The sequence below is a fragment of the Emys orbicularis genome, chromosome 4 (assembly GCF_028017835.1).
Source record: "Emys orbicularis isolate rEmyOrb1 chromosome 4, rEmyOrb1.hap1, whole genome shotgun sequence".
NCBI classification, from domain to species: domain Eukaryota; kingdom Metazoa; phylum Chordata; order Testudines; family Emydidae; genus Emys; species Emys orbicularis.
In genome coordinates this window covers 62569027-62641115 of record NC_088686.1, presented here as the reverse complement: position 1 = coordinate 62641115, position 72089 = coordinate 62569027, and positions in this window count along the sequence as shown.

Here is a 72089-nt window from a genome sequence, read left to right as displayed (position 1 = left end):
TTACAGAAATAATGACAACAATAGAGGGGCAACCATGTATTTTAAATGTATACCGCTAGGCCAACATTTTCAAAATTGCATGACTAAAGTTAGATACCTAAATAATGACCTGACCCAGCTCCCACTGAAAACAATGGGAAGGTCCCTATTCACTTTGAAGGGAGCTGGATCAGAGCCTAAATGGCATGATCTTCAGAGGTGCTGAGCACTCACAGCTGCCACTAACTTTAGTAGGAATTTTGCATGAGTAACCATTTCATGATTTGGCCCTATCATAAAGACATTATTGTCTGTCTTATACATCTCATGATAGCTTCCCCTACATAAGAACATAAGAATGGCCATACTGTGTCAGACCAATGGGCCATCTAGCCCAGTATCTTGTCATCCAACAGTGTTTGGTGCCCAATACTTCAGGGGGAATGAACAGAAAAGGGCAATTGTTGTCTAGTCCAAGCTTCTGGCAATCAGAGGTTTAGAGACTCCCAGAGCATGGGGTTGTGTCCCTGATCACCTTGGTTAATAGCTATTGATGGACCTATCCTCCATGAAGATATCTAATTATTTTTTTAACCCAGTTACTTTGGCCTTAACAACATCCCCTGGCAATGAGTTCCACAGCTGACTGTGTGTTGTGTGAAGAAGTACTTCCTTTTGTTTATTTTAAACCTGCTGCCTATTAATTTTATTGGGTGACCACAGGTTTGTGTGGTATTTGAAGGGGTAAATACAATTTCCTTATTGACTTTCGCCACACCATTCATGATTTTATAAACCTCTATCATATCTCCCCTCAGTTGTCTCTTTTCCAAACTGAACAGTCCCAGTCTTTTTAATCTTGTCTCAGATGGAATCTGTTCCATACCCCTCATCATTTTTGCTGCCCTTCTCTGTACTTTTTCCAATTCTAATACATCATTTTTGAGATGAGGCAACCCGAACTACATGCAGTTTTCAAGGTGTGGGTGTGCAGTGGATTTATATAGTTGCATTATGATATTTTCTATTTTATTAACTAACCTTTCCAAATGGTTCCTAATATTCTGGTAGCGTTTTTGACTGCTGCTGCACATTGAGCAGATGTTTTTAGAGAACTATCCACGATGACTCCAAGATTGCTTTCTTGATTGGTAACAGCTAATTTAGACCCCATCATTTTGTATGTATAGTTGGGATTGTTTTCCAATGTGCATTATTTTGCATTTGTCAACATTGAATTTCATCTGCCATTGTGTTGCTCAGTCACCCAGTTCTGTGAGATCCCTTTGTAACTCTTCGCCATCTGCTTTGGATCAACTATCTCAAATAATTTAGGATTGTCTGAAAACTTTGCCACCTCCCTGTTTACCCCTTTGTGAATACGTTGAACAGCACTGGGCCCAGTACAGACCTTTGTTGTGTCTCTCAGAATGCCAAAGACCTCCTTAATTTTCTGGGTTCACTTCCCTTTCCCATTAACACACACCCAGTGTGAAGGGCCCCAGTTATGGCAGCCTCCTTTTAGGTCAAGAAGTACCGAACTCTCTTGGGAGCTCATCATTGCCACTCCCATTCTAGATGGCAAGATCACGCTTGAATGGCGTGGAGCACTCTGTCTCCCGCAGGAGAGAGATGTGCTGCCTCTGCAACGGTCTCAAGCTTTACTGGGAAATAATGCCCAGACCTGGGAACCTGACCTAAAGAGCCTATATTACAGGAGACCTTTCCAAGAAGAAGAATGTACAGTACTCACAGATCTTGGGAGGCAGGCCAATCCTCGCTTACAGACAACCCCCCAACCTGAAGCAAATACTCACCAGCAACTACACACCACACCACAGAAACACCAACCCAGGAACCAATCCCTGTAGCAAACTTCGTTGCCTACTCTGTCCCCATATCTACTCTGGCGACACCATCAGAGGACCCAACCACATCAACCACACCATCAAGGGCTCATTCACCTGCACATCTACTAATGTTATATATGCTATCATGTGCCAGCAATGCCCCTCTGCCATGTACATTGGCCAAACCGGACAGTCCCTCCGCAAAAGAATAAATGGACACAAATTGGACATCAGGAATGGTAACATACAAAAGCCAGTAAGTGAACACTTCAATCTCCCTGGTCATTCTATTACAGATTTAAAAGTCACTATCATTGAACAAAAAAACTTCAGAAACAGCCTTCAAAGAGAAACAGCAGAACTAAAATTCATTTGCAAATTTAACACCATTAATCTGGGCTTGAATAGGGACTGGGAGTGGCTGGCTCATTACAGAAGCAGCTTTTCCTCTCCTGGAATTGACACCTCCTCATCTATTATTGGGAGTGGACTACATCCACCCTGATTGAATTGGCCCTGTCAACACTGGTTCTCCATTTGCAAAGTAACTCCCTGCTCTCCATGTGTCAGTATATAATGCCTGCATCTGTAACTTTCACTCTATGCATCTGAAGAAGTGAGGTTTTTACCCACGAAAGCTTATGCCCAAATAAATCTGTTAGTCTTTAAGGTGCCACCAGACTCCTTGTTGTTCATGTACAGTACAGAAAGCTCCCCAAGAAGAGCATACCTTATGGTAAATATGGTTCCCCAAGAAAGAGAAGATAGATTTTATAATGTTCCCCAAGAAGAGCACACAGTACAGTAAATAGGATTCCATGGGAACAGTAAATACTACAGGCGCCATAAGATATCGCACGGTATGTTAATCTCCAGTGATATTCTCTGGAGACCAACAATATTAGGCCTGAAATAGTAGCTCAAACTAGAGACAATTTTCTCAGGCTACCTGAGTTGTGTCTGCTTCTCTCTTCCCCTCTCCCATGGTCAGTTAAGCAACCACTGCGTCATGTGTGTTCTTGACCACTAAAACCAGTAACAGAAAAATGCATGGTTTTGTGATTTTGGATACACAAAGCATGGTTGCCTAAGACAGGGTCTTGTTGCTAATGTGATATTTTGATTTGGGAAAAAGTTATCTAAAAGAGAGGGGGAGAAATGGGGCTGATTTTGCATTTCTGCCACTCTCCACATTTTCCCTGCCTTCACTGGGAATGTTGGGTCTGCAAGAAATGCAGGATCAGCCTATAGCACTACTGTAATGAAGAGCCTCCTGGATAAGGCCCATCTAACTCTGATCTCAATTTCTTCTGTATTATCCACTCTGCCAGTTTTGGCTTCTCCCAGGTAAGCTCTAGAACTGGCTTTTAAGAAACACTGGGGTTATTTTAACAGTCTATTAAATTACCAACCGCATTATAAATACAGACTATACAACTGTGAAACTTATTCAGCCCAATGATTCCCAGTGAGAAATCCCATTCATGTCATGGCTGGGTTGTGGGCAGCCAGATCCAGCCTTCAGAGCTGGAGTCTGCAGTCCCAAGACAGGAATCAGCAAGGTTAGGATACCAGGAGGACAGAATCAGGAGACAAACTGGAGGGCAGAAACACAAATCAGATGCCTGGAGTCACGCCAGGTCAGGATGCCAAGAAAGCAGGAACAGGCAGCTCAAGGCACACAGTCCAGAACAGGGTAGAGCCCAGTTGTTCAGACAGCTTCCTGTCCCTGCTGCTGGTTTAAGTAGCGCCAGCAGGCCAATCAGTTGCTCTGGGACTCCACCAACAGAACTGCAGGGGAGGAGCCTCAAACTGGGGCTGGACTTCATAGGTTCCAGGTAAGCAAGTGTCAGCAGGCTGCCAAATGGAGGGTTGGAGCATGGCTACTCTTGCAGACCCAGGTTCAAGACTTGTAGGTCATGACAATTTATTCACTCCCATGTTACATCATCAAACTGGGACTTCTATGGGAAATACCAGGCTGTGTCATCAAAATGGCAGCTCCCACTAGGAGAGATACCAGTCTCAGTCACTGAATGGAGATACTGAAACAAGGACTGGTATGTCTAAGAATTGAAAGGTGAGATTAGTTAGATGTGTATGTGTGTACATTTTGAGCCTGATTCTGCCACCCTCACATAGAATAGTACCTTACTCTGCAAGTAGTCCTATCCGTTTCAGTGAGACGAGTTATGGAGTACAATGCTACTCAGTGTGAGTAAGGATGGCAGAATTTGTTCCTTAGCAATGTAAAGCATTATATCGAGAGCTCTGCAAACCCATCAAAACTTGATAATAAACAAAACAAAAAACAAAAAACCCTAAACCACCTCATAAATGTTTATTTGAACCACTTGCATAGGTATGCAGAAATTAAGAAAGAATTGGGTTCAAACAAAGCCTCTTTTTCTCCAGGTCACGTGTCATGCAAAGATTGGGTACTCACATATTCACATGGGTCTGCCAGAATTGGGCTACCAGACACACTGGCTGGTGTGACATTGGACAGGGCTGGCTGAGTTAGGATTTGGCATCAGAGAACTTTGCACTTTTAAAACTATAGCAAAAAATGTATTTAACACAGTTTATTTGCACCAACAGATGCAATTGAAAACAACAATAAGCAAGCCCAAGACAGACACACATTGAGGCTAAGATACAAATTTTGTCTGCTAATTTTTTCAGCTGCATCAAAGAACTTAGCTGAAATGCAGAGGCTCTTTGAGAACCTGAGGCTACATCTACACTACAGGGGGGGGTCGATTTAAGATACGCAAATTCAGCTCCGTGAATAGCGTAGCTGAATTCGACGTATCAGATCCGACTTACCCTGTTGTGAGGACGGCGGCAAAATCGACTGCCGCGGCTCCCAGTCGACGGCGCTTACTCCCACCTCCGCTGGTGGAGTAAGCGCGTCGATTCGGGGATCGATTGTCGCGTCCTGACGAGACGCGATAAGTCGATCCCCAAGAGATCGATTTCTACCCGCCGATTCAGGCGGGTAGTGTAGACCTAGCCTAAGACCCCATTTTCACTGCAAAGCTAACCGTATTTGAACATGGTTTTGAAACATGGTTTTAGCCAAATCATGCTATGATATAGTTTATTATTTTTTCTATAGGCCTTGTCTACACTGAGATTTCTGTGAAAAATCTCTACTGGGGGCACTTCTGAAGATTGGCCACCAACATTTTTACCATCATGTCATCTAGGCCTTTTTTGAGCCAGGTTGGATGACAGCGTGGTAAAAACACTAGTGTCTGATCTACATTTAGGCTATGTCTACACTAGCACTTTTGTCGGTATAACTTATGTTGCTCAGGGGTGTGGAAAAATGGAGCGACATAAGTTACACTGACAGAAGCGCCAGTGTGGACAGTGCTATGTTGTACTTGTGGCACCTTAGAGACTAACAAATTTATTTGAGCATAAGCTTTTGTGGGCTATATCCCACTTCTTCGGATGCATAGAATGGAACATATATTGAGGAGATATATATACACACACATACAGAGAGCATGAACAGGTGGGAGTTGTTGGTAAGACAACAGCGGCCGGAGCCCCGGGGGGAGGGCGGCGAGCCCCGGCGGGGGCTCCGCTCTCCCCCCGGCGGCCAGAGCGCCGGGGGCAGGGCGGCGAGCCCCGGCTGGGGCTCGGCTCTCCCCCCGGCGGCCAGAGCGCAGGGGGCAGGGCGGCGAGAGGGCGGCGAGCCCCGGCTGGGGCTCGGCTCTCCCCCCGGCGGCCAGAGCGCAGGGCGGCGAGAGGGCGGCGAGCCCCGGCTGGGGCTCGGCTCTCCCCGCGGCGGCCGGGGGGAGGGCGCGGGGGGGAGGGCGGCCAGAGCGCCGGGGGGAGGGCGGCGAGCCCGGCTGTGGCCCCGCTCTCCCCGGCGGCAGGAGCGCCGCGCCGCCCCCCTCCAGGTGCCGCCCCAAGCACAAGCTTGGTGGGCTGGTGCCTGGAGCTGGCCCTGCTCCTGTTCTTTTTGCGGATACAGACTAACACGGCTGCTACTCTGAAACCAGTGCTATGTTGGTAGGAAATGCTCTCCCTCTGCCATAGCTACCGCTGCTCTTTGGAGGTGGTTTAATTATGTCGACAGGAGAGCTCTCTCCCATCGGCATAGAGCGGCTACATGAGCGATCTTCCAGCAGCACAGCTGCATTGATACAGCTGTGCTGCTGTAAGCTCGCTAGTGTAGACATCGGCTAATGCTCCCACCATTGCTACTTGTAATGGAAGCATGACACTATGGGAGATATGCCAGGAAAGTCAGTGCCATGGTAAAATGGCTTCTGTGGACCCTACTGATTCCATGTGGTAGGCTAGCCAATGATGTGCACAAGAAAAAGACCAAGTGATGTGCCCCATGTGACCTTTCCTAGTGAATGTGGTTTGAACTGGAAAACCATCAGTGAATGGCAGTCTGAATGTATTCATGGCTATCCCGAAAGAGCAAAAGAGTTTATATCCATTTTGCTAAAACATTTATGGACATGGTGACAAAATTTTGTGTGAACAGCAGATGGTCCCCGAATGCAGGTCAGACTAACTAGAATGAATTTCTAGTGCATTTGTGAGGCAAATCAAGTGTATTGCATAGCTCTCATGTTACCATAGCCAGTCACTGGAGTGTTCCCATTAAACAACCCCCTGAAATTCCCAGAGCCATTGTCTGGAACCAGCACTTCATTCTGTGTGACATGCAGAGATGTTTATGAATTGTGGTACTTTTAGGCACTGGGCCACGTTGACGTAAGTTCTGCGAAATCGCAAACAATTTCGAACTTTCATACTTATATAATTCCTGGTTGACAACTGTACATAAAAAAAACAAACCCCAGAAAACCCCACTCTGGATTTTCCCCTGCTGTCCTGTGCATCTTAAATCCATCACGCCATGAGCATGGCTGTCCATTGTCAGGCAGGTGCTGTACACTATCCAAAAGGCACATTCCCTATGTGTTTGCTGCTGTGACCAGAGTCCAACTCTGAGCAGCTCAAGGCAGCATCCACCATATTTAGCTCTTTGAAGGATCCTTGCCATTTTATTTACTCATCATTTGGAGATGGCAACACCTGGTCAGGTTACATTTTTGTCTCACTACATTTCATTTTCTTCAGTTATAAATTACTGTATAATGACTGTGATATCCACCCCCCACCCCGCCCTCAGTGCAAATTTGGGGCTACTTTGCAACCCAACACAAAGCAGTCCTAAAACTGGTGGATCCAGCCAGAAGAGGCTACCTTTTGGCTCGGGAATCCCTAAGCAGCACAGAACCACTATAGGTTTCAGAGTAGCAGCCGTGTTAGTCTGTATCCGCAAAAATAACAGGAGTACTTGTGGAACCACTATAGTAGCTCCTACACCTACTTCCCTCCTTCCCCCACTCCCAGCCACGAGCATATGGGGCATGGCCAGGCCCTCTTTGTGCTCTGGTGATCCCTGTCTTCCAGAATGGCCCTTTGAAGTTATAGGCAGCTGGCACAAATATTCTAAGTTGTGCAAGAGACCAAGCCCGCCACCTGAACAGCCCCAGGATTGAGGAAGTATAATCCTTTCTGCCCTCAGCGCAATTTCAACACAAGATGTGAGCCAATATGCTTAAATTTCTTGTTGATGCCTTTAAAGCTCTAGACAGTTCCACATGTCTGACCTTATCAGACAACAACACTCCCCATCTAAACCAGCCTCAGTGTCCCATTTACCTCCTCCTTCCTCTCCATCTCTGTGGCCTTTCGCACACCTCCCCCAATGCATCTTCTGTGATGCCCACAAGAAATGAAACAACCTAAGCTGTAAAAAACTATATAATTTAATCCATATTATTCTATCCTCTGGTCTTCCTGGTGCATCCCATCTTCTCCATTTCTGTCATACAGGGCTAGATTGTACCTGGCCCTCACACAAACATCCAGCTGAGAAGGGTGCAAGGACCCTTCTCTGGCAAGTACAGTCCATGTAAGGGCCAACCACAATTGCAGGGCAGGTGCTGTTTCCCCCCTACTGCCCAAGGGTTAGACAGCATTCAAAAGGTGGATGAGGGGTGGAGAGGAGACAGAGTCATGCGTTTACTCCCCACTATGCAGCAGCTCTGCTGGCCAGCTACATGGTGGGGGAAAAGTAAATTACACCCCATGATGCCATGGGCACCCTGCCTCTGCACACCTGGGAGCTCCAGGAAGCATTGTTCCAGGGCTTCTCATGGGGTACTGCAGCCCTGCACTGCCTCCAAATGCAGGGCTGTACCTTGCAGACCCAATAGCTTGTAAGCCCTTGTGGGCAAGGACTATCTTCATTATGTACTGTATACAGTGTCAAATACATTGTGGACACTTAGGCCCAGATCCTCAAAGGCATTTAGGTGCCTAACTCCCACAGATTTCAACAGGAGTTAGGCAGCTAAATACCTCTGAGGCTCTGGGCCTTAACAAATAATATATTGTAATAATAGTTTCTAAGTGTGTGTCCCATCTTTGATGAAAGGACATCCTAAAACACAATGAGAGTTAATATAGCCAGATGTTGTTGACAATGGAATGTAGGGTCATGAAAATTCCATGACTATGACGTGGCCATGTGCTGGGGGACAAAAGAGAATAATGTATTGGGAGAAATACATGTTCAGAACAAAGGGCTGATCTGGAATCCTAATGCCTTGGGCTATGTTCATGTTTGATATGCCATGTTAAGCTGGGTCAGCCTGGTCAGTGCTTATAATAACTCAGCACAGTTATTTATGTATTTAATTATTTTAGATGTGTTGAAGATGAAAAAGAAAGAAAACTGAAGAAAGTAAAGAAAATTTGCCCTTGTCCAACATGGCTTGGAATGCTTGTTTGGCATCCTCTGGCAACTTCTCTGAGAACTTCAGTATATTGTCCCAGAGGGAGAAGTCATATTGGGCCAATAAAGCTTGTTGGTCAGGGATAAGAAATTGTAGACCAGATGTGGAATAAATTTTTCTACCAAAAAGGTCTAATTTCTTTGCTTTGGGGGTAGAAAAAAGTCATCACTGATGCGTTCTTTCATTCACTGCTGAGACAACTAAGGAACCTGCCAAAGGATTGGTGTAAAAATGTTCATAGTCTTGAGAAGGGACATGGTACCTTCTCTCGGTTCTCTTAGCTATAAGAGAGAGAGAGAGGATGGTGTTTGCCACAAAGATTTTGTAGTCTCTAGGATGGCTTCATTGATAGAGCTGCTCTAGAGTGCCCTGTGGAACCCAAAATGTCCCCCAGCCCATGGGAACTCTCCTGAGCCTCCTCAACAGGCATATCAAGAGAGGTAGCTACTCTCTTTAAAAGATCATGATAAGTCATCCTGGACAGGTGAGAATCCCAGGAGACGACAGTCTTGTCAGATTGGGAGAAGGAAGAATGCAGAGGAGGCTGAGGTTGGACATCTTGTAGTGCAGTGTGTTGAGGTTCCAAAATCTGAGTCTGGTCTTGAGGATCTTGCTCGGTACTGAGCTTGGAACCAACTATAGCCTCCTGGACCTCCTCATGTGACCTTTCCTGTCATCTGCTGGGGGATCTGTAAGATGGAGGAACAGGAAGGATCTAGAAGTGAGGGGCATGCCCCATAGGTTCCAGTAAGGCCATGAGTATGGCATAGGACCCAGATGTGACTATTTCAAGGATCCATGTCTATGGACTGTCTTTGGAAATCCAGCATGCACCAGGAACAGATGAAGGCGAAGTGAAGTGTCGTCTTCTATCTCAGGAACAAGGGGCATAAAAGGAGACGTTTGCACTGAAGATAGCATGCTGGGTTTATCCCTGGATTGCACTGGGGGAGAAAGTGCTGGATGCTCCGAAGATAGTATCGAGGGCAGATTTTGTCTCTGAGGTAAGTCTGTGGCTGGGGCCTAAGGAACCACCATTCTAGCTTGTTTCCTGGGCCGTCAGAGAGTCTGGCAGCGAGAGGCAGAGTAGTTTCAATACTGTTGCATAGGCCTCTGATATCATCAGTACCAAGAAATTTTCCTGATACTGTTGTTGCACTGAAGGAGTTGGCATTGCAATGGGGGTTGGTCTCAACAACATTGGAGCTAGGTCTTGGCTCCTTCAATGAATGGTGGTCTGATCTTTTGTGCTTTTTTCTTAGCACTAGAGGGGGTGGGGGCTGACTTGTAGAAGCAATGTCCAGAGGGGCACTCCTCCCTGATGCTGAAGTACTTGGGACTCACCCCCAGTGGGAAGGTTCAGAAGGTGGATGCAAGGTTGCCTCCATGAGGATGTGATGCAGTCTCACCTCTTTGTCTGTTTTTGTCTGGGGTTTGAAATCCCTGAAGATCTGGCAGCAGTCTCGAATGTGACACTCACTAAGGCACTTCAGGCAGGTGGAAAGAGGGTCACTCGCCAGCACAGATTGCTTGCAACCAGCAAAGGGTTTACCCAGTACTGGGCGTCAGTACCCTGAGAATAAGAGGGAACCGACACTCAAAGAAAAAATAACAATGAAAACCTACACTAATTTAACAATAACGAATAGCACTAACCTAACTATTTACAGAAAGGAAGATCATTTCCCTGTAATGGGAGAAACTTGAAGTAGCAAGCTGATTCTCTCTGACTACTGATCATGGGTTGTAAGAAGGCACTGAGGGGGTGGGAGGTGTAGGGTGGCTCTTCCCTTTATACCATTGTGCAGCAGCACGAGGCAACTGAGGGTGCATGCGCCGCCGTGATAGGTACCTCTAAGCAGGGCCGGCTCTAGGTTTTTGGCCGCCCCAAGCAAAAAAACTTTTGGCTGCCCCCCACCCCAGCCCTGGGCTCTCTCTTCCCCCCCCACGCACACCCCCTGCCGCCCCAGCCCTTGGCTCCCCCCCACCAGTGATGACTCTGCCTGCTCCCCCCTCACCTCCAGCCGGTCCGACGCTGGCAGGGTCGGGGAAAGCAGCGGGGCTCCCGGGCCGCGCCTCAGCCCAGGGTCCCTCCATCCAGGGCTCCCGCCTCCAGGACCGGCCGGGACCTGGGAGGGCAGAGCCGGGGGACCGCCCCGGCAGAGGGCTGAGGAGCCGGGGCAGGGTAGCCCCAGAGGCAGCGGAGCCCCGGAGAGCGGGACGCAGGCCCCGCATGACAGCGCCCCGCCCTCTATGGCCCCGCTGCTGCTGCTGCTTCTGGCTGCCCTGCCACAGTCCCTGGGTGCCTTGGGCCGCTTCACCCAGCCCCGGCTGCAGCACTGGGGGCAGCCACCCTGCGGCACCTGCAGGCGGCTCCGTGTGCCCCTTGGGGTGTCCCCCAGCCTGAGTGTCCCCCGCTCGAAGCCTGCTTGGCCCAGCCACAAGGTGTGGGCGCTGCTCCCCCGTGGCGCGAACCGCAGCGCCTACAGGGCGCCCCCCGCGCACGACGCGCTGCTGCTGCCAGGGCCGGCTCTAGGCGTTTGCTGCCGGAAGCACAAAAAAAAAAATGGCCAGAATGCTGCCCTTGAAAATGTGCTGCCCCAAGCACGTGCTTGGTTTGCTGGTGCCTAGAGCCGGCCCTGCCTCTAAGGGAAAGATCTCTGACTCTGGTGCATTGGACGTGCACACACCTGAAGTGGAATGGACATGTGCAATCACTTGACAAAGAACTAATATTTGTTATTCAAGTTGTGTTGGTTAGTTGTGATTGGTCAGATTAATCAATTCCACTGTTTCGGTTCCCTAATTGGATGAGTGTGCAAACTTTTCCAGCATGATCACTCAGAAGAGTGAATCTGAAAATGGGTTTCCATGAACACCCACACAAACAAATTCACTTTCTGTAGAAGTTCAGGCCAGTAAAACTCAGTCACATGACTGTTCCCAAACACAACAGGGTCACATGGACAGCCAAAGGAAATAAAATGAATATTGGCAGATTTGTGTGTGTGTGTGTCAGTATTAGCCCAGCTCTAGTTGGAGAAGTGGAAGCTGAGTTTCAGTCTGTACTATAGATTTTGCAGTGGGATTCCTTTTCCCAGGGGTGGGGTGGGGGATCGCTTTGTATCCCAGATGGAGTCTTGACAAACTCTAATTCTTTCCTGCTATAATCCTCCCAGTCGAGATCCCAGATTAACAGGGAAACCAGCCTCCCAACAGGGCAGTCTGGCCAGGAATCCTTTCTTCTCCTGAAACTGTTGCAATTAGTATCATGAGGGTGACATGACTCTTCCTTTTTCTCTCTCTCACTCCATGCCACACTCCGCTCCGGGTCAGAGGAATCAAACCCAGATGTCTTCCCCGTAGTTGTATAGGGTATGATGTCAGGGTGCTGGGACAGACAGCATGCCTTTTGCTCTAATTACTCTTTATTACACAGGTACAGTACATTGGCAATTCTTCCGCTGATTAACAAAATGTATCTAGCTCGTTCTTCTCACCTAGCACTTCTGAGCTTTCAGTCTGGCCTCTCTCTTACCTGAGTGGCAGAAGCTCGTTCATTGTTCAAGTTGTTTCAAGGAAGCAGCAGGAGAATAAAAAAAAGGAGGTAAAATTGTTTTCTGAAGCTCAAAGCTTAAACCTGTTTTACCCACAGATCCTTCCTCCATGTGGATCATTTTTGATACCAGTTCCCCCCTCCCCCAGACTTGCCATGCTTTTGTAAAGCTAATCAGAACAACTCTTTCCAGGGCTTCCTGGGGCTCCAAGGCTGCTGGGTTATGAAGACCCATGAGTTCATTGTTTAAATTAAGTTCTTCTATATGGAAACACCACTGGTATCCCATATGGTCTCGGCAAACCCGCCATCCGCTTCTCACCTAAATTAAATTTCACTAATTGAATTAGTTACCATTTTATCAGCTGCCGCTTTGCAGTAGTTTGCTAACCCCTAGGGGCTCAGACCACGCTTGGTAAAGAGCTTCTTCCACCCCACTCTCTCATTTATCATAGTGACAATGCACAGCATTGGGAGAAGGAGGGGGGTGGAGAATATTCCACCCTTCACAAGCATCCCAGCCATCTCTGAGCATCCTAATGATTGACCTCTGCTAGCAAAGCAGCCCTGCGCTGACCTCAGGCTGCTGAAAGGAAGCATTCTCCCCTTTGTAAAAATCCCACTGAGCCCGAAGAATAGGATGTGCTGAAAGCAGGAGCGTCAGAAGGGAAGCCCAGCAGTCAGCCAGGGATGTCCTATGTGATTTCAGATTCCATATGCCACGGGGCTAATAGCAACAGGCCTAGTCTCTGGGGATAATGTCCCCTCTCTGGCCTGCAGTCTCAAAGTGAGAGGAGAGCACGTGGACAGAGGCTGCTTAAAATAGGTCTGCCAGCATCTGGCAGCAGAGCATGAAGCATGTCACCTGCTTCAGTCCTGTTCCTTTTTCAGAAAGACATTGAAGGCTTCACAATTGTTGCATCCCTGCTTTTGTTACAGTAAAACGCTGGGGCCTCATCACATCAGATGTTGTGACTGATGCATCAGGCGACGCAACGTAGTAACAGGTGTTTCTCCACTGCAGGAAGAAGCAAGTATGCTATGAGGCCACAGCAGTCTGGTTCCTAGCTCCAATGAAGTAGTTATCAATAATAATTCATAATGCTTTGCCCTTCTGTAGTGCTTTCATATGGGGATCTCAAAACACTGTACAAATATTAACAAACTAAGCCTAACAATAGCCCTGCAAGGTAGTTATGTGTTATTATCCCCTTTCTTACAGTTGGGGAAACTGAGGCACAGAAAAGGTAAGTGAGATGGTCAAGGTCACACAGCAAGGCAGTGAAATAGAATCCAGGAATCTACTGCACCAACCATTAGAAAATGCTTTCTAAGACTCCTAATGCTTAACAAAACCCAAAACAGCTTTGCAGAAAAGGATCCTTATATTACAACATGATCATGGACCTCTGATGCATAAAGGTGACTACTATACACATTTCTACGGTATATTCTGAAACTGGGCAGTGAGGTCTGCACAGTGAATGGCAGAAGGCCAAATACAGGAAAAGTGCTGCTACTACAGAATTCAACATATATAGCATCTTTCATCTCAGAAGGCTTCAAAGCATTTTACAAAGCATATAATTGAAAACAAACAAACACAAATTGTTAAAAAATAGTCAAGGTTGAATACATGTTTTGGTGGAGCCTAGCTGGCACCCAAAACATTATACCTCCTTGACAAAAATTCTACACTTTTAAAAAATAACTCAAAGGTCTGAATATCTGAAAATGAACAATTTCAAGGACTCAGCCAGTCCCTACTGCCATATCACCCCAACCAATCTTACATAACCCAACCAATCTTACTTAAGATCATGCCCTAAAATGTGCAGAAATATATGCAAAGGTCAAAATAATAAATGACTAGGGGATTATTAGAAATGACTCCCTTGGAGAGGAAATGGGATTTTATAATCTCCTAGTCATTTATTATTTTGACCTTCATGTATATTTCTGCAAATTTTGCCTGGTTTTCTGCTATAGATTTAAACAAACAATATACATATCCTCACATCTTCTCCCCTTTTTTAGTATAAATTATCTTTAATAGGAATCAGGCCTAGACCCTCTGATGGTGAGATTACAGTAATGGAAGTGTGAGGTGATGAGAGGCTGAACAAGAGCCCTGGCAGTCTGAAAAGGCTGACTTTTTGAAATACTATTGGCTATTATGTAGGTAAAATTGGTAAGACTTCAGTATGGTATAGATGGATGGGTCCAGAGAAAGGACCAAGTCAAAACTGAGAGGCTGTGAGATGGAGGTGTTACCTTCTACAATGGATAGTGGGGAAGGGTTGGAGGGGAAGATCAAAAGCTCAGTTTTGGCCAAGTTAAGCTTAAATTGCCAGCTAGACATCCATGGAGAGATATCAGAAAGGCAGGCCAAGATGCGGCATTGGACAAAGGGAGAAAGGTCTTGCAGTTGTCTAGCAGCTACTTTAATCAGTTCTAATTTCTGTAGTGAGGCTGACAGGCCCATTAAATACCACTTCTGTGTGCATCTACAGCTTCCCAGGCCTCTGGAGAATGATGTAAGTGATCGGTAGGGTTCCTCAGTAAGGTGCTCACCACTCAATATTGTCTGGTACATAGTGTGCAATTAGTTTAAATTTCGTCAAACATATGAGCAATTTCTGAGCATCTAAGGCACACCTTGTCCAGGCCTTTACTATTTATTAGTGGTACAAGTGGCTTGTTTACAAGTTTGAAATTAACAAGTCTGCAAATATCTTGTGAATCTCTTCCATGCCCATGTACTTGCCAAACATCTCTTTATATTTTGGCATAGTTGGTCTTGGCATCTGAAAGCAACCTGGAACAACATGATATGGATGTCCAGTAACCTCTTTGTAATTGGAGTAGCACCCTACTGAGACGGCAACTGCTGACATGGGTACAGATTGAGCAGTTTAAAATGCCACTACTGGATATGTGATCAATAGAGATTTGGACTATCCAAAGCATCTTCCTCTGCTTTACCCAACAACTATGTTGAATCTTTTCTGTAGCTCCTAAAGAGTTTGTTTGGCCTCTTGAGGATAATCTGGGTAAGAATTTACTCCAAAATTTGATCACACAGGGGAACCACATCAGTTCTGATACATTTTTTTAGGTGGCAGTATTTCCAATAGAGGTTTGACTCGTTCTCAGTCTGCACTCATCCCATCCTTACCAATAACATGCCTTAAGAACTCTAGTTAGTTTGTTGTATCATATATTTTTCTCTATTACTTAATAGTCGCTTACCTCCAGAACTTGTTTTAACCCTACATGATATTCTGCCTCTGAATTCTCGTGGACTAAAATGACATCCATATAAACTTCTGCTCCCTCCACCAGGCCTTGCAGCTCCCTTTGATACTGAGTTTGAGGCAATGAAAGCAGTATCTTCTGCATGGCATCAAAAGCACCGTTAATTTGGCAATCTCAGGGTGGAGTAGAATTTGCCAGAATCCACTAGCTCCATCTAGTGCAGAGAATATTGTTACACCAGCTAACATGGAGATTATGGGTTGGATTTACCAGCCTGTTAAATCTGCTTTGTGCTGCTCTGGTTGGAGGAGATTTAAAGTGAGCATAACAGACTACCTGGGGATTCCATTAGGTGGTGTGGGGAGGGTCAGTGTAGTGGTTCCAACACCACTCCCCACTCCTGGTTCTGGTGTAGGGTGCATGGCTGGGCAAAACAGGTTGTGGCCAGAGAACCATCATGTCTTTCCGATCTGTGGTTCCAATAGTTTTGGGGCCTTTGAGGTCTCATGGTCAGGGAGCTGGACTAGGGCTGTCAAGTGATTAAAAAAATTAGTCGCGCTGTTAAACAACAATAGAATACCATTTAAAAAATATTTTTGGATGTTTACTACATTTTCAAATATATTAATTTCAATTACAACACAGAATAGAAAGTGTACAGTGTTCACTTTATGTTTATTTTTTATTACAAATATTTGCACTGTAAAAAACAAAATAAATAGTATTTTTCAATTCACCTAATACAAGTACTGTAGTGCAATCTCTTTATCATGAAAATTGAACTTACAAATGTAGAATTATGTCCAAAAAAACCTGCATTTAAAAATAAAACAATGTAAAACTTTAGAGCCTACAAGTCCACTCAGTCCTACTTCTTGGTCAGCCAATCATTCAGACAAACAAGGTTGGTTACAATTTGCAGGAGATAATGCTGTCTGCTTCTTGTTTACAATGTCACCTGAAAGTGAGAACAGACATTCACATGGCACTGTTGTAGCTGGCGTTGCAAGATATTTACGTGCCAGATGCGCTAATGATTCATATGTCCCTTCATGCTTCAACCACCATTCCAGAGGACATGCTTCTATGCTGAAGATGGGTTCTGCTTGATAACTATCCAAAGCAGTGCGGACTGACGCATGTTCATTTTCATCATCTGAGTCATATGCCACCAGCAAAAGGTTGATTTTCTTTTTTGGTGGTTTGGGTTCTGTAGTTTCCACATCAGAGTGTTAGGAAAAAAAGAAATAGAAATTAATGGAGATATCCCATCTCCTAGAACCGGAAGGGACCTTGAAAGGTCATCAAGTCCAGCCCCCTGCCTTCACTAGCAGGACCAAGTACTGATTTTGCCCCAGATCCCCAAGTGGCCCCCTCAAGGATTGAACTCACAACCCTGGGTTTAGCAGGCCAATGCTCAAACCACTGAGCTATCCCTCCTGTTGCTCTTTTAAGACTTCTAAAAGCATGCTCCACAACTCGTCCCTCTCAGATTTTGGATGGCTCTTAAGATTCTTAAACCTTGGGTCAAGTGCAGTAGCTATTTTTAGAAATCTCACATTGGTACCTTCTTTGCATTTTGTCATATCTGCTGTGAAAGTGTTCTTAAAACGAACATGTGCTGGGTCATCATCCGAGACTGCTATAACATGAAATATATGGAGAATACGGGTAAAACAGAGCAGGAGACATACAATTCTCTCCGCAAGGAGTACAGTCACAAATTTAATTGACGCATTATTTTTTTAACGAGCATCATCAGCATGGAAGCTGGATGTCCTCTGGAATGGTGGCTGAAGCATGAAGGGGCATATGAATGTTTAGCATATCTGGCATGTAAATACCTTGCAACGCCGGCTACAAAAGTGTCATGCGAATACCTGTTCTCACTTTCAGGTGACATCGTAAATAAGAAGCAGGCAGCAGTATCTCCCGTCAATGTAAATAAAATTGTTTGTCTTAGCGATTGGCAGAATAAGACATAGGACTGAGTGGACTTGTAGGCTATAAAGTTTTACACTGTTTTGTTTTTGAGATCAGTTATGTAACCAAAAAAAATCTGCATTTGTAAGTTACACTTTTATGATAAAGAGATTGCACTTCAGTACTTCTATGAGGTGAAGTGAAAAATACTATTTCTTTTGTTTATCATTTTTACAGTGCAAATATTTGTAATAAAAAATAATAATATAAAGTGAGGAAGGTGCACTTAGTATTCTGTGTTGTAATTGAAATCAATATTGAAAATGTAGGAAAACATCCCAAAAAATGTAATAAATTTCAATTGGTATTGTATTGTCACGATTAATTTTTTTAATCAGGATTTATTTTTCTGAGTTAATCGTGTGAGTTAACTGCGATTAATTGACAGCCCTAAGCTGGACACATCTTCTGGACTTGCACTGAGCACCGTTCAGCCAGTCCAGTGAATCTGGGCCTATCTTTTTCACAAGAGGAAGAATATGCCTTTACTGCTTCGTTGAGTCTCTTTAGGTCTATAGAGACACAGATGTGTCCTTTTTCTTTTTGTAACAGGCATCAAAGAGCACAACACTGTCGGTTCAGTAATGTCCTCACTTACACCATTCTCTTTAGGAAGCAGAGGGATTGAGACCCTCTGGGGTAGGCTGAGCACATCGGGTACTGTGTCCCCTCTATCGGTAGAATCTCTCCTCCCTGGTTCTCCTTTTAGCAAGCCATTTTCATCAAACACTCTCCTATCATTCGCTAAGCATTTTATGCAGATTATCTCAATGGTTCAGTCTAGCAGTGGTTCCATTAATGACAAAGGAGTCAACCACATACTACTTGCCTTTGTAACTAGCCTGGGGTTTGAACTGACTTAGGCAACTTATCTGTCCCCCTGAGAGCTACTGAACCCCACCATGGGCTGTTTCAATTTAAGGCTAGGGTTCATGGCCTTCAATGTCTTTTAACAGACCACAATCACCTCTACACTTGAATCAGCTTTAAATTTTGCAACAGTATTGCAGATTTGGAAAATAGCAGGCCAAGCCTATTGATGAATGCAGTCTTTGGCCAAAGATCTCTGGAAGCAAGCATTTATTCAAGCTTCCCTGGGTTATCTCTCTGATTCCATTACTTCAGCCAACACACTCCCAATGTCCTGCACATACCTTCAATGGCTGGGCAAGTCATATCTGTCCTGTGTGCTCCCCTGCCACATATCCACCCAGGGAACTCGGTACTTTCCTGGAAGGCAGTGACTCTGAAAAGGATCACTGTAGATAACCACCCGATCATGAGCTTCAAGTGTGAGGCTGTAGCAAAAAGGGCTAACATGGTCCTTGAAGGTATAAACAGGAGAAAATTAAATAGGAGTAGGGAGGTGATATTACTTTTGTATACAGCATTGAGAACAGTACTGGAATAGCATCCAGTTCTGGTGTCCACACCTGAAACAAGATGTTGCCAAATTAGAGGGGATTTGGGAAAGAGCTACGAGAATGATTAATTTTCTGAGAACCTGCCTTACAGTGAGACATTTAAGGAGCTCAACTTATTTAGCTTATTGAAGAAGTTAGAAGGTGACGGGATTCTGGTCTGCAAGAACCTACCCAAGAAGAAAATATCTGATACTGGTGAGTTCTTTAGGTTAGCAGACAAAAGTATAAGACGATCCAGTGGCTAGAGATTGAAGTTGGAGAAATTCAAATTGGAAATAAAGGACAAGTTTTAACAGTGAGGGAGAGATTAACCATTGGGACAGCTTACCAAGTGGTGTGGTGGATTGTCCGTCACTTCCAGTTTTTAAATCAAGATGGGATGTCTTTCAAAAAGACATGTTGTAGTTGAACTACAAGTAGTTGAGATCAATTCTGGCATTGCTGGATGAAACTCACTGGCCTGTGTTATATAAGAGGTCAGACTAAATGACCATAATGGTTCCTTCTAGCCTTAATATCTCTGAATGTGTGACTGCTCTGATTGTTCATGCAGGGATCTTTGTTAGTATTTTCTCTGGGATTCCTTTGGTAATAGCATTATCATTTGTCTGCTACATTCCTCTTTGGAGTGAAATGCTTATCAACCTTTTTAAGGACAATGTCGTGGTGATTATTATCTCCGTATTCAGGAAAGGCAAATGATTTATACATATTTTCATCTTCAGTCCTTATTGCATACATTAATCAGTGATTCACCACTGTCTGCATTCAGTTTTGTTGCAGTTCAAAATCTGGTGAGCTACTCCTTCCACTCAAGCCATTCCAGTGGTTTATCAAACCAAAAGTGTTGTGGAGAGTGGATCTGTGACATTTTCTTTTCTCTCTTATTTATATTTGAGCAAAATAAATCAGTTTCTGACACCATGCCATGTAACCATGTTAAAGAATCACAGAGATGCTTTCTTCAAACACTGAATAAGGAATTGTATTAGAATAAAGAAAAGAATAATCTCCATACCTATTCTGTCTCTGCTTTGTTGTAGAGCCTCTCCCTAGACTCTGCCCCAATCCCCCTCCTCCCTGGCTTCCTTCTATAGATTTAAAGAAACAGTACACATATCCCAAGAGCAAAGCTGAAAGTTACAAGAAGGGGAAAGTTACAGGAATGGCAAATGTGATATTGCACAATAACCATTAACTAACAGACATCCCCTCAAGCAGCAGGGGAAAAAAAACATTCATTGACCTTTTTTGGTACCAAATAATTAAGAAAAGGTGGTGTGATTTGAACAAATACTATTTCCTTTGCCTCCGGTATGAGTATAGGACACATTTACTGGAATATCTCGGACTCAGGCTAAAATGAGGGGCTTTCCTCCACATATGCTGGAATAGACAGACGTCAAGTGTCTTTGCATTGTGCAACACATGATTTCTGTAACTTTAATTGAAATGTGTCATTGGGTGTGTATGTGGGGGGCATGTTGATGTCCCACTGTTTAGAGGACGTCCGATTCCTGAAGCACTTAACTGAAGTGTTCATAATCAAGGGTGGGGGAGGGGTTGGTAGTGCCATTTCTCAAAAACACCCATTCGGAACATGTTACACTGTTGCAATATGGGATGGATAAACATGGAGCTAATGGCTGGATGGAGAGCAAAAGCGACATTTGTTTGTTCTGCATGATACATTTGCCTCTTGTCCATGTTCCCTTGTTCTTGGCACAAACGTTGATGGGATAGGATAAGATGAATTTTGGTTCTTTATAAATCGGGTCACACACTGAACATAAGAATGATTATTTTAATTGTGGAAAAAACAGTCGACATTTTACCTCTGGGCTGGTTCCTTGTTCATCACTGATTCCACTCCTCAGACTAGTTTTCATGGCATCAGGCTGAATGCTGATCATTTCAATCTGGTGTGTTTTCCACTACTGCCAGTCCCAAATATTTAAAAAGCAGGAATTAGATCTAAAAATATCACGAGATTAAAAATAATGAGATGTTTAAAAAAATAGTAAAATCAGTCATATTTTTTTAAACCTGCCTTCTAACATCTTTAACTTTACATCTGTTACCAAAAACACCCATTTCAGACAGAAATGGAATCAGAACTAAACCATGAAAATCTGAACACACGTAAACTTTGGGGGATTGGGAAGCACTGAGGTAGAGCTGAACCTGGATCTGAATTCCACAATTAGGACTTCTCTCTGTTATGGGCTAAGCCTGAATCCCATATCCAAACACTCTCCAATTCTCATGGTGCGGCAATCGAATCCAAATGCATATTTTGCAGCTCGTGCCTTATAGGGAATAGAATGGAGAACTGGCTGTGAGGGAGCTCACGGCTATTCCAGCTCCACCTTTCGCAGCAGGGGGTCAACATAAGGAATGAAGGAACTGTGGTAAGAGGTACGCTCACATCTGCTAGAGTCAACAACAATTTGTATGTATTCATACCACAACTCAGACAGTGGTACAATCAGTCATCATAGAATTAACAGCATGTGTGTTGGCTCTATTCACTTCCAGCAGGAGTCACTGCAGGAAATATTGTAGGAGCAGTTAATGAGGAAGCTAACCTCCAGTCCTAACCTAGTATATGAGCATTGGCTGTGGGGGAATTTGTGACTATTCCAGTCCCTGACCTGGAAGGACGTGTATTAAGTAAATTACAACCATAGGAGTGACTGTCCTTCTCCCACTAGGGATCGCTGTACAGGGAGGTGTATGAATGATGATACTAGGGAAGCTCACAGTCCCACCAGTCCTAATCTCTACCCCTTTTTAGGGAATGGAATAGAAGCCTCAGAAATCCCTGAACTATGGAAACTTAAAAGGGCATTGTGGGGTGATGAGCAGTTTTCTTTATGGTAATTTTCCCCAGTGAAAACTGTAACAAAGTGTAATTTATGTATGTGTGTGAAAGGGTTGTGAGAACTCCTTTATCTTTAGAGTGGAACATGGCGATCCCACTGAGATGAATATATTGCTGTCATTTCAGGTCTTCTGATACTGGCACCTGGTCCATGGTAAATCTTCTTTGTGGTGCCATTATCTTTGAGTTCCTGAAATCGTTTGTTTGATTGAACTGCAGCAGAGGCATTTTGTCATCCTCACCAACTGCCAACAACAATAAAGTGTAAACAAATACCATTCCTGTAAATCAGCATTTAATTAGTTTACTGGAAAGAACTGAGAGAGATGTAGCCTAGAAACAAGGTTTAAAAGAAGGCTTCTGTCGCACAGTGGCTCAACCAATTCCTGGTTTTATAAATGGACTGATGAGCACATTGGAAAGATGGATGGAGGATTTGCTTAGTGAACAACCTGCATTGTACTGAGGGCTTGATCCAGTGCCCGCTGAAGTCAATGGTTGTCTTTCCATTAATTTGAATGGGCAGTAGATCGGGCTCTTTGCACTTGAAGTGAAACCTTTCAATGTTTCTGTAAGTTTATTTCAAATACAAAGTTAACTATGGCTCAGACAGACCAAAACATGGGGTGCCCAATGTCCTGCATAGTGTTTGTCAATTGAAAGTCTCCTTCAGTATGTTAAGCAATTCGTTTGCCTTGGGACAGAGAAGGTTCACATCTAAGCATCCACTTCAGGTCCTTCAGGAAGCAAATTCTGTCTCTCTTCAAATCTAATGATTCCAACTGAGAAACCAGGACCAGATCAAAACCATAGTATAATTATTTAAACTGCTTTTTAGCAAGAGACCCCCTTGAACTGGAGCTGAAAGCATGACGTAGACGGATCAAAACTGTTTGCAGTCCCATTTCATGAAGTGGGCTTGAGACTTGAGTCCACTAAACCTGATTCCATTGAATTTACTAATTAACATTAGTATTTATTTTTAAAATATTTCAGTTCACCCTTAAAAAGACCTTGTCCTAGGCAGTTTCACTGGTTGAGAAGGATGGCCCGGTAGCTAATGTGCCTGCGGCTAGATTCTCAGTTGGAGTAAGTGGCATTAGAGGTGGGCAGGAACTGCATTTTTTTTGGTTTTGCCGGGAATCCATGGTTTTGAAATTTTTCCCATTCTTAAATGGAGTGAAAACAAAACACTTGGAAATTTCCTGTGAAACAAAATTTTGGAGAAAAAAATGTTTTGGGTCAATAAATATGTTTTGTTCCAATACAACTGAAATGTTTCATTCCAATCTCAACTTTTTATATTATAGAATAGAAAAAGATCTTAGCCTGAAACAAAGTCATTTTGAAGCAGAAAACTGACATGGTCCATGCCAAAAAAGGTTGAAACAGAATATTTTGACCATATAGAAATGTTTTTTTTCCAATTGTTCTTTCTAAATAAACTGTTGTTGAAATCGACACATTTTTGCAAAATGTTTCACTTTTGACAAATTGGCATTTCCCAAAGAAAAATGTTCTGTCACAACATTTCCGATTAGCTCTAACTGGCATAACTCCACTGAATTCAATGGATAGTGACTTATACCAGCTGAGAATCTGACCCAGGTCTGGAAGTCTGCAGAGCTGGGTTTTATGCCAGATAGAGTTACAGATGTGCTGTGTGGCTCTGGGCACTTCACTATGCCTTAGGTCCGATCTGTACTGTTAGGACAATTTACCTGTCTGATCTAATCTATCTATGCATTTATAATGTACACAACGCTGTGGTATGTAGGCACTGCTGTAGTATCTAATAATATTTACCTACTGCATGGGGTGGGGGCAGGGCCGGCTCTAGGATTTTTGCCGTCCAAAGCAAAAACAATTTTCCCCCCCCGCCCATTTTTTAATTACCCCCACCCCCGGCCCCGCCTCAACTTCGCCCCTTCCCCAAATCCCCAGCCCTGCCTCCTCCCCCCAGGCTCTCAAGCCTGGGAGGGAGGGAGGGGGAGCAGCGGCGCGCGAAACAACTGTTTCGCGCGCCGCGGCCGCTCGGGATCTCCCCCTCCCTCCCAGGTTTGAGAGCCTGGGAGGGAGGGGGAGACTCCGAGTGGCCGCGGCGCAGGCGCCGCTTCTCCCCCTCCCTCCCAGGCTCTCAAGCCTGGGAGGGAGGGCGAGTAGCAGCGCGCGAGCGGCAGCGGAGGTGAGCTAGGGCGGCCGGGGCACATTTTTAGGGGTGGCATTCTGGCGCCGGCCATGCCGCCCCTAAAAATGTGCCGCCCCAAGCACCAGCTTGTTTTGCTGGTGCCTAGAGCCGGCCCTGGGTGGGGGTTGCCTACAGCACAGGGCAAAACTTAACTCATTGATGTTTGCAAAGCACCATGGTCCAGATCCTCAAAGGAATTCAGGCACCTAACTCCCTATTGGAGTTTTGGAGGCTCCTCCCAATTGGAGTTAAGCACCTAAATACCTTTGTGGATTTTGACCCAAGCGCCTCAGATGGAAGGTGCTACAGAAGTGTAAAGTATCACTAAATGAGATCTGTGTTTCCCTCCCACAGCTTCTCCTGTGTGTGACACCAAGAGCAGAGGGCAAAGAGAAGCTGCTGGAAAGTGCAAACGCCTGCAGAAAGAGAGGCTGATGTTATTCGGAGGAGGCTTCATTTATCACAGCCTGGTACACATTATCAAGCAATCTAGATGATGTTTGACAACACGGTTGACCTCCCCCTTCTCCACCCCCACATGCACTGAAGTGAGGAAACAACATGGAGCCTTTCACTGGAAGTGCTGTTTACAAAATACTGTATTTTCTTTCCAAAATTCCACAGCAAGAGGCAGTCAGCAGCTTTAGCGCATGCCAGCATGAACTGGAGCACTTCCTAGGCTGACTTGCTTTCAGTAGAATAAACATAGAGGTTAGACACTTACGCTTATATATATATATATATATATCTCCATATCTATCATAAATGTAGTAGTAAAATAACACAGCTGTGCCTGGCTGAGAGCTGAAGAAATGTGGATACTACGAGTAATTAAACGGGGTTAAGTAGTAATATCTTAGAACTGTTGGTTTCCTGGATCCTAGGACAGGGCCAATGTAGCCAGTTGGTCTTCATTTTGGAATGTATTGACTGCTGAACGCTAACATGCAGTGTTGTTGTAGCCGTGCTGATCTAATAACAGATATTACCTCACCCACCTGGTTGAAGTCTAATATGGCAGAGATAATAATGCAGTCATAGCACTGGAGGTTATTGGATGCAGCTGTCCTATAGTGTAGCGTATGGAATTGTATTTCAGTCTTAGAGGCTCCTGGATGCTGTGCTATTACATAGCAGAGGTAACACAGCTCAGTCGTATTACTGTAGAGCCCTACATGCTGTGATGTAATAGACAGCTCCAGTCGGCTCTCACTTTCACTGGTTTTGCGCAAGTGTAACACAACTGACCTCAATGGAGTTGCTCCTTATTTACACTGTGGTGTACAAGAGCAGAACCAGGTCCATAAGGCAGCTGTGTCTCAGTGAAGGGTGCTGAATGCTCTTCTTTAAAATATCCCAGAGATCCTATGATGTATCATGTCTCAATGTCACAGGCAGGTGCTGTATAGGCCTGGGGCAATGGTTACAGCGTGGCCTTCCATTATCTTCCCTGAAGACTGTACACAGTGAGGGAGGAAAGGGAACCAGTTTCACAGCTATCTGGCACACAGTGCCAAGCTCCTCCGTTTGATCAGCGATACCGGTGTACTCACCCCTTGTCTTTATGTCAATTTTCATTAATTATTTTTATAGCAAGGAAAAGGGGGAAAAAACCTCACAATTACATAATATGCCCAGACTACAATGATCAAGAGCAGCAATATAGCATTTTATTACCGTAACACATGCAGCTATTTGTGTGTTACACACTGAATCAAGGGACTTGATTCTCCTCTTGCTAACCCCAATTTTATACGGTGATGGCAATGGAGTTACTCCTGATTTCCACCAGTTTAAGTGGAAGATGTATCAGAACCAGGGATCCTATCACTATGTTTGTTAGAAATCTTGTGCCTTGTTCTCCTCTCACTTATATCAGAGCAACCCCACTGACATTAATGGCATTGCGCCCAGTTTATGCAAGTATTAGAGAGAGAAGAAACAGGCCACTTCAGTTCAAGAGTCTTCTGTGCCATATCACAATATATTGAGTGTCATTTGGCTTGGAACATGGGAGGAGTTTCCCCAAATTCCTTCTTGCTGTGATAATGGAAGGGAGTTTGTTACAACAGACTATCAGCTTTTCATGGAGGCCTAAAGGTTTGCCAGGGAGCAGAGAATTTTTGTCACCTGATGCTGCTTCCCCTAAAAACCTAGTTTCTCTGTGGCTGCTGTGAGATGTCTGTGATGCCATGCTATGTTCTAGCATCCTGTTAGTCATTTGTGGTACAGTTTTCAAAATCGGGTGCCTAAATGGACACCGCGTTGTCTAAATCAGGCTGCTGTGCACTCATTTAGATACCTCAGGGTACCTAGACACAGCAGAAAAAACAACCCATGGCAGCAAGTCTCAGAGCCCAGGTCAAGTGACTCAGGCTTGCAGGGCTCACACTGGGGGGCTAAAAATAGCAATGTAGATGTACAGGCAGGCTCGTGCTGGAGCCTGGGCTCTGAGACCCCACCCCCACCCAGGTTTCAGAGCCCAGGCTCCAGCCTGAGACCTGCAGACCCGAGTCAGTTGACCCTGGCTCTGAGCGGTGCTGCTGTGGATCTTTTTTTGCTGTTAGACATACTGTAAATGTCGACATAGGTGCCTATCTTTAGGAAACCAGCGTTTGATAATTGAACTCCCAGTAAGTGCTCTGCAGTTGACAATGTCATTGATAGCCACAGAAGGAAAAAACAAGTTCCATTCTCTCTTTTTCCCCTGCTTTCAAACACTGAAAAACCGAAACTAGAAAATAACTCAAAACTGACAATTTGGGGGGTTTGGGGTTCTTTTCTTTTCTTTTCTTTGAATGAAACAGAAATTTTATGAAAGAGGTAAATTTCCCATTACAATGCTAATTTTAAAAAGGGGCACAGTTTTCACCAACACATTTTTTTGGAGAGATAAATGTTAACCACCTTTATCCCGAGCCATCACTGGGCCAAATCCACAAAGGAACTAGGATTAATATGTGCATGAAGTATATTTTTGGCCAGTTGCACCTCAGATTCTGGAAGATTAAAGATAACTATCCTGTAGCTAAAATAAAGCTACTTTCAAAACTACAAAATGAAAAACATTTCTTTTTTTCCAGTGAAATGTCTATTGTGGTTCTCATTGCAAATGCACCAAAAAATTATTATATTGTAGAAGCAGAAGGCATAGTGGGCACACCAGGCTACAGGCAATAAAAGCCAGGTTGACAATAAAAATTATGGCTGTTTCTTAATACATAGTGGGTGTCTGTGTTCAGCTGTCTTCACAGGCCATCTCATATACCTTCTGAACACAGAAGATCGAGATAGTGCTCTAAAGCAGTAAAGAGACACAAAACTGGGGCTATTAATATATATAAGACTTAATTCCAGGTCAGCAGTGACTCCAAGCCATCTGATGGCTTAGTGGCCTGTGGAAATGAGTTGGTGGCCTCAGTCCAGCTTCTAATGGACGTGTCCTCATCACAAAGCTACTGTAACAGATGGCACTTTTGACCCCCTTGCTGGCACACTCAGCAGAGAGGGCAGTGAATTAATAAGCACCGAGACTCTCTCACTTCTAGAGATGGCCACTGTAAGTCAGAGCTGTTAGCGTTAGTGAAACAAAAAAAATTGTTCTTGCCATTTATGGTTTGTTCTGATGCAAAAACTGTCTCAGAGTCTGTTTTTAATTTTTTTCTCCGGGAGCAGAGGGGCATGGGCGAGAATGGCTTTAAGACACTTTTTCATACTACCCTCCCCCATGCGGGGACTAGCTAGTGACTAGTCTGTTCTACTGCAAAAGTTAGAGCAGTCTACGCTGCACAAAACCCCAGGGAGCCATTGGGACATAGCCAGGGATTCCTTGGGCTGCTCCTCTGAACTGGAGGCTCAATCTGACACTGAGCTGCTATCCTAGCACTACGTCATCCAGCAAATGATAAGTATTTTCTGTGAAAAAAAATTCATTTAATTTGACTATTTCACTGAGTTGTTTAATTAAATCAACCCAAATGAACATTTTCTTTTCATTTCAGTTCAGTTAGAAAATGTTCATTTTGTTTTGAATAAAAAAAGTTGGTGGCGGTTTCCCCCCCACTCCTTTGTCTTTTTTCCTGTCCATTTTCCCCCCCAAAATGACATTTTTTTCATTCCTTTTGAAAAGCCATTTTTCATCAAAAAGTATTCTTGACCAGTCTCCATTCAAGAGCTCCTCCCTTTTTCAATGGGCTGGGAGATAAGCAACTCACATTTCAGTCTCATGCGTCAACACTGTGATCTGGGCAAAGTCCCCCACCAAAGAGAAAGCAGTGAAGACCCCACACACAAGCTTTGCTTGGCAAATGGACTTTAAGAGAAATTGGGACATTTTCTAATCTCAGTTACTCTGGATTTTCCCCAGTGTAAATCAATGGAGTTATGCTGGATTTACACCAGTACAACTGGTTTTAGAATGTGAACCAGTGTTGGAGCAGTCAGTGTGCGGCAGTTGGAGCTCCCTTTGTCCATTCTATGCCTGTTCTATGGATAAACACAGGTTTTCAGTTTCCAGGGCTTTGAGTCAAGTGCCTTTCACCTTACTACATTCACTGGAGAAAATGTAAGGGTGAGCAAACCTAGCGGTGAGCAATCCTTGAGCACTATGTACAAAGGTGCAAGCCTGCTGTTCTTGCTGGTGGAGCTCACAGGGTTAAACTGGGGATCATGTTCTTGAAGCCCCCTGGGTTTGCTTTATTTGACTCATCAATCTAACTGAAGCTTTGCTGGCTTCAGATAATGCAGGGATTAACTGGGACAGCAAGACAAACAGAAGCTTGACTATCCACCTAGGTTAGCAGTCCCACCCTTCCACCAATCAACATGCCGGGGCTGATTAATAACAGGGGACACTAAATCTTACTCTGTGTCTGACTGATTTATCACTGAAATTCCTCTTCGGCATTTTATTGTTGGGAATATTGATCAGACATTAAATAAATAGAAAGGAGAGTAAATCATTATCCAGGAGCTAGCCAGGACTGAGTGCATAAGGACTGGTTTCTTGCTCTGACTCTATTTTCCATCTAGAGATGAAGGGGGATGTATTCCATGTATGACTTCAGAGGCTAAACCACAAGGGAGCATCCCTGCAAATGACTGAAGACTTTCCTGATTCTTTAATCTCCATCATTTCTATTTTTTCTTTTGTCTGAATGAACCTTTCTGCATTCAGCTTTCTCCCTCCACCCAAAGGAGATGTCATCAAAAGCCTTCCCCTCTCCCAGCTCATAGCATGCAGTTACATCATTTTGACATTGTTCATGACAAATGCCTTGATCACACAATCTGATCAAAGCTCAGTCGATGGAAAAATAATGTGCCCTTTAATTTCTAAGGGTATGTCTACACTGGAGTGGGAGGTGTACTTTTCAGCTCAGGTAGACATACCTGGGCTAGCTTGCAGTGGCATGAGCAGTGGGAGGGGCCAGCTACTCAAGTACATACCTTCAGTATCGGACAGGAACATACTTGGCACAGCTAGCCAGTCCCACTGCTCATGCTGGGGCAGCTACACTTCTATTTTTAGCACACTAGCTTGATCAGAGCTAGTGCGGGCATGTCTACGTGAGCTGGAAATTACACCGCCAGCTCCAGTGTAGACATACCCTCAGTGTCTGATTGTCTTCTCCCTTACATCTGTGTCAAGTGGTAGTAATTCCACTGAAGCCAATGGAGTTACTCCTAGTGTAAATTTGACATAAGGGAGAAGACATTCAGGTCCCATAATCTCTAAAAATGTCTGCTGACCTTCAATCTTTCATACCTCACCTTTACACAAATGGCTTTGCAGGGTCTGAAAACACACCGGGCTGTGAGCTATGAGTGTGTGAGGAAGGTAGGAAGCATATTGCATTTTAGGGACATGTTGTTAGCATTCAATATCTGTCACTTTAGGAAAATGGATGCATTGAAGGGCTGATTCTCATCCTCTCACATCAGTGTAAATCAGAAATCACTCCAGTCCAGTAGTGAAATTAAGCTTGTAGAAAACAGGAAGAGGAGCTACAGGCCCACAGGCCCTGTCTCCTATTGGATTGTTTCGCTTAATATTCCCACCATTGCTAATGCTGATCCAGCTTCTCCAGTGACGCCAAGAAACGTATTTCACAGGGTCCGTTCCCACTAGAGCAGGGGTTCTCAAACTGGGGGTCTGGACCCCTCAGGGGGTCGTGAGGTTATTACATGGGGGGTTGTGAGCTGTCAGCCTCCACCGCAAACCCCGCTTTGCCTCCAGCATTTATAATGGTGTTTAAATTTATAAAAATGTGTTTTTAATTTATAAGGTGGGGTCGCACGCAGAGGTTTGCTATGTGAAAGGGGTCACCAGTACAAAAGTTTGAGAACCCCTGCACTAGAGGACAAAGGAACTGCCCTCTACATTACTTGCAACATTTTGTATCTAAAATGCTGAGCATACACATATAAATTTATGCTCAGGCTATGTACAAACATTGCTACCTCCGCTGTGAGCATGCTGCCTTCATCATTTCGTACTGAGGATTAGTCTCAGGTGCCCATCAGCTGCTACCTTTGGCAGCATATTCACCTGCCTCCTTGCTTCAGGTCTTACCATGCAGAATGGCTGGACTAATGGACAGGCTTGAGTGGAGGTGGAGGGGCTTATTGGAGTCGATCCGCCTGCTGCTGCTTAGTCTAACTGTATGGTGCTCAGCAATTGGGTCTGTGAGCATGGCTTAATATAGATGGCTCCCATACAGCTGGTGCCTGGGATCAGCACTTAATTCTGCAGGGACTTTTAAGTTTTTTGGGAGTCAGAGAGGGAGTCCCAGAACAGAGGTGGTGACCTCAAAACTTTTGTGCCAAAGTACTGGAAGAAGTTATCATCCATAATGTCCTCCCTGTCATTCCATAACCCTCTGGACACACCAGTTTACAGACTGCCAGCCAAACAAGTGCTCAGATGGGAATGTATATGTCAGCAGTATCTAATGAGTTAAGCCTATCCAGCAGGACCTACATATTAAGAACACTCTTGTGATAGCTGCACTCCTGCTCTCATCAAAGACTCTCTTTTCTTTTATGCAATGTACAGAGTTAATAGCTGCAGTAAAACCACTCCTAGTGTGTGGGTTAATGAGGTTTTAATGGAGACTCAGGTGCTCGTGTATAGGTGTTCTGAGGGCATGGAAATGAAGGTCACTGATCTGCAACCAGAGTTCTTCGAGATGGATGCTGCATGATCTCACTCATGGGACTCTCCGACCAGTGCAGCTTGAATAGTAGAACTGTAGCTAACAGTGTTCATCAGAGCTCTCACATGCCTCCCTTGCTCCTCCCTCAGCGAACATTCCAGGGCGAGGGTATACAAGGGGCTCCAGCTGCCTCAGCTCCTTCCCCGATGATCCCAGTTCTTTGCTAAATAGGACTCCGAGGCAGAGAGGAAAGGTGGATGGGGAGTGTGATTACACAGAGTCCTTCTTGAAGAACTTCAGTTACTAGTAAGTAACATTCATTTCTGCTTTGAGTGTCGTCAACTGTGGGAACTTGGAGTCCTAACTAAATATGGAGTGCAATACTTCCTTGCCAAATTTTGCATCTGCTCTAGATTTTAAGTCTAATGAGTAATGCTTAGTAAACATGTGGATTGTACTCCATGTTGCTGCTTTGCATTTATCTATTAAAGGAATATGGCTAGCGAATGCCATAGAAGCTCCTTTTGATCTAGTAAAATGAACTCCAATTCTCTTAGGAAGAGGGAGACCCATCAGCAAATTTCTTTAATACACAGTCTAACCCATCTTGAAAGAGTCTGTACTTTATTCCTCTTATCTTAAACAAATTGGGAAATTGTCTAAAATGCTTAGTTTTATCTAAATCAAAAGCTAGAGCCCTTCTAACATCTAGCATATGTAATCTAGCTTCCTTCTCTTGAGTGTGAGGTTTGGGAAAAAATACAGGTAGTATTTTGATTGGTTTATATGAAAATCTGGCACTACTTTTGGGTAAGAATCTTAGATATGTATGGAGAATTACTTTATCCTCATGAAAGACAAGGATAAAGGTCCACCATTAGAGCTTATAATTCACTTATGTGCCTTGCTGAAGTAATAGCTATCAAGACTATAGCTATCAATAACTGTCTCAATGGATAAATAGAACAAGGTACAGCTCCACATAGGTTCAAATGGATGTTTCATTAATTGTGTAAGTAGTAAGTTTAAATCCCAAGATGATATAGGATCCCTAACTGGTGGCTATTGATTGTTAAGACTTTTCAAGAATCTTATGACTGCATCATGAATAAAAACCAATTTACTATCCTCAGGGACATGGTATGCTGAGATTGCTGTGAGATGAAACTTGACTGATGACAAAGAGAGACCTGCTCTCTTAAGATATAATAAGTACTCCAATATGTAAGAATTGGAGTTCTATATGGATCAACTTCATACATGGTAACCCACAATAAAAATCCTTTCCATTTATAACCATAACATTCTCATGTGGACAATTTCCTTGAATTAATTAGTATATTTTGCACTTCTAGAGAATGAGACCATTCTAACAGTCCCAGAGTCTTATGCCCCATGCAGTTAGGTGAAGCAACTGAAGATCTGGATGATACACCATCCCTTGTTGTTGTGTCAACAAGTCTGATACTAATAGCAGAGTCTTGTTCAGCCTTCTGGACAGGTGAATTAAGTCTGGATACCACTGCTGCCTGGCCCACACCAGTGCTAACAAAATTACTCTGGCCTTCTCTTGTTTCATGTTGTTTAATACTCTTTGAATAAGGAGGAGTAGTGGGAATGCATACAGGAGCCCTTGACTACAGTTTATCAGAAATGCATCTGATACTGAACCTTTGTCTCTGCCTGCTCATGAGCAGAACCTCTGACGCTTCTTGTTGCTGGAGGCAAAAAAATCTTACAGCTGAAGAGGTGTGACACCACTTCCTCCTTCAGTGACCACTCAGATGGTGTGCCAAGGTATATAGTTTCCCAGATATATGAAGTACTATTGGGTGAATCTCATGTGTTATACACCAGTCCCAAAGAGACATTTCCTCTCTGCACAACTGTAGACAATGGGCTCTTCCTAGCTTGTTTAGTTAATATAATGACGTTATATTTTCTGTCACCACTTGAACCACTTTGTGGCTTATTTGAGGCAGCAATTCTTTTAGAGCCCATCTTATTGATTTCAGCTCCAGAACATGTTTCTTTCCCCTGGTGACAAATGCCCTCTGATCATCAAATTGTTGCCCTAATGAGATCCCCACCCCAATTCCACAGTAGATGCATGTGTGGTAACTGTTACTGTTGCCATGGGGAGATTGAATGGTTTACTCTTCTTTACATTTATACCATATTTCTACCAGTTTAGTGTTAACACCTGCTGTGGAATTATCCATTTTTGATGCATACCATCTATGCCTAGTTTGTAGTTGCGCAGAAATTTGTGCTGTAGTCCCCCTCATTAGAGATAAGTGTGTGGGAGGGGGAGAGGGGTCAATGCTAAAAAAGCTATCAACCAAAGGGAAAAAAAGAGTATTGTCTCTTGTGGGGACTGCAGGAGCAGAAGTACCACTGATTTTATTTTTACCGACCTTTCTTCCAGAAGAAAGGCTTTGGCCACTATGGAGTCCAATATGGCCCCTATGAAAGGAATCCTGTGTTGAACATAGGAGTGATTTTTCTCATTTTATGCTTAGATCCAGATTGATAAAAAGTAAACATATTTGCTCTACATTCCATATAATCTCCCTCCATCATGCCTTTATTAACCAACTGTCTATGTAAGGATATGTTAAAATCCCATTTCCTTAGATATACTGCAATGACAGAGACATTTCGCAAATACCCTGGAAGCTGAGGACAGACCAAAAGGCAGGACTCTCTACTGAAAATGGTTCTCTCCTACCATAAAACAAATACCTTTCTTACAGAAACAACCAGTCTCTTCCCTTCTTTATCTGAAGCAGTAGAATGAATTTGTTCATCCTTTGATCTGTGCATTTTGCAGCCTCTAATCCAGTGAATTAGGAGAAGGATGAGTATAAAATATAGCAAGGCCTTTCTGAGGACATTGGTACAGTGTCAGCTTTTTTTGACATCAGCTGACTTGATGAAGATGCATTCCAAATTGTTTTTGCTGGTAGAGACAGTCCTTTCAATAAAGGAAGTGTAGCTCTTTGTCTGGTAGCTGCTCATAAACTATCAAATACAGAATGTGAATATTCCATAGTAGAAATCAAAGGAATCTCTAATGTTCTTGTAATCTGACCCACTAGTTTGTAGAAGATCAGTCAATCCTGCACTGTCATCTGGAAAAGTTAAGTCCTCAAAGTGTGGATCTGACTCTTGGATCTCCACTAATTCCTCTTCCTCTGATAAAACATCTCTTACAAATGTAGGAGATCTATCAGGACTCTGATGGACCACCAGATCTGGCTCCTTCGGATCCAAAGTTTGAATGTCTTCATGGTAACGAGTCGGTGAAGGTGTATTACTATTCATAGGAATATCCTGGTAAGGTATAGGAGAAGGCCCATGAGACCACCTAAACCAAGGTGGAGCTTGCCACTCTGGCCAAAACTCCATACTCAGATCTGGCTGAAAATATCTTTGATCATAAGGATCCAGAACAAGCTACTAAGCCTCCTTATAAAATCTCTTCTTCAAATCCACTGTCTGATCTGGAGCCATTCTCAGTTCCAAGGGAAGTGTAGATAGTAACCTTATGGGCTGAATGAAAGATAATGGAGAAAAAACTTCTGGAGATCCAGAGTGATTATTAGGAGGTGGAGGTATGGGAGAAATCTTAACCTCTTCTATTTTCCTTCCCCGCTCTGGAGGACTATCTATTTGAATTTGTGCCAGTAAACTCTCTGCTTCCTGTTCCAATGACACCCATGGATTCATCACCAACCAAATTGGAGACAGATCTGGTCGATGAATCTGTGCCATAACCATTATCTGTTGCTGTACTGTATTGGAACTGGTCCTCAGATCGTTATTAGTTGAATCCCTATCCTTAACCTGCCTAACAGATAGTTTCATCTTCTCTCTCAGATCCAGCTCTTCTGGATCCAAAACAATCAAACATTTGAAGAGCGTCTCCTGGTTTTAGACCAAGAGTCCATACTCAGGCTAGGTTTTCCTTAAATATATCCAGATCTCCTGGGTCTTTTTCTTGTGGATTGGCTCCTGATAAAGAAGCCAGCACCAACAAGGATGGAACCTTTGTAGCAGTGGTTAATTTGTAATGAAAGAGGTGTCTGGGGCTCAAGCAATTTTTTTTACATTCATAACTGATACAGCAAGCCCAGAAGTGCTGGGGCTATGAACTGCCAAGCCTAGAGCTGCCGGGGCTCAGCCCTGGTAAGCCCTGGCACAAATTAAGCATTGCTTTGTAATCACTATAACAGCCTTGCCCTTCTCTCGTGGATTGGATCTAGAGACAGAGTTCAAAACCATTGTATGTTGAGGTATCTTGATATTTGGAGCCTTCCCACTTCCAGATCCCCCAATGTGTGGCACCAAAGATTAGGGTTAACTTTTTCCTCCTCCAGACTTGGTTGGAGCTGTTGCTTGTGTCGGAGGCTCATTAGAGGTTTGCTGTCTCTCAGTTCCAAGTCACTTGGCTGACAGAGCTTCCTGGAGTAAGATGGCCTGGAGGCTGTTCCGTCTTTCCATCTCCACTCGTGTCATGCAGGTCAAGCAAACTGAGCATTCTAAAGGGGAATGCCCTTTGCCCAAACATAATAAACATCTTGTATTTGTGTTGGACACCAGAAACACAGCTGGGCATGAGATGCATTTCTTAAATCTGGGCTTTTTGGTCTTTGGTTCCACCATCGCAGCACCAAAGACTTATTTTTTAAGTTAAATCTAACATTATAACTAAACTAACTATAAAACTATATAGTAATCATATGGATCCAGTCGGAGCAATTTCACCTTCATCCAGCTGGTCACAATTGGAAGGAACTGAGGTGGCTGGAGTGCCACACCCCTTTTTATACCCTCATCTTAGAACGTTTGATGTTTACTGTGGAAAGGGGCAAGGGACGCTTATGAGCGCTCCAACGAACACTGCTAGCTAAAGTTCTACTGTTCAAGCTGCAGCAGTCAGAGCATACCATGAGTGGGAATATTCAGAGGACACTTAAAGAAGAAGAGGGGATTAATGTAGAGGCCAGCTTTGTTATGCATTTAAAAAAAAACCAAGATAGCCTAGAGGTCCATTTGCAAGAATGGGCAAGCAAAGCTGTCTCTGTGATTTGTGTGCATTTACTGTACACATTAGGCATGCACCTAGCCAGTTGTTGTCATGTGCAATGACACATTTGCATGTAGTTGTCAACGCAAGTTTGTGTGTGCATTTTTTATGCACACAGTTATCCCACTACTTTTTGAAAATTCAGCCCTATGTGTTTCACACCAGACACTCTTTTCTCCTTGGGCTAAATTCTCACTTACTTCAGTTGGAGCGGGATTTGACTTCTTTGGTCATTTGTTTGTAGAATTATAGTTTTCTTCCATGGAATGCAAACAAACAAATTCTGCAGTCAGTTACAACACCATAACTACTCTGAGGTCTCTTGGAAACTGATTCTCCTCCCACATTGGTTTTACACTGGTTCTACTCCATTGACTTCACTGGAGTTACTCTTGCTTTACACTGATGTGAAATCAGAATCAGTCTCCTTGGGTAAAATTTTCTAAAGCACCTATGTGTCTTAGGAGCGTAAGTCCTATTTTCAAAAGCGACATAGTAGGAAAGTCATTGGGACTTGGGCTCCTAAGTCACTGAAGCACTTTTGAAAATTGTACCCCTGGTGTTTAGCAGTTCATAGAAAATCATCATGATTATTGATGGAAACAGAAACTCAGTTCATGGGGGAAAAGATATTAGGTATGAGGAAATATATTGAGGAATTGAGGAAGTGGAAAGTCATTGATTGTTAAAGGTCAACAAGGGCTCCAGTAATAGGAAGAAAAATTGTCAGTCAATTCTTCAACACTTCCCCCCTCTTCCTCATCGTCAGCTATTGTAATTCAGAATATACAGTATGCACCATTTTTCTCCAGTTAAGCAGGAAGATTTTAAAGCCTCACAACTTGTGTCAGCCTGAGTATCTGTTCACATTTTGCAGCATGGAAGAGCCCTGCAACTAGAAAATTTTGATGAGCTTAGCTTTCAGTGATTACTTTTACCCCTCTCTTGCTCTCTAATCCATGGTTTTATATTCAGCCACAGCAGATGTGGGTGGAATTTTCTGTCCCTGAGTTTTATTGCTTGGTTTAGTGGCTGACTAAGTTAATATAGTACTAGACTTTTACCTCTGGTGCCATGAGCCAGTCTGTGAGATAGATCTAAGCACCCTACTCTTGGTGCAGACTCACAATGCGTAGAACCAAATCCTGCTCTTTACTCAGGAGAATTCACTTCAGTGGCAATTCTTGTGTGAATTAAAGGGGGATTTGGCTCGTAATTAGAAGCTTTTCCCTAGTAGAGGTTGGAGGATTATAGTGTGGATCCTGCATCCCTTCTCATCCACAAAGAGAGAGAGAGAGAGGTCAAAAGTCCCCTGTGATCATTATTGAGGTCATTAACTCAGTGTAACTTAGGGTACAGACATTTGCTATTAGGGATGCTCATGACCTTGTGGATTAATAGATTTCAATTTTCATCCCTGGCAAGAACTTCACACTCTGAATGCAAAACCAGCCTCGTCACTCTGCTAAAACTGATTGCATGAAGGCCATCTCAGTGAAATGCTTTGGGAGGCCTGAGACTGCTTTAAATTACATTGGGGACTGAACCAGCTGTTACACTGGCCAGGGATCACCACAGCATGGCAGCATTCTGCGCATACATCCTCCTTCTGGGTATGCCGCTAATGCCCTCCCTACTCTTGGGTGGCTTGGAGGAGGTGATGTAGAGACAGTTATGTCAGCTAGGCATTCCCCATGATGAGTGGATCCTCAACTGCTTTGTTAGGGCACCTTACAGTCTCTTTGCACAGCAGGATCTGACCTGGGAGGCTATACCAGTGCACAATTAGCATCAGATCAGAATCAGACTTCTACTTCTTTGCCACCTGCCCCTCCTTTATGACCAGTTTGCATATAACATGTAATGTTAGAAACCTGCCTACATCACTGCTGAATCCGGGCCAGGTATTTTCATGGGAATTGCATTCACTCTATCAGGCTGCATTAGGCCAATTGATTTTGATATGGCATTGCTGGTGTAAATCAGAGAAGAGCTTGGCGCAGTGGAATTTGCATGTGTGTAACGGACAGCAGAACTGGGCCCCTTTTGCTTGATCCTACAGCCATTTATAGTGGTTTCTTGGCACTGTAACTCAATTGGCACAGTTCTCTGGATGTGGCCAAAGAAGGCACAGCACACTCAGAAGGGTAGAGCTGGTTGAAATTTTTGGAGGTGAAAAATGTTTTCATTGAAAGATGGGGTTTCAGTGACAACAGGTCATTTTGATCATATGATATAGATTGGAGGACACGTGCTACTAATAATAGTAAGGCCCAGATTTTCCTGGATGTGATAGCTGGCAGATTTCTTCACCAAATAGTCACCAAACCAACAAAAGGTGATGCCATTTTAGATTTGGTATTGATGAGTAGTGAGGACCTCATAGAAGAACTGGTTGTAGGGGACAGCCTTGATTTGAGTGATCATGAGCTAATTCAGTTTAAACTAAATGGAAGGATAAACAAAAATAGATCTGCAACTTGGGGCCTTGATTTCAAAAGGGCTAACTTTAAACAGTTAAGGGAATTAGTTAGTGAAGTGAACTGGATGAGGAGCTCAAGGATCTGAATGTGGAGGAGGTTTGGAATTACTTTAAGTCAAAGTTGCAGAAACTATCTGAAGCCTGCACCCCAAGCAAGGGGGGAAAATTTGCAGGGAAAAGTTGCAGACCAAGCTGGATGAGCAAGCATCTTAAACAGGTGATTAAGAAAAGGCAGAAAGCCCACAACGAATGGAAGATGGGCTGGATCAGCATGGAAAGTTACCTCTGGGAGGTCAGAAAGTGTAGGAGTAACGTGAGAACTGCCAAAAGCCAAGCAGAGTTGGACCTTGCAAAGGAAATTAAAACCAATAGTAAAAGATTCTGTAACCATATAAAGAAAACAAGGAAAGAAGAAGTGGGACTGCTAAGTATTGAGAATGGGGAGGAGATTAAAGATAATCTAGACATGGCCCAACACTTAAATGAATACTTTGCCTGAGTTTTTAATAAGGGCAATGAGGTACTTGGGGGTAGTGGCAGGGCGGCTAATAGAAGTCAAACTCAAACAGCTTAATGGAACTAAATCAGGAGGCCCGGATAATCTCCATCCAAGAATATTAAAGGAACTGGCACATGAAATTAGAAACCCAGTAGCAAGAATTTTTAATGAATCTGTAAACTCAGGGGTCACATCCTATAACTAGAGGATTGCTAATGTGGTTCCTATTTTTAAGAAAGGGGGAAAAATGATCTGGGAAACTACAGGCCTGTTTGTTTGACCTCATTTATATGCAAGTTCTTGGAACAAATTTTGAAAGAGAAAGTACTTAAGGACATAGAGGTAAATGGTAACTGGGATAAAATACAACATGGTTTTACAAAAGGTAAATCGTGCCAGTCCAACCTGATCTCTTCTTTTTTGAGAGCTGGTTTTTTTGGACAAAGGAAATGCAGTAGATCTAATCTACCTGGATTTCAGTAAGGCATTTGATACAGATCCACATGGGAACTTATTAGTTAAATTGGAGAAGTTGGGGATTAATATGAGAATTGAATGGTGGATAAGGAACTGATTAAAGGGGAGACTACAATGGGTCATGCTGAAATATGAACTGTCAGGCTGGAGGGAGGTTACTAGTGGAGTTCCTCAGGGGTCAGTCTTGGGACCAATCTTATTTAACACTTTTATTAATGACCTTGGCACAAAAAGTGGGAGTGTGCTAATAAATTTTGCGGATGATACAAAGTTGGGAGGTATTGCCAATATGGGGGAGGACCAGAATATCATACGAGAAGATCTGGATGACCCTGAAAAGCAGAGTAACAGAAATGGGATGAAATTTAATAGAGCAAAGTGCAAGGTCATGCACTTAGGGACTAAAAACAAGAATTTTTGCTATAAGCTGGGGACTTATCAATTGGAAGTGACAGAGGAGGAGGAAGACCTGGGTCTATTGGTTGATCACAGGATGACTATGAGTCGCCAATGTGATGTGGCTGTGAAAAAGGCTAATGCAGTCCTAGGCAAGGTGTTTCCAGTAGAGATAGGAAAGTGTTAATATCAGACTAGCAGAGACCCTGAGGTTTTTTTGCCTTCCTCTACAGCATGGGACAAGGGTCACCTGCAGGTTTAAACTAGTATAAATGGTGGATTCTCTGTAACTTGAAGTCTTCAAATCATGCTTTGAGGATTTCAGTAACTCAGTCAGAGGTTACGGGTCTATTACAGGAATGGGTGGGTGAGGTTCTGTGGCCTGCAGTGTGCAGGAGGTCAAACTAGTTGATCATGATGGTCTCTTCTGGCCTTACAGTCTATGAGTCTTTGGGGGAAAAATGTTGTCATAGAATTTTTTAATTAATTTTCAATGAAAATTTTCAAATTTTAAAAAAAGTACTACAATTTTTCATTCAGAATTGTGGGAAAGGCTTACTTTCTTTTTTTAACTTTCTCCTTCCCCTCACCATGCCTTTTTTCCAGTGGGGAAAAAAGGAGGTGGGGGGAGTAAAAAAGTGAGATCAAATGGGGAGGTGTGAAAATTTGAAATGAAATGTTTCCAAAGGAAATGAAAATTTTCATTTCAAATTTTTCATTAAAAAAACAAAACAAAAATGGAAAATGTCAAAGGAAACAAAACTTTTTAAAAATTCAAAAGATAAAACAAACTACTCTTGAGGAGGAGGTTGCAAAGATGGGCCGGCTCTCCACCAAGCTGGTCTCGTAGGGAAACCCCAGCAATTTCCCTGGCATAGGAAGGCTCCAACCACACCCCCTTTCTCCTAGACAAACCCCCTTTCCTGGCTGCAGGAAAGGGAGGTAGCATAGGAGCCATTACTCTGTCTGTAAGCTACTGAAGGATTCCCCCTAACCTGGGCCATTGACTTACTCCTGAGTTACTCGTGATTTTCAGTGGTGTGACAGCAGAATCATGTCCTACATATACAGGGCCAGATGCTCACCTGGTGAACACTGGCATAGCTCCACTTATTTCACGACTAGTGTAGATGGGGCTTGAGAGGGCAAAACTGCAATAGTCACTGTTTTTGTGTTCATGAAAGCAAATGTAGCAAACAGTTAAAAGGACCATGTGAAGATTATATGGCCTTAAAGCTACCCTACAGTGACAGCAGCCTTGGTTTGCAGATCTCTACTTAAGGCATCCTTGAAATGAACAGATATGTTAAATTGCTCATTGCTATAAAACCAAAAGGATCCCAATGAAAGTGCAAAAAATCTTCCATACTAATGTAGTCATACCTGTGTTAAGGGTCACGCACTAACCACAGTCGCTTGTCTCAACAGCCAATAAAATCTCAGTCTCCATGAGAGATCCTCAGTATTAATTACTTTATATTGTGTGGTAGCCACCTATTACAACTATAAGGAAAATAGTAGTCCCTTGGGTGGCTGTTATTAACAGATTTCACTATATTTGTTTTCTTGAGATCCAGTCAGTCAATCGATTGGACAGTTTGACATCTTCCCCATATAGGTTTGAAGCTGAGTTTGCAGGACACTCCAGCTGGTAACCATGGTTATAAAAGTAGGCTTCATTGTGATAAATATTCTTGTGCCTTTTATTTTTTATCCAAGAATCTTTCCTGGGTGAATCTTAAAAAGTTTGGAATCTTACCTCAGTTTGGTTAAACTTAACCCAGAAATCAAGGGCCAGATTCTCAGGTGACGTTCATCCAAAGTCAACGGAGCTATGCTGAGCCTTTAAGAACACAGTATTTGTCCATTCCGTCCGGTATCCTGTCTTTGGCAATGAATGGCCAATGATGCTTCAGGAAAACATCTTCTCGTAACCCCTACAAACCCAGTCATGGGCCAGATCTTCTGCTGCTGAAAGATTATTTTCAGCTCTGTTGACTCTGGTTGAACAAAAGGACTTCAATGAAAATACATCAATTTAGACCAGGTGAGGATCTGTCCCAATGAAACTAGCCAATTATACAAAGGTACATGGGGGATGGGGATAGACTTCCTTCTTGACGTGAACAGGTAATTAGATCAGACATTGAAGTGTGAGATTTTTATTACCCTTATTTTCACTTGCACAGCTACTGAACAAATATTAAACTTTCTCATAGTATTTTGGTACTTCCACTTCTGGTGCCAGCTGAAATCAGGAAGTGCAGGAGTAGGTGGAAACCTATAAATCCTGGAATCCTTAAAGTTACACCTACAAAACGGAATGGCTGTCAAGGCTGGTTAATTTTACAATCTAGCTGCTTTGGCAGTGTCATTCCAGCTATTCCCAGAGCCTGTGCACCTTCCCACTGACCTCACCAGTGATGCTCAGATACTTACAAGGAAGTAAACAAAAGGGACTCATGGGGGCTTTTTTTCCATAGAAACAGAGGGGAAAATGTCAATGTTTGCCAAGTGGTAAAGGACAAAATCAGTGGGGAAGGAAATTTTATTGTCGCATGTTCAAAGGGGATGTTAGAAACAACAGAGAAGGGGGGGAGGGAGAGAACTCTACAGAAAGAAGTCCCTTTAAGCAGTATATCAAATACTACTAATAATGCATTATCCTTTGAGCACTACATCGAACATGATGTGATGTTTACATCAACAGTGGCCTCAGCAACATTTTAAATGCAGTACAATCTTCTTTACTGCAAGGGTTTCAGAGACTTCTGAAATCCCAAAGCTTTGGACGAACAGAGTTTTGGATAGACGGGGAAGCAATATATTGTGTGCACTGATGCTGGAGGGTGTAGCTTTCATTAACCAGGTGTTTCAGTTAAGTAGGGTTTGGTGTAATAAAGACAAGAAAGCTTCTTTAAAAGAGCTGCTGTGGCGAGAAAGAGCCATGTGACTCTATTGAGTTCTACAGAGTTGCACCCAGTTATCCCAAGGTTCATATTCTCAGCTGCACTGAGCTTCTGCAAAAAGGAGCTGGTTGTGGCCTGATTTTTGTGGTGTATTCTATGCTAGCCCTGGTCTTGGAGTATCTCAGTACAGCCTGTGGGCTGCTTTAAGCTATGCCAGCTGGCCATAGTCATGCACAAGCTGGGGATAGCATGTCCTGGCCAAGCCCTCTTCCCATCTATTTGCATAAGAGTATGAGTTTACCCTGGACTGACATTTCCTTTTAGCCTTGCTCACAGCCTGTTGTGTAGTTGGCTGTCACCCTGCACCCAAGAAAGTGCCTACAATCGAGTGGTAAAGATATGTGCACATAGTCTGTAAAGCACTTCTAGTCAGGTGAAAATACATAAAGATTCATTAAGATGAACTGGAACTAGCATCCTTCCAGGGACTTTAGGCTAAATGCAACCATGGCAGGGGATCCGCAGGAAAAAGAATTAGCCATTGTCTATAGTGGATTACAGTCCCCTATACAATGAGGGGTGGGGGCTGGCTGATCCATTTGAGTAGTCTTTCACCCACCACTGCATACTGTTGTAATCATAATGAATCCTCAATACACAGTGGGCTCAATCCGGCCCTCCGATACACATTTGTCACTGCATATCTGACAGCTAGTAATTTGAGATATCAATGCCAATTCGTTTTCTGTTTAGAACTGCAATGATTTCTAGATATTGGTCACACATTGCAGCCATCAAAATTATTTTAAATGGCAAGACCAGCACGAAACCCCCCTTCCTTTCCAGGGGGAATGAGTGCCAGTGTGATACACTCACCGTGGACCGGAACACAGCTTTCAAAACTAGAACAATGGCTGGGGGAGGGGAGCTGGCATCACAAATCCCCAACTCCAAACAGGAAACACTCTGCATGTCTTCAAAGGATTTATAAACACTGGAAGCTGAGCAGAATTCAAGAGAACAGCTACAGCAGGACAAATTAATTTGTCCAAAAGCTGCACATACAGTCACTGGAGCAGAATTTTTGAGGCCGTCATATATCCTGTTTTCCTTACAATCACACACACAAGCAAATCATAAAGCTGCACCTGGTATAGCAGGACTTTGCTAGTGGGTTTCTTCACAACAGAAGCCATTTTGGTCCATTGAAACCCAGGATGGGCCCAAGCCAGAACACCACATCTAAATGCCTTTGAACTTTGAGGAAGTTCATATCCTAACTCATTGGCTCTGACCCATTTCTAAGTAAAGCACTGCATGGCTGGCACCAGGTACTACTCTCTGTTTTCCTCATAGCAGCCTCCACTAGTGTTCCTGGTTTGTAGCTGAACCAGTTCAAATGAAACACAGGCTGACCCAAATCTTAGAACCAAACCTATTTTTGAGATGTGAAAAAATTACAAATTTTAGTTAACTTTATAGTTCAGTTATTTTTCATTTCCACCTGCGTCTACATTTCCTGGATCCTGCTGGGAGGTGAAGCTACAAAACACCGAGTGACAGACTGTTTGGGTGAGCTTTCCACTCATGTTTTACAGTCACCAGATAATATCACTAATGCTTTGCATCCCTGTCATCCAAGGATCTCAGAATACTTTGCAGACTGTAATGAATTAACCTGTACCTCACCACTGTGAGATACGTGTAACCCTTCTGCCAGAAGCAACAGAGGGTCCTGTGGCACCTTTAAGACTAACAGATGTATTGGAGCATAAGCTTTCGTGGGTGAATGCCTGCGTCTGACGAAGTGGGCATTCACCCACGAAAGCTTATGCTCCAATACATCTGTTAGTCTTAAAGGTGCCACAGGACCCTCTGTTGTTTTTTACAGATCCAGACTAACACGGCTACCCCTCTGATACTTGACCTTCTGCCAGGTGGAGCCAGCAGCAACCAGGGCTGGGTTCAATATCTAGGGGATCCTATCCATTGATACAACACAGAACCAGCTCGAGCCCCCACCCAGTGACCTGGGAAATTTACACACCACCCCTGGGCGCCTCTGCGAGGCAATACTTCCCCACTCGCAAGTACAGAGTCTAAGTGTAGAAAAGAAACTTTTAATAAAAGGAGGGAAGTAACTCAGCGTTAATTTGGAAAAACACACCGCAAACAGGGTTCATAAACCATTAGTAAAAGACCCACCCCCAAGTAAGTTGGGCAGTGTCCTTTCCCCCTCAGGTTCTTAAGTCCAGCAACCCCAAAGTCCCTTTCACGTGCCTGGCCCTTCTCTGCACCCCACTCACAGTTGCTGTCCTTGGTCAGTGCAGATCTAGATTTCAGAGGTGCATCTGCAGAGTTCACCTCCCCTCCTGGGTGGGGTAAAGAGGTACCTTACTCGCTATGCTGCTTGGGCACTCGCTCGCCATCCCTCTCTACCAGCCACCCTGCTGGCTGTTCCTGCCGGCTGCCTGCTCACCACTCTTGCTACACCTCTCCACCAGCCACCCTGCTGGCCGCGGGCTCACCGCTCTTGCCGCGCCTCTCCACCAGCCACCCTGCTGGCCGCTCATCGCGCCTCTCTGCCACACCAGCCATTCATTCACCAGCTGAGTGTCAGTCGCCTTCTGCTGCCACCTGCCTCTCTCTGTGACCTCTGCACATCAGTCTCTTAGCAATTTTCAGCTCTTTGCAGGCTGGGCAGAAACACTGCCCCATATCATGTGATTTCAGCTCTCAGTGGTTTTTAGCTCTTAGCAGGCAGGGCAGAAACACAGTCCTACCAGAACTGATTTCAGCTCTGATTGGGCATTTAACACAACAAAGAGGCTCCTAATGAAGCCTATTTAGCTCTATTCTTTGAACAGTGGGAATGAACAGGTTAAACCAGTCTAGGGAGAACCCTTGATGAGGGTGTGCAGCCTCCTGGCTAGGGATACCTGTCCCCACCCCTCTTACTTTCACAGGGCTCTGACATTCGAGCCCCTGGCTTAACGAGGTTCTTTCAACTAAGGTTGGCCCCCTCATTTGGGACAGGTTAAGCACAGTCCTGCTTTCCTGTATTGCTACAACAATTACAACATTGGTACCCATATTTCACTACCCCTGCATTCAGTACTAAGGTGATTTGTACCCAACACCAGCCAAAGTTGATCACTTTGACACCACTGTATCTGCTGAATATGTAAGTAGAGCAGGAGCAAACGGTATTTACATAAACACACCCAAGTCATTCCCCCTCCCAGCTACCTGTCAGGGAAGCATTCATGCAGACCCGTATTACTATTCCCATTTTACAGATGGGGAAATGGAGGCAAGAAATGGTAATTTGGCTTGCCAAAGGTCACATTGTGAGTAAGAACCAGAGCTGGAAATAGAATGCAGGATTCCTGAGTCCCAGATAACCAACTGAACAGCTATGTGCTTGCCCAAACCAGCCTAAACTATTTTTTAAAATGAGTGTGACTAATAATAATAAATAATGAATGAATCTCTGCCATAAAATGTTCCAGCCTGCAACATGGCAATGGAAGGCTAAATATCCAAAAGGGTCTCAGTCTGGCCTCTGAAATTACACCCACAATCCTTCACATCTAAATTGGGTTATTGGACACCTGATTCACAACCGCGTTACTTGGGTTTTACATTGGTGTAATTCCATTGAAGTCAGTGGGGCTGCACTGACATAAAGCTGTGATCAGTTCCATTCTGTGCATGTGCAAATCTGAGTATGCACAAGCACATGGGACATGAAAAATTGTGGATATAATTTTAGAAGACACTTTTGAACATCTGGCCCAAAGGTCTGTGATTTAGGACAGCAGGATGTCCTGTAAGTAGAGAGCCTGCTCATGCTCTCCAAGTCCTTACTGAGGCCAAACTCCCACTGACTTCAGTCTTTTTTGGCCTCAGGAAACGGTGTGGGACTGAGCTCATTATCTTTGTTTCTTAGTTGATTATCTGCTCTTGCTGCTCACGCTCTACCTGAAACCTGGTGGCATCATAATAATCTCCACATTAACCAACTGCAGTGTCAAAAACACAGGAACATAATTTGTGGTGCAAAAGCTTGTATCTTTAAGCAAAGATCCCATTTTCAATTTGACGGTGAACAGGGACCTTGACTTACCTTATTTCCGTATGGCATCTTGTACACCAATTGTGCTGTATAAGCAAATAACAATCACAATAATCAGGCACATGGCCTTAGAAATCTGAGATGGACTCAAGCAGCCAAGTTTTGACCCTCATCCAAACTTTCCAAGAGTTCTGAGTTGAGAATATGTCTTTTGGTTTGGCCCATTAGAGAAATGGTGATGCCCCTGAAGATTGGATCCAGATCTAACTCAGGTTCCCCATCAGTTGAAGAGGTTTGGATTCAGGTGTTGGTTTGGGGGTCATCTCTCTTACTAATTCAAATGAGGGCTAAGAAAGGCATATTTAGAAGATATAGAACATATGGGATTGTTTGAGGCATCCTCCTCCATTGTTTCAACTAACTGGTTTGGTGACACTGTAAGTACTATCCCTTGATCTCTTGGTGCTTTGCTGGATCTCAAGCCCAACTTTCAGTGCTTGGCTTCTGTGTTTTTTCCCTGTCTGTTTGTTTGAAGAGGTGTCTCTTTTTTTACTTGTTCTTTGGAGGGGGGAAACTATTATTGTTGTCTTTGTGTTGCTGCAGTATAATGTTCCAGGATTCCTTCATTCCCAGCTGCTGGATTCAGAAAGCTTTTCCTTTTTAAACTTCCTGTTCACACAGGGTGGGGGTGGGAAGTGGGGGAAGAGGGGGGAGGTTAGGCATTGAATAAAAGGAATTAACCATTTCCCTTCTCTGACCTTTGGGAATTTCCGTATGTGAAAGTTGCAGCTTGTGTATCTAAGAATTATTAATGATGGAACGTTACTGAATGGATGTGAGACAGAAAACCAGAGAATGCTCTCTCTACAGGGCTGGGGGAGGGGAGGGCAAGGGGGAGAGATTAGAAGCAGGAAGAATGAAATATATAGAAGGATACATATTTTATAGTAATAAGAACTTCTTAGCTTGCCAAAGATCTGAGCGTGTTTGTGGATTCCATCTGCCGTGCCATATCTCAGCGTCTGCTCTCAATGCAGAGCAAGGAGAAGCCTGGGAAATACATTTCTGTGATTATCTCTCATGACTCACTCCTTCGTCTTAGAGGGTTTCCATCAGCATGTCTTGGAGAATCCTGTCATTCATATAGATCCCTCCAAGGCAAAAAGCCATCCCAGCTGAAGTTAGAATTGTGTTTATATTGTATATTGTGCTACCTCTATCCAGACCTTTAAAAAATTCCCCCATTTAGAACAGTGGTTAAATTAATAAGAATGACCTAGTCTTTCTTTATTACTCTCCCCATCTTCCTTAAACAACCTGTGCATGGTCTAAACCACCCATATTTTCTTGGCACTACACAAAAACATGCATACTCATGCAAACTTGCCCCCCCAAACAAACAAGTGCACACATTGAGATACATAAACACGCACCCTCACACACATGCACACACTCATGCTCCTATGTGTACATACACAGACATGCAATCCCAAACAGGTGCACACATATACTTATGCATGGAGCTGCATGCACACGAACTGGTTCACACATGTGCTGACAGCCTTAGGCCTAGGCAACCTAGATAGTCCTGGGCCCTGCTCTTTCAGCGGTCCTATGCCACTCCTTACCCAACCTGCCAAAGTAGCATTCCTTGTCTGAAGTCCTCTCTGACTCTGGCATCAGTGGGCCAGAGCAGAGAAAGGAAGGTTGCTTTCTAGTAACTGGAGTTCTCTGAATATATTATTTGCCCATGCAGATCCATCCTGTAGGAGTCGTGTGCCATAGCTCAGGTGTCATAGCTCATAATTCCCAGAGTAGGTAGCTGGAGAAGCAATTCCATGTGGGAGGGTGAATTCTCCAACTGCGCCCCACCTTTGCCCCACTTAGAAAGTTGTGATTTGGCTCCATCTTGTGGGAGGTTCACCAGAAACCACTGAGCCTCACAAACCAATGAGGGGAGCTTTAGGGATTAGCTGGCAGGCAGGAGGTGGTAAAGCCAGGGTGAGGTATGTGCTTAGGGAGAGTGAAATGGACAGGGCCTCACACATGTTACTTTGAGTAGGGCACCACAGAACCCAGTGCTGGCTCCATGCATATACAAACAGACAATGCACACGCACACACATTCACTGCAACTAATGAGAACACTTGCTGAACCTCAGGCAGAGACCCTTTGCACTTACAGGAACAGATCCTCTGCTGGAGTCAACAGAACTACCCGGATTTACATTAGCTGAGGATCTAATGCACAGTGTAGATGTGAGCATTGACCCATGGAGCCATTCGGGACACGTCACTATACAGAGCTCCAATCTCTCACTCATCTAACAAATCATTACAGAGAGAGTTCCTAATAATAATAAATAATATCATAATGATGAATAATTCCTATTCGCAATGATTTGTAGGGCTCAGAAGACAAAGTGTTGACCTCAGAGGGACCTTCACTGTATGCCATTGTTGTAGTACTGTCTAGCCAATCTCTTCCTTCTAGGTGTTTAACATACTGTACACCTGACACGATTAATTTGGGAGTACAGAACCCTCCTCATGCACTGGGGCGATGGAGCCAGGTTGAGGGAAACTTTATTGTCTACATGAGACAAGAGGACAGGTGTTCCTAGGAGAAGAAGCCATCTTCTTTTACAAGTTTCAGGATGACAGAGAACACTCAGGTGGAGGAATAAGGAAACCTTTTTCTCTCCCTTGCTGTAGGATGATAGAGACAGTTGAGAGAAGGTGTCTTTTCTCCCATGCTACAGGAAAATAGAGATAGCTAGGAGGGAAGCTTCTTTTTACAATGTCTAGCTAAGCAATCCTTGTCTGCTGCTGCCCCTCCACACTTTCATCATCCTGTAGATGTGACAGGGACCAGCCGGTGCATCAAAGGCGTGTTAAGTTACTGCTGTGCTGTGAAAGAGGGGGAGAAAATTCTGTTGACTGTGACGAATTGGAGAAGCTCGGGGTGGCGCTTGCCCTTTTATTGGAAGGCTGCTTGAATCTGTGCACTGTTAAAGGGATTAGACCAGCGTGTGGCATGTTTCTGATTCTGACAGAAACTTGAACACGCTCTAGTAGAGCTATAAAGAGAATGGCAACTTCAATGGCCAAGGAGGGTGAGAGGTGGGGAATCCTTGTTATGTGTGATTAGCCACACTGGAAAACACTGTGAGTGTATAAACTGTGCATGTAACTAGCAGAACTTCACTGCACCAAAGGCGGCAGAGTTGCAGAAAAAAGAATTTCCAAGCATTTTTTTCAAAATATATCTGTCACATTTAGTGCTTGTAGAAGCTGCAGCTGCTGCCTTGAGAGCACTGGAGAATGAAGTCCTCTATTTACTGCAAAACTGGTAGGGCACAGGCAGTTGCCACCCAATGAACATGTTTAATCCTGACTTGGAAGGATCACTTCTAGGGTTAGAGGGGACTTCAGTGTCCACAGCCACTCAGTCCTTGTTTGTTCAGCTGTGACTGCCAACAAGGGGACCAACTGTGGTGGCTTTGTGACATGAACATCTGATACGAGATGCTAGATGGAGACATGTTTCCAAGGTCCTCAAACAACTGACAGCAAGTTTGATTTGCTACTGACCTGAAGCAGAATCCAACCAGTAACTTAAAGAAGAAAGCAGCCCTGATCCTCATTTACAGGTTCCATGTCCCCTGAACATACACCCCTACCTGCTGACCATGCAGACTTAGCCCTGGAGTGGTGGTGGGATGGTGGCCTAGTTCCATCAGGAAGCTGACTCTATTGTCATCTCCAAGAGAATACGCTCCAATTAATGGTGTGTGACTTTTATAATGAGTAGAACTGTAGAAAGAGAGTCAGGTTTTAGGTGGGACCTAGTTTGGTGTGATACCAGGGGTTCAGGAACCCAAGCTGGAGCCAGGCTGCTACCACAGTGTCAGAGTGTGAACTGGTCTTTTAAGGGAGTGCTGGGTTCAGCCTCACCTGTGACTAGTTTACCCTAGTCCAGGGGTCATGTGATGGGAGCATGTGACTAGGAACCAGACTCGCTGGGGTATAAGTGCAGCCTGAGGTCAGCCAGGGAAGAGGTGCAACGTAACAGGTGATCTGTGTGAGTTGCTCCATACAGTGACTCTGCCTTTAGTGCCAACTGTATGTTAATAAACTAAACTCCTGGAAAAGGGGGGGTTCTCGAGAAAACACCCGCCATGTGGAGTTTGGGGAAGAAGGGCAAACTGAGGCAGTGGCAAGGTCTGAAGCCAAATTGGGTATGCCCTGCTACACAGATAAGCACAGGTCCCTCTGCATGTAACACCAACTTCTACGCATGCTCAATATAGATCTATTTCCTACAACTCTGTCTGCCTGCTGCATCACTTATTGCTAATGAGAGGGATGAAGCAATTTTTACATTTAATTTCCATGATCTTCAGTGGACAATTTTTGTGGTGTGGATCAGAAGGTGGATATAAAGTCCACAGGCTCCTCCTTATACAAGCTGTAAGTGAATTACTTGAGTCAGCCTGTGTGGGGGACAGTACTCTGCACTTCCAAAGAGGCATTAGCCAGAGCCGCAGCTTGTGTAAAATTATGTAGACAATAGCTGGATCTTTTCTGGCTCAGGGTCTGATTTTTCCCCTCACGCTAGCTTTATATTGGTGTAGCTCTATTTATTTCAGTGGAATTACTGCTAATTTACACCCGTGATGAGGAAGAGAATAATCCTGTGATCCTACTTCTTCCAGAAGACCCAGATCCTCAGCAGATGTAAATCTACATAGCTCTTCTGACATTAAAGGAGCCACACCAATTTATACCAGCTGGTGATCCGTCCCCTAATGTGCCATGAAACAATATATTAAAAACCCTTCAGATGCTCAAGAGGGTCCTATCTGGACCAACATGATCTTTCCAGCAACTTTCCTTCATCTTTCTACTCAAAAAAGGTGAGCCGTACCAGTACATGCCAAACTCCCCAACTGCAAAGCTCACTCACATTGATTTTCACATACAGATATTTCACTTATATGTTGAGGCTGCCTTGAACATACAGTATAGAAAACAGGCCAAAGCTAGTGCAAGTTATACTATGAACAGGGCTCCCTGAAACCCCCATCTACCATCAATAATATTAGACTGAAATGCTCTGGAAATACACAGTAGAGCTGCAGCAATAAGTTGTGTCTTTTTCCGAACCCAACTCCTACATCTCCATACATGCAAGACACACCTTCAAGCGTACCTCTGTTGCCATCAAACTGTGTGAATATAGCTAGATCACGAGTACAGGTGCCACTCTTAATCCAGTGCTCTAAACTTCATTCACAGCTTGCCTTCCCCCGCCAGCGGACCGGTTGCATGGGCTTGTGCATGGCAATTGTGTTTCAATGCTAGCCAGGGTTCTAACAGAATGAGCTTGCTTACAGCAGTGCCTTGAAAGTGCTAACAAGGATTACTGCAGACTGAGCATCATCTCAACCGGGTCCTGTTCATACTAGCTGGGACGCCAGCAGCATGACCTTCCTCACAAGAGTGCCCCTTCAGTACCAGCTCAGGCTGCAATAGAGTCAGCCTCCTCAAAGCTAGGCCCATTCCAGATTAACGCAGACCCCCAGCAATGTGAGCTTCCTCACAGCCGTTTTGTGTCAGGACCTCCTCAGGTTTCAGCAGTGCGAGACAAACTAAACATTTGTTTCCCACCCCCATCTTTTGAGCATGAATCAGTGCATGATGCACACATCCGTTGCTGCTGACTTATCATACTGAAGTGGTAACACAGGCAGAGTTCTGGCCTCCACATGGCGTACAGTCATTGCCTACATTTAGAATTTAATCAGGGATGCACGTGAGCATTAAAGGGGACATCAAAATGAAACCTCCAGCTTGCGTTTCACTTCTCCAAGAGGTTGCCAGTCAGCGTGATCTGAAATGCAAGTAAATAACAAACAAATACTAAGGAAACTGGCAGAGAGCTTTCACTGACCAAAGACTTTCTGACCTGAAATCAGTCAAAAGCCATGAGAGCCATAGTGCTTAACTCAGATAACCTGCCTTAAAAATACACAGCAAGTTCAGGGTTGTGTCCATTCAAATGCTTGGCTCATCTATTTTTGACCATCCAGTGTTTAGAGTTGCAGATGCACCATGGCTTCACAAAGATGACCTTAAGGACAACGCGAGTTAGTTAGCTGGATACATTTCCCACATTGTGTTTGTGACACCATTGGTGAGAGACAGGACTTTGAGATCTTTATGGTGCTGGCACTGGCGGCTGGTCGGGCTATGGAAACCCAGAGGATAGTTGTGAGCTAATGTTCCTCTGTCCCAAGGATTATCTCCAGGAAGGTGCCACAGGGGTCTATATTGTCACCCCTCCTGTTCAATGTGTATATGAGGCTGCCAGGAGAGTGAGTGAAGACACATGGGCTGTGATGTATTCCATGTGCTGATGGCACCCAGCTCCCAGCTGAGCACCTTTGGGGAGTGTTGTCAGGCGGTATTGTCATTAGCTGATGGTATTGGTCAGCAGCAAATTACCACCTCGCTGGAGCAAGAGGGAAACAGGGAGGGGACTGTTGCTCCCTGAGCCACAATTCCTTTCCTGGAATGCTCCGGGGGTGGTGCAACATCATACCACCTTTTCCTATGGGCTGTGTACCTGGGACACAATCTCACTCAAAGGGCTACTCACAGAGTCAGGTGCTACTCAGTGTGAGCAAGGGTGGCAGAATTGCAGAGGGTTCTTTGTTTAGGTATCACTTGTGGGTCTACATTGGCTTCTGTGGGTGGAGACCCTGCTATAGACTCGCCAGCAAAGCTCTTTTGCAGCTCATGGCAGAACTTAAAGCTTAACTACCATGGACGATGGCAGTGGAAACACCCCCTGCCTTCCCCAAGGGGTGAATCAGAGGCCTAGTGGGCAGTCTGGTGCACCAGCGAGGTGAACGTGGCCCACACAGCCCTGCACACAGCACACAGAAAGGGAGCTTAGTCTAGTTGTCTGTAAACAGTGGCACTGTGCAATACAAACACAGCAGACAGTCCCAGTCTTGGAACGTTTCATGTCCTCCTTGGGAACAGCATGCTAGAAAACAAGGTTTTGGCTTGCTGCCCTAAAACACATCGCTGAGGGAGTTAGGACATTTGGGCAGGGAGAAGGGAAGGGCTGGAATGAAATTTTTCAGATTTGACTTGTTTTCAAGTCTCTTTGTCCCGGGTAGCCTCTCTTGTTCTGCTTCTTGTTCCCATCTTTGTCTCTGGTGCCCCTTCGGTCCGTCTCCCTGGGCTGTCTGGAGGAAGTCAAAGATCCCCAGGGCAATTTTTCAGACCAAGTAAGAGATGACCCCAGTGTCCTGGCCAACATTCTGACTCTGAAGACAGCAGGTTCTAATGCCCCACCCTGAGTGTGGGAACTATACAGAGCCACTGCACTGTCTATTTTAGGTATTATATGGCCCCTATTACAGAGGGATGGATCTGCATGGGCAAATATGTTTATCCTCACAACAATACCCCTGTCATCCCCATTGTACAGATGGGGAACAAAGAGGCTAAGTGACTTGCCTAAAGTCACACAGGAAGCCTGTGGCAGAACAGGGACTTGAACCCAGCTCTACCACGTCCTAACTAACACCCTATCCACTGGAGATATTTCCCTCCTGCAGAACAGCAGCAACTTCCATTAAAGTCCATGGGAGTTACTGATAGGTACCCTGTGCTAGGGAGACTAGAGCTCCCAGGATCTCTAAGTCATTCAGTATTCATTCACATAAACCTCCTCATCCCAAGGCACTTCACCAATTATATCCATAGAGTACCACTAAAGGGCGGCCACCTCTGAAGTGGAGAGTGGCAGCAAATTGGCACACAGCTCACTAGTTGAGATGGGGGAAGGGACATTTTAGCCAATAACTGGGGTGATACTCTACTCTTATAAAAGTCCCATGGGATCTTGAGAGCCACAGTTTTAAAGGAGATTTAACCTGGCCTCTAATTTTGCACCTGTAATTGACTGTGGGTGCAAACGAGAGCATTCTGATGTCTAGCTATCTGATTTACAGGCAAAAACTTAGTGGAATAAAAACCTGATTTGGGTCAGTGTTACAGAGGTTAAACTCTTGTCACATGGCAGGGGTCGGTATCCACTAACTCTAGTGACTCCTGTTACAATTAGAAGTCTAAATGCTGTGATTTGCACCCATTATGTCCACAAATTGACTCCTTCATTTGAATGTGTGGTTAAAACACATCTCTTACTGCTTACGCACAGACAGACCTTGCTCTTAAGATCTCACCTGAGAAATTCTCCCCACAGTAAAACTGCATGGTACTTAATTTACCCTCCTTAGAAGAATGAAGGGCTGAGCTGACCATAGCTGTATTAAAACCTATGATTCTAGGGAGTTTACATATTGCAAACCTGTTACTTAGGCCAACCCCTTCCATTTGCTTTAGAAAGTATGGATGGAGATATAGTGAGTAGAACCAAATTCTCTTCAAGCCCCCAGCCACAGAAGAGGGAAGGCTGTTGATCTCTTGTTTTATGGAAAACTAGTTCAGGTCACAGGACTCCTTCCCTCCCATCCTCCTCCTCTTCCTCCTCCTCTCCCAGGAGAACATTCATACAATAGCCAGCTTAGATTTGCCATGGTACTTTCAAGAGCTTCACATGCTGCTTGGTTGCGCCTGTGCCGGAAGCTGGAGCAGCGCTGCGTACAGTACACCAGGGACGGAGGAAGGAGAGGACAGAGGGGGCTTTCTGGAAGCAGTAGCCATGCTCTTAGTCTATGTACTTTTTCCACACTCACACACATAGAGGATTTGAGAACTCTTTAAAAGTAGGGCCGGGCATGTAATTTGCCAGTCTCACATTTGCCTTGAGGAACCCTTCCAGACAACGTCCCCAACAACATCTTCTTTCTGAGACATTAAAAAGCTACTCTATTGAAATGCAAATCAAGTCCTTCCTGACAATAACTGTTGAGTAATTTTGACGTCAATACAAGTGTGCTAGCCGGACGTTCCAAGAATAGACCTGGTGTTTGGGAACGGAGCAGAAAGGAAGCGTCTGCAAATAATATACAGGAGCACCTCTTTAGACGAGAGGCTTCTGGGGGAAGGTAGTACCATCAGGGGTATCAAGAGCCCAGGACTGATAGGGCAAGAGCAATGGATGGTTACTGTGAGAGCTAGAGCGCTGAGGCAGGAGAGGTGTGAATCTCTTGGGACTGAGGGTGAGGAAGGCAGTGTTTTCTCCAAGACTTCATCTGATGGCGTTCATATGCACCAAGAGGGACACCAAGAAGGGGAACAGCGAGAGGAATGGAAGTGTGTCCCTTTGACCAAAAGAAGGTGATCTGACTAGATACACATTGTAGGAGCATTGACAGCATGGCAGCACAGAAGAGGAGTGTTCCTGAGGACTTAGCGTGATTGTAGAGGCCTGATGTCTCCAGTACCAGCACGGGCTAGTAGCAGAGAGAAGGCCATGCTCTGGTGCTTTCTAGAAGCATAGGATGACTGGGATACCTTTGGGGTCTGTAGTGAGAACTATATTGAGTCACAAAACTCACTGCCCCACACTTGCAGAAGGGCTGCGTACAAAATATATCACTGATTGCTCTAACAACAGCTAGGGTCCCCACTGATCTCCAAAGCTAATAGCATGTCCTTGAGCTGAAGGAGACATCCCAGCAGAGATGCCCTTGATACATGAGTGTAGTGTGGGTAATGCATGCAGGGCTTCCCAAATCAGATGGCGCTTGGACAATATTTGGAATACAATGGCCTCTCCGCCTGTTTTGGAACTTCCTGACATTCTAAGTCATACCGGAATTTTATTTATAATAATTACAGCTGGCCTCTCTGATTTGGTTGCTCATAAGCAAATATAGAATCCTCATACATAATTTCCCTCTCAACTATATCATATTCTTTGGACTTCTCTAGTATTAATTAATCATCCTGGGTTCTCAAAGCACTTTGCAACATTAACCCATTTACCCCTAAAATCCTTTGTTATCACATACAAAATGCATCACATACTCATCTCCTAAAGGTTAAGAAGTTAATTAGTGAAGACTGACAACACCATAATGAAGCAGATAACTAGTATTATCCCGATTATTTTACTGATTGATAAATTAAGGGACACTGACATTAACTGATTTGCCCAAGGTTGCACAGGAAACCAGTAGCAGGGTTGGGAACAGACCCCCTAGAGTCCTGTCCCCTGCTTCAACCACTTGATCACACTCCCCACTAAAATGAGGCATATCACTAACGTAACACATATCTCTATCCCACATGGACCCAATGTGATCTCTCTATTATTAGTAAAAAATGGCCACTGTAAAAAAATGCTGACTCATGCAATGTAGGCTGTTGTTGATGACTTTATACCGAATAAAGGAGAGTGCCCTGTGTAATTTCAAGTGGCTCCCTCTTGTTCTTTGAGCTGTGTCTCTCATTTGAAGGCTTTGTCACACAGTAGAAGGCAGCATCACACATCCATGGCCTGAGGAATGGGATGAGATCTACTGTATATGCGCTGGTAGCTCTGTTTGTAGTTTTCTGTTCTCCGCTCCTCTTCGAGTTTACATCTTGAACTTTGGCGTTCCCGCTTGCAACTAATTGTCTGAACACAACCCAGTGGATAGCATCCTGCCCAGCTTCCTAATGCAGCTACCTATGGTCGTCTTTTTCCTTTTCTTCTTATGGTGTTGGAAACACACTGTTGTGACTATAGAAACTCTGTTTACAATAACAAGGGCCTCTCTCCTCTACCGGGGTCCCACAGAGCTAGGGAGCCATGTCCTCTAGTGGAGGGTAGTGATGTCATTTCATTATCACAAGAGAGGAAAAAAGCAGACAAGGACAGGGAGAGAGAGAGAAAGAGAGAGATGGATCCTTGAAGTACAGTTGGGTCACCAAGGATCTTAAAAACAAGTGCTGGCCTCATCTGCACTTATCTGTATTATTGTTTGTATTGCTGTAGTGATTAGAGGCTCTAGTCGGGGACCAAGGCCCCATCGTGCTAGGTGCTGTACAGGCATAGAACAAAAAGACAGACCCTGCTCTGAAAAGCTTTGCATCTAAGTCATTATTAGCATTATTTCTTTTAACTGTTTCTATGGTGCCCACAGCCATGGCACCCAGGCACCACTCTGGAAATGAAAAACAAACACATACAAAATATCGTATAGATGGAATGAGGAAAATGCTGTCCCTTATGTGCCCTGATACCCTAACATTGGGTTGACTAGTTAAGGGCCTGACGAAATAAATAAGCCTTGTATTATGCTCAGAAACTTGCCAGACTCACAGGGAGGCTGGTTTCACAGGCCAGGGCAAGCAGTTCACTTCACCTGTGCTGATCCTCCACAAGCATAAATCAAAAGCTACAGGGAAGAGATAAATCCTTCAGCCTTTCCCCTGCACCACTCTAAGTATTTAATGGTTGATCGAAATACTGTTGAAGTGACAGCACTGTTTCCTCCAGTACGAGCACCAGCTTCACCAGATACCTAAACAAAGGTCCATTTAAAGATGTTGCCCCAATTTTGCTACCAGTGACATAGGTGTAAAGATGGAGTGACTCCACTGAAGTCATTGCCGTTACTCTGCACCAGTGCTTGTGCAGCTGAGAACCGCATATGACTAGCTATTTCTGCAGCTTGAATGACGTATAACAGGTGTATTCTAACCCAAAGATTATCAGTGTGTACACAGAGCCTCCAACATTGCATAAACCAATGAGTTTGATCCAAACTAGCTAAGGGCCCAATTGATGAAGCTCAGAACCAGATCCAAACCTTCCCCGTGTTCCAAGAGAGTCAAATCCAGGTTAGGGTTCAGGCCTCTGAATTGCACCATCTCCAAAGTTATAATAATATTAAAAGTTTGACTTTGATTTTTACTCTCGGCGTTAGAGGGGTTCAAGGTAAAAGGCTATTGTCTCATCCTTTTAGGAAGTAAGTACTTGCCTTACGGTTTACATGGTAAAGGGAAGAGAACTGAGCCAACATCCTTATTAACAATCAGCCTCTTCATACCTGCATATGTGCATGTCTGTCAGTCATCCTCCTGTGCTGTGTCAAGGACTCAAGGGACAGTACACACAAACAAATGCATGGAAAACTTGACCTGGCTTTTTTACAGATCCAAGCAAAAATAGTGGCTCTTGGCTTCCTGCTCTCATCCACCAGTGTTTTAAAATAGCTGCGACCCACAGAAATCCCTATGTGCTGGTGGCGCACTCTGCAGTTTTTGTTCCTCTTATACAACATATTGTTTGTGTGTTTAAATGCAAACTTGTAAAAACCTACGTTTCTCAGATCCCAAGATGAAAGGGCTCCTCTCCAGAAGCTACAGCGGTACACTAAAGAAAACACAGAGGTGCAACCCCTGCACTGCTAAGAATGAACTGACCTGAAGCAGCTTCCTCTCAGCACTATAAACTTCAGGCCCACGCAGATCACACTTCTATCCCAGAGCATTTGTTTGGTTTGTTTTTACTGGGAGATGGAACTTGGAACAGACTCAGGGCTCAGCACAGGAAGCACCTGCTTTTAAAGTGATGACTCTCTTATCTGACCCCAGTCACATCAGGTGGCTTCCTTGTTTATATTAGTGATTGGTCCCAGTGGCCTCCCTTCAGCCATCACTGGCTAATTTGTCCACTCCTTTTTCCAGCATGTTCATTGATCTGAAGAGAAAATCACTCACAGACTTTCCCAGCAAATAAGCTCCAGCCTTCATTTCCTTTTTTTCCAAATTGCAGGGTCAGAGCTGTAGCAGTCTTTGAAGGGAGTGGCAGTGCAGGGTTCCATCAGGGCAGACTAGCACACACATCTCAAACACTAACGGGACAGGAACAATGTGTATCAGCCACACAGTCTGAATACCAGCTGGATAGGAGAGGGCCAATGTGCTAGGACCAGGACCAGGTGACAAAGGGACAGGACTTGGCTAAAGTGCATTATCCCCCCTGACCAGCTGCCAAGGGGCCAGGAGAGGGTCATTGTGCATCATCCACACTTACAGAACCAGGTGAAAGGGGGCAGGACAGGGTCAGTGTGCATCTACACTCCCAATATCAGGAATCAAAGGGGCAGGACTTGGCTTGTGCACATCAACCACATGGTCCAGGTTCTAAGGGCAATGACAAGGCTGTAATAATGTTGTGAGATGTAGGAGTGCTGGTAAAAATAGTCCTTATTTCCTGGCACGAGTCACCTGACAGGTCAGGGCTATGTACGGTTATGGTCAATATCCACTGACTCCAGGGGCTACTGTACAAGGGCCAATACAGATCAACTACCGGGCCTCTTGCCATGACTAGAACTATTGGAATTTGGGCTGTTAGCTTGCCTGATATAGAAAATTAGCAGAGTTCGACTGGGGCAATACTTGAACAGGAGAACTCCAAAGAATACCTAGGCCTGGATTCTCCCCTCCATCTGGGCTGCATGTGGATGAATGGAGAGGGGAAACACAGGATCTTCCAACAGTGGAGGATTGGGTGCTGCAGAGGTCTGCACCACCATGCCCCCCTCCCTGCCCTGCCCACACTCTACCCTGATACACTCATACACTGTGGGTGGAGGGGGTGGCTGGTATGGGAGGTGGAAGAAACACCTCTGCCAACTTCCCACCAGTGGAGAGGTCCCTTGCATAGTGGGAATTTTCTACTGACTATCTCTGGCCAGTTTAACGGCCCTTGGGGTTGCTTATGCAATGCAACGTGGCCTTAGCAGACCAGAGACTCTTCTAACACAACGCTGAACGCAGACCTGAAGAAGAGCTCTGTGTAGTTTGAAAGTTTGTCTCTTTCACCAACAGAAGTTGGTCCAATAAAAGATATTACCTCACCCCTTTGTCTCTCTAAAGATACTATGTCTCTCTAAAGATACTATGTCACTTGGAGGTGCAATTTGTATGAGATATAAAGCCAAAATCCTGATCATCCATGGTCAGCGGAGATCTCAGGGCTCCTAAGGTTGTTAGTCCTGAAGTCCTAGCCATATTGCAGCTCTGATAATTTGATCTTAACCTACCTAACCTCCCCCCTATAGATTCAGATGAATACAATATTTTTCACTTGCCAACCTCTGAAGCTACTGCATAGAGTTGCTGGTGCAGACCGCTTGTCTTGTTCCACCAGTGAAGCAATGCATTTCAGTAATAGGGGAGTTTTATATTTTTGTGCAATATATAAAATGCTTTGGAATCATTCCAGATAGAAAATGCAGTATAAATACAGAGCCATATTTTATAGTTAGGCATGTACATTTTTTGGCATATGCTTATATACAAGAATTCCTGATTTATGCACACACATTGGGGATAGCATGAACAAAATCATATTGGCCTAATTTTGAAAATGGGGGCCAAAATTATTTTAATTCTCTTGTTAACTCTCCTTTTGTTTACATGGCAGAGCACCTGTCCAGAATCCCAAATCTATCTGGCATTTAGTGACCACAACAACAACAACAACTGACCTCTTGCTGTGTGGTAGCTTATTAACTGGGGTGAATCTCTTTTAGTGATGCGCACCTTTAATGTGTCTCATTATAAAGCCTCCCAATGCCTTCAAGAGTGCAAATTTATCACAACCCTGCTTTCTGTGGGGAAAATTTTAAAAGACACAGATTTGACTTAGGCATCCAATACCCACTGACTATCAACGGGAGTTGGGAGTTTAGGTCCCTGCATTTCAGTGGGTGGGTGATTTGATCCTTATACATCTCTTAGCTATCTCACAGGGGTGCTGTGAAGCTTAAATAATGAATGTTGATACGATGTTTTGAGCTACTTGGATGAAAGATGCAATAGAAGCAAAAGTTGCATTATCCCAGAGGGTTAGAATACACCAGCGTCATGGTAGAGGGAATATACCATAGTCTTTAGAACAGTCTATACATAGAAAACAACCTAGGGTGTTTTTTTAAAAAAATCAATAGCTATGATTCCTTTTTCTTCCCTTCTTATCCCTCCAGCAGTCTTAATAATGTACTGAACAGTGGTTGATCCTGGCAAAATGGTCACTGCTCCATAGGCCTCCTCCAGGCAATACCGTGGGAGCAACCTGCTTGACAGCACTGAGATGCTGCTACTTACCAGCCTCATTTTTCAGTCAATCTGGAAGCCAGTTGCTTTCAAGTAAAATTCCACATCTCCTTCCAGCTCTGTCTCATGGGCAAATCAAGAGACTGAGACAGGTTCATATTCTCTTACTGATCAGCATTTCAGCAACTAGACTTGAACTAGTTCCAAAGAGCTGCTGTTTGACATCTACCTTTAAATAGCCCCATAAATACAGTTACCTGTAGGGTTATATATTGTAGTATTTAAATGTAGAGGTACATTCATATAAAGATAGCTACTTATATAGATCACACACATATTTTAAAATTATACTGTGGTCGATATTTCCTTATAAGAAATATACATGGACTTAGCTGTTCAGCTTTGGATTCTGCAAGCTGCGCAAGGAACATTATTGCAACATATTTTCTTTTTTCTAATCCTTAATCATGTAGCTCTTTTGATTAATAGAACACTCCTCTCCAGGAGAAAACCACAATTAAAACCTCCCCACCAAAACTTTTCATATTTCTCATCCCATGCAAACGGGAACAATAAGCTAATAATGTGAATGAATATTCATTGTGCTAATCAAATGTTAATGAATTACAAGGCAGCTCAGTTTGACTCCACATTTCTCTCCCTCTCTGTGTAAACAGGGGTGGGGAAGCCACATTGGAGAGCACCAATGAAATATCAGATTCAGTGTGTTATTTATTTAAGACGACCCAGCAGACAGTAAACATTGTCAAATAGACATGCGACATCTGTGTTGTATAATATGTTTTATGAATATTTTGGGGTTTGACCTTACTGAAGTCTCATTTGATTAGAGAAAGAGAGTGATCAGAGACGGCTGGACAGGAAATGTATAACTATTTCATGTTTCAATACATCAATCATTAAAAAATAAAGACTCCCTGGCATAATTGGCACCTTAAAACTAGATAATAGTTGTTTTTGTAAGACTGATATGCCCACAGTTGTACACACAGTATTTCCATTTCATAGCATTAATAATGTAAGCAAACAATAATAAACCACAGTGTAACATGCACGTGATCAATAAGAGCAAAGGCCTTGGTACAGTAACCTGTAACCGGAGATGCACCAACATCTCATGTCTCCAATTCCAAATAATCTCCTAGTGTCAAATCCTTTGTAATATGGATGTGCATCAGAGAAAGGGAAAAGAGCATTCCGCAATGCTGAAATTCTACCCACTGGGTGAACTCTCTTGCTCAAGAAAGACCTGGCCTTAGGGCTAATAATGTCTCTGCTATAGTGGCAGGGTGCATCCTCACCTTCTAAACAAAATGCTTGTGAAAACAACCAGGTGAGAAGCTAAAGAATGGTTTTATTCAGAACTGGGTGCATTGTGTTCAGGGAACTCTGGAATATTTTGTTCAGAAGTATCCTTATCCTGAGAGGCGCTGAGCACTTTCTGCTCTGCATGCTGGGGGAATCGTCAGCTGCCTGTTTGAAGCAGCGTGAAGTCTCCTTCGCTCTGCTGAAGTAGCACAAAGGGAACTTAGAGAGGACATAGGGTCAGACCCACACTCTTTGGATAAGGGAGAGGGGTGTTATTTCTTTATTTTTAAAATTCAATTATTGTTAAGATGTTTCTCAGATACCGCAGTGATGGGTGTGGAATAAGCACCTGGAAAGACAAATTAGGCAAACAAAGGGAGAAGGGCAGGTGGCTTGGACCAGATGCTTAGCTGATGTAAACTGATGAAGTTTGACACCTGTGGAGCTATAGTAGTTTATAGCAGCTGAGAATCTGGCCCAGTAGCTTTAAGGAGAGAAGGGAAGTTTGGGGTGTTAGACCTCGTTATCAGGGTTGCAAGAAGAACCCATTTCAAACAGATATCATGGCAGGCCTCCCAGAAAACCAAAAGGCAAAGGGGGAGTTGCACAGGTACTAAGGGAAAACTATACATCTACGTATCTGGGGACTGCTTAAGCCCCTTGCCTCAAAGGTTTTAGCCATTACATGGTCAAAGATGCACTCTGGCATCTGCCTTTGACATCTTCTTTGCTTACAATGTTAAGGAGGCTAGAAAGTGGGAGCCCCTCAATTCTAAAAATGCTTTTCAATGGCAGAGGCTGAATTGTACTGACACTGGCTCCGATAACTGCAGCATGTTGTGACAGTCACTGCATGCCTGCTGTGTGATGGATGAGTATTATTAGTTTATTAAGCAAGGCTGAAAAAGCTGCTGGGCTCTGTGCATACAACAGCAAGACTGTGGTGTTGTGCAGCACACAGCAGTGTGAATTTCAGTTTCGGAACAAGTGATCAACCTCTGAGCAAAAAGTTGTGTTGTAACCTGCCCCTGGTGAAAGTGCCCTCAGCTGTCCTAAAGATGACATGCTCCATTCTGCATCCTCTCAGTCTGGGGGGGTCTCCTCTGTTGCTGTGATCCTCAACTTGATAAGAGTGCCCCCTGCTGGTACCAACTCTAGGTGTCCATTCATCTGACTTCCAGTCCTAGAGATTTAGAGGCATACTTGCAGCTGGGCTGGGGCCTGGCATTCATGTTGACAGGTGCCCACAAAATGAATTTGGTCCCCAGGCTGATGACAGCATCCCCTATTGACATATTGTATCCCCAAGTGCCATGTTGTGATCTCTGAAATCCCTCTCCCATTTATGTACCTAATATATCTCCAGTGTGTTTCTTGGGGAGGAGGGTATGGTATATACCCAAGTATATACCATATCGTACCAGTATGATTGGGCTTTAATAAATGCAGTTTCAGTTGTTTCATGGCATTTTTGCTTCACTGATCCTGTTTGTCACACTGACTTCAAGTGGAGACAAAGTAAAAAAGGGAAATCACAAAGCAAACCTTCCCATTTCACTTGCTTACAGAGATACACTAGGAAAGCTGAACTGCTGTTTACAGTGAAAGCGACATTAAATAGCCCAGGATTAAGGCTCAGTGTGTCATGAATTAACTGCAAGCGTGCAGACCTAGCCATGGAGTGGGTAAAGGGTGACAGGTTCCTCTGGGATTCAATGAAAAGTTGGGATCCTGGGGCTCACATCGACCCCATACTAATATTCTCAGAAACTTGGGGGCCCTCTTTGGAGCACGAGGCACAGATAAACCAATTCATTTGATCCTGCCTTAATATGTCACTGGCATTAACTTCCCTGGCTGTGTTCATTTCTCTCTGTCCATTGACACAATGCACGTTGCTGAATACTCTTCTCTCTTGCACCACCTTCCCCATGGGACGCAGCTGCCGTTTGCGTGGCTCACGCTGCCTCGGACAAAGAAGAGCTTCACATGAAGACTCTTCCAAAATCCAGGCTGTCTGATCAAACATCCTCTGTCACGCGGCTCAGCCACTCATGGCGTCATTTTGGGAAGAAATCAGATCCATCACATCTGCTGAGGGTTTATAATTCCAAATGGGAGCGTGCCAGGCAGGGCACCCACAGTCATGAACCAAAGCTTCTGTGTCCTCAGGCTGGCCCAGAGCCCCAACAGCTCTTTTAGAGAGAGACCTGCTGCTACATCCCATTTTGCTGCCTCCATGCAGCCCGCACCGGTGTAAACATTTCACATGGCCAAATGTTTGCTTTGAAATCAAAGCACTTGAGGCATTTCCATCTCTCTCTCCCCTGTCAGCACCTTGGTTCCTGTGCCTTTGTTTTCACTTGCAGCTCAGGGTCCGTTTGTGTGTCCACCCCCTCGCTGCACTGACCCTATCAGTTTACTATTCCCTGCGTCGTGGTTCTGGTTGCCTGCACTGTAGCGCGTGGCTCTATATTTATCTGCTTTGCTGTTTTAAATAGAGCAGGTAACTGGATACCAGTGGCCTGGAGGAGGCTGCACTGCTGCTGCTGCTGCTGCTGCTGGGGAAAGGATCTCACTTTGTTTCCTTGGCCAGGCCGTTGTGTTTATTTTGGCACAGCTGGGGCACTGGTGACTTCAGGGGCAGAGTTCAGGACATCAGCAGAAACTAAATGTCTGAAATGATTTGTATTAAAATAACAAAAGCGATTCCCACTCAGCAGGTCACACTCCACCCTCTCGACCCTCCTCGCCATGCCTAGGGGGTGCTGCTTCCTCTGACCTCCCCCCCAACCTTTCACCCCTGCTATCACAGCATTCCCAGACTGCCCTCTAATTACATAACATTTTTAGGTGGCAAGACTTCTTGCTTGCCAGTCGGAAAGGTCTCTCTTCCAAGGCGAGTAACGATGGCATTTACTGTCTCTTTCTCTTCTGTGCCCCTTGTCCTGGGGAATGCATCTCCACTCTAATGGCAGAAGGGCAACTCAGCTGGGGTCCACCTCCTACCTGCATCTCATGGCCAGGCAGGCTCTTTGTCAGGGCCTGCAGCTCCTGTCCCAGCCCCGGGGCCGAGGGAGCACAGCTTAGGGGGTGAAAGGTAGAGAGGATGGAGCAATGAGGAAGGGGGAGGGAGGGAGGAAGCAATGAGCAATCAGGGCGGGGCCTTGAGGGAAGAGGCAGGGCAGGGGCGCGGCCCCAAGGGACGAGGCTGGGGGAGGTTCCGGTGCTCCTGCTGTAGTGTCCGATTTTCAGAAATTAGAAAGTTGGCAACCCTACTTCAATGTCTGTGAGCATCACAGCCAGCCTAGTCCACTCGTGCTTTCCTTGGTGCTAGGAATGAATAGTTTGTACTCTCAGGTACTCCTGCGGCTAAGGGCCTGCATTGCTGCGATTCTGAAATGCTGTCCATCTTCTAGAACAGAAACCTCCAAACCTTGCTCAATTGAAGGCTGCTTTGACAACTTGTCAGGAGCCCAGGGGTGCACCTGATTTGCATAAAATGGAGCAGACTCCAGCAAGCCATGCATTTAATATAGTGTAGCTCCAAAGAGACTACAGATTCCAGCATGCAATCATCTCCCTTGACCTGAGTGGCTGTGGCTCAAATCAAACAGGATCATTACTTCTTGGGATTTGGGAGAGCCTGATTCCCCATTGCTTTCTCTCTTTTGTCATGTGCCCCCAGGCAAAGCGAATGCAAAATGCCACCATCTCAGCTTGCTTCATTCACTTCTGCTGGGGGTAGCACTTTACACACACTTTACCCAGCTCTCTGACTACACAAGTTGCACAGTGGTGAGGAATTAGAAGCAGAATGCCCAGTTCATAGGTGGTGGAAAGCAGCTGGAACACAACCACCTGGTCTCCTGAGAGAGATCCCTACAACAGAGGCAGGGAGGGTAGGCAGGGCAGTCTTGTGCCCTGGCTATTGTCCAGCTCTCACAAGGCCCATGGGGGCCATGAACAGCAGGGATTAAATCAGGGCAGCACTGAGTGCTGGTGGTTGAACCAGCCCCCAGCAGCCCCAGAATTATGGGAGGTGGGGCACCCATGCTCTGATCCTTGTGTCAGGCTCTGCACTGGAACGGGGATGAATCTGGGCCATAATCTCTACAGGTCACATCCCCATGCTAAAGGTGAGGGCAGCCACAGGTTATCTTGCAGACACTTGCTGATTGGGTCACAGCTGGTTTATGGGCTACATTTTGGCCACCACTCCTCTACAGTAGCTTCCCCTTGAAGCAGAGTGTACATACTCCCCTCCACTAAGAGAAACTCTTCCTCTCCATCCCCACCCAAGTGAAATATACATAAGGAAGTGCACGGCCCTAGTATTTAAAAACCTCATCGAATCCATGAGCCATCGGAACATGCTGCAACACAGCACAGAGCATAACTTCTGTGACCAGGGAGTGGGGTGTCAAATTCCCCTCCAAGTGCGTGTTCCTTTCCTCCAGTTCTCATTCTGTCAGTCTTTCGGGGCGGATTGTTTGCTTTGCCCTTCATCAGAATGTGCTGCTGCATGTTTCGGCTGAGGAAAGCAAACGAGGCAACCCAGCAGCTGCAGGATTTGGGGAAAGGGGGCTGCTTTCATTTTTGACTGTAAACCACAAAATACACACTGAACTGTTCCAGCTGGACTTGGCAAGCAAGAAAGCAACTGATTGTTTCTGGGGAGAAAAAGAAGTTGAAAAAGTTATGCAGTGACTCTACTTTCCTGTCTCTCTTGCTGGTGTTCCTGTATTGGGTCTGAAGTATGTTGTCTGCCCCCTTGTGGGAGCAAAAGATCTGGGTTAGAGAGTCCCTTCCTTCCCTTAGAATGCCTGTACAGGAGGCAGCTAGAACTTGGCCAGCTCTGCCAGGAATTGCAAGCATGGGGGTGTCAACCAGTGCTACTTTAAGCACTAGCAGTCCCAAAAGTTGTGCATCTGTACACAGGGTGGAGCCATGGCGGCCTATCCTCTTACCCCCATGCACAGGACAATTCTGGAAAGAGTGCTAGGGGAAGGACACTGGCAGGGCTAGAGTAAGGCATGGGCAGCAATAAACCCCCACCTAACTCACAGAATGAGATCAGGCTCTCAGCTCTCATTCAAAAAAAAATTCTGTTTCAAATTCTATCCCTCAGAGGCCCAAATAAAACAAACCAAATGCAATTGGCAGCTGCCTGAGTCTGCATGCAGCCTGACACATTCAGCTGAACTCTGGAACCTGCTGCCATGCAAAGGAAGGGCCCCTGGAGTCTGAAGACTGGTATAATACAATAACTGGCAAGAGGATGCATCCTTCCATCTCCCGATAGAGGAGGGTACCTTCCCATAATGCTGTATGACTCTGGGATCTCAGTGTAATCTAGCATTAGGAAGGGCCACCCCACCAGATCTACACTAAAGATGCACGAAAAATTTCAATTACTTACTTACTGATATCCTTGCTCAGTTTTGACTCATTCCTTACCCAGGAAGAATTCCTATTGATTTCAGTGGGAGCTTGCCAGAGTAACAGCTGAGTAAAAGTGGAGGAACCAGACACATCTTACATTTGGGCTGGCACGGAGCCTATCCAGAGAGATTTCTGAGCAGGAATGTGGCTTCATAGCCTGAACATTACCTTTGAACCCCTTAGAGCCACAAGTTCAAATCCCAGGAGGATAGCCTTTTCTTTCTCAGGTAGATAAACAGAGTACCATGTAATTTACTCCAGGTGGGGCTTTCAGAGGAGACCTTAGAAACTGAGGGCTAGTATGGATGTTATCACTCCTGGGACCTTTGCCCCCAAGAGTAGGTTGATGTTGTATCCTTGGAAAAATTCCTCCTCCCCATTCTACAGGTAGCATGTTATTTACCTGGCTGCTGCCTTCTGTCCCAAAGGTAGGTGTGTGTGTGTGTATGTATGCAGTTGGTATGGTCCTTTCAGATCCTTTCATCCTATCAAAAGGATGTTACTTTCATAACAAAGAAGTTCAGAAAACCATACAGATCTGTGGATCGTTATCTGACCTGCACTTCCAAACTTTCTGAAGTTTGTGCACTACTGCTTGAAGGGAGCCGCCCTTCTATCTGTACAGGTTATGGAAGGATGGGGAGAAAACTGTTCTGGGGAAGGAGATGTCTGCTCCGTTTGGAGTGGGCGGGGGAAAGAAAGAAAATGTATTTAGTAGAACAGAGAGATTTACCCTCCAACAGACATTTTTTCCTCCTCAACTACCCTACAAACACTAGGCCAAATTCATGTCCCTGGAGTCACACCAGGGATGAATATGGCCTAATGTGGCTAAGACTGAGCTGAGTATTCCATTGTTCTGCTCACTCAGATCTCCCTCATTAATTTATGAGCTCATTAGTGGCTTTTAGCCATAGCCCTGAGCAGGTGCAGAAGGGCCCAAGGAGGCCTTGTGCCTCAGGAGCTCACAGGCGCACAGGGAGAAATGTGCCTATTGTTACACCCCATCAGGGGTGCAGCATGCTATCCGCATGCATCTGGCCAGCCATGGCCTCCAACCTGCCCCCTTTGTGGTGCTGAGCAACTGCCAGGCAATAGCATGGAGCTGAAACTACATGAGTGGAAGCACAGGGGCTGCAATTTTGCCCAAGCACAGTGTGGAGTACAAAAGGGAGAGGTTTCTTGTGCCCTCTGTTTCCCTTGCACACCAGCACAGAAGTGAGGTGCAGCCTGGCCACACGTAGGCCAGTCCCACAGAGCAACGTTTCCCATTGTCCCACTATTTATTTTTCCATTATTGTAAGTTTTATTACCTCAAAAGTATGGCATTAGGAAATGAAAGCCATGGAAAAACTTGCACTGAAGGACTCATTTCCAGCTTGCTCTGGGTTTCCTACTTGATTAGCTCTGGTGATGTCCTTGGTTCAGGCCTTTGAGTCATTAGTCTCCTTTTGAAGCTCTCGTGCCCTATACTGGGTCTTGTTGCTCAGCAAAATGATCCATTTGCAACAACAAAAACCCACTTTGATCAAACACTTCCATCCTTTACAGCTGCTTTTGCATGAGTGATTAATCCCAGCACTTCCTCGGCTAATAATAAGTGCTAAGAATCTGCTACACCCTTTGTTGTTGTTATTGCCTATTTTGGTTTTTTTAGGGCATTTTGGTGAGCTTTGCAAAATGAATTTGGTGGCTTCCGTTCAGTTTCCAGTGGACAGATGTCCACACCACCAAAACAATTACCACACTTAGCACTAACTGGCACCCTGGCTGGTCTTCAGAGCAGAGAAACCAGGTACTCAATGGACCATGGAGACTGACATATCTCATCTCTACAGGTTGACCCTGGGGGCGGGGGAGGGAATGTGTGGAAGTTCACCCTTCCACTCCTCACTCTGGACCTGTTCTAGAGGACTTGGTTTCTTACATTAAAGTGTAAGGGTCTATGGGTCACAGACCATTTCTTCTTCAACACAACGAAGCACCAGTTCTATCTGGAGCCTTGGTATGTTACTCCAATTCAGTTAAACAAAACAAAGGAACAAAAAAAACCAACCCTTATAACTAAGCTGGAGCTTTTCAGCAGCATTATAAAGCCACTTGAAAATAGAGAGAAAATACATGCTAGGCCTCTGGTTTATGATTTAAACAGATGATATCACGAGTACTACTCTTCATTTGCACTGTTCTAACTAAGAGCAGGAAAAGACAGGTCAGAATTACCAGTGAACAAGAAATTTAGACAGATAAAAGAATGCAACTCCTACGCGTTGACTCTAAAGCTACGGTCCAGCAGACACAGGCCTGGGAGCTGTTCCAGGGAGGAGTTGTATAAGGAATGGAACTGGAGGAAGATTATTAGGTTTTAGGAGGGACCTAGTTGGTGTGGCATCAGGGAGCCCAGAAATGGACTGTGCGACCAGGCTGCTACTACTCAAACATTAGAGCCTCAGCAGGTAACATTGGCCTGTCAGCATGCTTCATAAACTTCTTTTTCCTACAACTGTGCCTGCATGACACATCACTTATTGCTAGAGAGACAAGATGGGTGAGGGAACATCTTTTATTACAGAAGTTGGTCCAATGAAAGGTATTACCTCACTCACCTGGTCTCTAATATCTTGGGACTGACACAGCTACAACACCACTTATGGCTAGTGAAACAGTTGTATGTTACAGCCCCCTTGTCACACAGCCAACTTGGCTCCCCGCATCCCAAGCTGCTCCAAGGTCTGCTCAGACTCGGTGCCTGTCTCTTTCACCCCCGAGAGTCACAGCACCTGTGTTCAGTTTCTCACTCTGCAGTGTTGATAGCTGGAAAGAGGCCTATGAAGAGTGGCACAGATAAATACAAAAGCTTCTGGTGAAGTGGAGTCCCAAGCCCGCTGTCTGTTTGAAAGGCGCAGAAGGGGCCAACAGGCCAGGTGGTTGTTGGGGCTGCAGAGGAGGTGGGAAGATGTGGGGGCTACTTCTGAGAGGGACCAATAGCAGGCTGAGCTGCCAACCTCATCTCAAGAGTAGCACAGAATAGCACACTGGGCCGGGACCACTACCAAGAGCCATCTCCTTTGCACAGCACAGCTACCTCTTCCCCCTCCTGCAGCTTGGTGTGAATGTGCCCAGCCTGCTATTCCCTCCCACCACATCCTGAGTGGTAGTGGGTGATGTGATTGCTGTACATTTCAAAATGCATGAAGTATTTAATGACACAGT